Raw genomic sequence first — 72,089 nt, forward strand, 5'->3', positions numbered from 1 at the left:
GGTGACATGTGCAGCTGAAGCAGAAACCTATCTGCTGGGGAGAGGACGAGAAGGTTTCTTTCAGTCTGAGGCCCTGGGACCTGAGCTGTGATGCCAGATGATGCTTTGTAAGGTTATCTTCCATGAAATTCATTCTACAGTCTAGTTTCCACTGACCGCAATGGTAATGCACTTCCTAATTCAAGACATTGGTTTGAAATGTATCATATAAATGGACCATATTCTGGTAGGATAGTGCCTCAGTCTGTGTCGCTGGGCAGCTAGACCTACCCATTTGCTCCAAAACAGCTTGGTGAGGACTGTGTGATTAGGGACACCAGCCCAATGTCAAAAACCTTTAAACAGATGGTGAGATGTAAGGCAAAACCTGTCCTGGTATACACTTGAGAACCCATTAGTGTTCACAATGAGAGCAGGTAACACTGGAGCCACTCATTCAGTGTTGTGGCATCTCCACCCTTGGAGATATTAAAACCTGGATAAGACCCCAGGCAATTATCTAGCTTTGAAGTCAGGCTGCCTTGAGAAGGTTGGGCAATCTGTCCTTCAGTGGCCCTCTCCAGCCTGTTGTTTCTGTGTTGCTGTGATGGATTTCTGAGTATGCAGCATGGTGCCATTATCCACAGTGGATCTTGGAAAAGGGGCTTGGAACTAGATGTTCTTAAGGTCCTTTCCAACCCTAACCATTCTATGATTCTGTGATTCTGTACTCTGAATTACGTATCCATTCACTTTAGTCCTCTACTGGTGCACTGCAACAGTTTCTCTATAGGATAACACCATGACCTTGTGTTCTGAAAGTACTGAGTTGATGTTTTAAAAAACATAGGGAAATATCGTTGAAGTAAATGAATGTTAATGAATGTGGGATTTGGAAAATGCCTGAAGAGTCCTGTAGCTGTAGTGGCTTCCTTTATGTACCCTTGCAGTACACTGTAAGCTGAGTATTTCACATTAAAAAATTGCTACTTGATATGATATGAGCATAGATTTGAATTAGGTGTTAGGCAGAAGTTCTTACCTGTGAGGGTGGTGAGGCTCTGAAGAAAGGTGAGATTCCAAGTCCTCATGATCATGCTTTAATGAGAAGAGGGAGGTGCTTTAATGGTAAGGAAAATATTCATGTAAGCAAAACTAATTGCCACTGCTTAGCTTTAGTGATTACCTCATTTGATATTTGCTCTCAAAAACACACAGAAAACACTTATTCATACAGACAGAAATCTTTGTTATGTATCTAGATTTAAAAGTTGGTCCTTCAGCACCTCAGTAGTTTTGACATCCCTCAGAAAACTGTTTTTATGTTTCATATTTGTATTGCACATTGCTCAGCTTTATAAATACAAAATGCAATGCAACACAGCAAAGCACTGTCATCTAGCTGAATAACTGCAGCTGCACCAGGAGAAAGGACTACCTAATTTAGATGAAAAGCATGTGACAGCTTTTGACAGAGAGGAAGATAAAGACAAGATACTCAATGAGTGGCTGCTCATTGATGTATTAGAGCTACTACAGCATCTGGTTTGAACACTGGGCAAGCTTCTCTTGTAGGAATGGGTAAAGCAGTGTCAGTGGTTTATGTGAACCAGTTCCTACTACAGAAATTCCAGTGAGTAGATGCATACAAAGAAATGGGTAGTGTTGTCTACAGCAGGACTCCCACTCTGCTCTCTACATGGATTGTGACTTTCATCTTGTGTATCTGAGAAAGCTTGGAGCAAAATGTTATGGAAAATACCCTCATATCTTTCAAATACTGAAGTCCAGATGTTCTGCTGGAACTGATCACAGTACCTTGCTCAGAAGGTATCTTAGCTCCTGCCCCTTTCCTTTGATCCAAAGCAGAAGGAGGAATGATTACATGACTGACTGGGATTGAAAATAACTGATGCTCCAAGCACAATTCTCTGTTCCTCTCAAGACACAGGATGAATGCAACTGCAAATAGTAACCATCTGTAGCAGGCTGGGAGAAATTAGAAGGAAATGGAAATTCTTCACCCTTTGGACTTTATTTTAAACTCCAGGACAAAACTGCTGGAGGCATATACTCTAAGAAACCTTTTATAGTGTTGAGTTTTCAACTCCAGCTGCTTCCCAAGACCTCAAATCTGTCCCAGCTGCAAAGCTCATATGACATGGCTGTTAGCTTGATTGGGAGGCAAACCAAGATGACTCCAAGATACATTAATGAAGTAAATGATGATGTTACAGAGGCTAGTTTAACATGTATTGTGAGAAATGGATTCACTCAGAATCTGGAGAGGACTGTGATCTGAAAAGATCTGTACTTCCCTAAAATTGCTACCCCTCAAACCTCAGAATTCATTCTGAACTTTAATCCTATTTGGAACCGTAATACATTTGGAAATAATAAAATCCAGGCACCCTTTACTTTTTATTAGGAAGGGTAAGCATGGAAAGGAGTATCTAGGTCCTTTGTCTGAGGAAAGGAATTTTCCATCCATGTCCTTCAGGCAGTGACGTGGTGACTATTGCCTAGTGTGAACTGGGAAGGGAGTCACATATCATGACCTTCAGGGCAGTCAGTGCCTGGAAGTACTGGCTTTGGCTGGCAGGTTTGCAGTGGTGAGAGGGGATTGGTGGAACTCTTGCACTGTAAATTTGCTTATGGGCAAATAGGACACATCTGTAACTTTCATAGAAAGCCAAGAATGTACTGTTAGTGTAATTGAAACCTTAATGATCCAGTTCAAGATTCATTAGTAGTCTAGATGGAATTGACCTTGATGATTTCTTCTTTTTCATTTGTGGTTTTATATGTTTGCTGTCATGCCTTTATATTTTCCTTCTTTTATTCCTTGCTTGTTTCCTTCCTTTCTTTCATTCCTCCTTCTCTCCTTCCCTCCCTCCCCTGCAGCTTTACATTACATGTGGATTTACTATATGTGATGCCTTTCACATACTTTAAATAGCATTTCTGTGTTCTCTGTTTCCCTTCATCCCAGTTTTGTCCATCTCTAGGTCTGTGTTTCCTTAACTCACCATTGATTTATTTATAGCCTTGGTGGTCTCTTGTACCCCTAATATTTCCATCCCATGTTTATATTCCTGGATCCTATGTCTCCAGTACTCAAGATATCTGCTGTAGTACCAGGCCTGTGTTTCTCTGCATTATATCATTGCCCATTTCACACAGAATTACTGCTTGTTACTGCTGCACTATCAAACTATGGTTATAGCATACAGAGATAACAGAAGTAAAATGGGTTATCCATAGATAACTGCCCATTTAGAGAAATTGCTGCCATGGCTAAACCAAGTAAAACAGAGCTGGGGCAGGTCAGGAGAGACTGCAGCTCTGAGGTCTGCAGCCCCTCTGCAAAGCTTACAGCCTAGTACTAGCACAGCTAACTACCCAAAAACCTGCTCCTCTTCCTGCTGGTGAAGATGACCACCAGTTGGAGGTTGGACTAGATGGTCTCCAGAGATCCCTTCCAACCCTAATGATTCTGTGATTTACACGGGCAAAACTGCCAGTGTATTTTCACAAGTTCCTTTTAAATCAGGTCTAGAAGAGGCTTTCTGTGCGTATGGTGTTTTCATGCACACATTCCCATATTCCTTACCTGCACATTGCATTTGTGCATGTGGTTTAGGGTTGTCAGCACTTGAGCAAGGAGCATCAATCAGTATAGTTTTTCTAACAGGAAACTCCTAACTCCTGAAGATGCCTGACTTGAAATGATCAGAAACATTAGTCAAACCCTGCAACAAAGCCCTGAGATGACAGGCACTGCACAGTGGTGCCTTGCAGCACTATGTGCCACTTTGCAGGTAGGAAAAGAGTCTTGATCAAATGAGTCCTTGCCAGCACTGCCTTTTTAGGATGCAATTCAATCAGAGCTCTGCCACCAGACTGAGTGCTATCACATGCATGTGATAACATATCATCATTAGTGGTCAAAATTGGAACATGCATGGCCCAGAGAGCTCAAGCACATCTTGGCTACTGCCTGTGTATTTGAGCAAGCACTATCCTGTCCTATGCCCAGAGGAGAAGGGACTTCAAGGATGTGGTCAACCAATACTACTTCTGGTGTGAAATGAGACCAAACAGAACCAAAACTGTTTCTTTCGAAATTCAGAGGAAAAAATGGATCAAGAAAAAAAACATCAAAACAATCCTGTTTATTTATTTAGGCATAATCCAACCTAAAGAAGCCCGTAACCCAGTATTGCTTGCTTATAGTCTCTAGGTACGAGATAGTTTATACGAATGAGTAACGTTTCCACGGTGTTATTGCTAGACAGGAGAATCCTTGAACAGATTTCCCTCCTACTCCATTGCTTTCTTGTTTTTCAAGTGGCTTTTGAAGAGATGATGCTCCCCTGTGTTTGTATTTAACTGTCATCACCTGCCCACACAATGGATCTTTTTCATTTAGCAGAGAAAAAGCTCTTTCCCTGAACGGGGTAATTTTTGGATGAAGGTCCTTTTGAATTGCTGCTCCTTGTGGTATCCTCAGCTCTGTACAGCACAGGTGAATGTTTCCAGTTTTCAGCTTTGTCAAGGGAAAGATTGCTACAGACTTCTGCACTAAGCCTTATCTCTTTTGTTACACTCTGTAATTGTGTTTTTCCTTTAGCCTCTTTTCTTTAAGCACTGCTAAGGTATTTTGTCTCCCCAGAGAGAGACAATGCTCTATTAGATAGTGCTTGAAATTAAGAATGCTTTTTAATTAACAATTTCATAACGTACCTCATTTCTAAGTGGAGAGGGAGATCCCACCACTCCATCACTAGCAGACTATTTTTGTCCCCAGCACACGTTCACAGTCTAATAGAGACAAACTCACTCTTTCAGTCAGCCTTGTCAAGCTCACTGTGTGTGTACTGAGCACTTTCTGGACACTGCTGAGTGCAGTGGGCTGGCAGGGAAGAACCAAGGGCTTTGGCAGGGTTCAAGACTGGAGCGTTGTGAGACTCTGCTTGGTCACTGCCTTGGAGGCATGCATGGAGGGAGCCCCTCCTGGATCCCACTGGCTGGGGCTGTGCCTCCCTGACTGGCAATTTCTGTGCCAGATAGGGCCACAAAAACAGATTATGTTTTGTTGAAGGTGGGTTTTAATTTCTTGAAAAGCTGTGAATAGAAACATAGAGCTGGGCTGGGTCAGCCTGGAGAAGAGAAGGCTCCATAAGGGGAGACCTGAGAGCAGCTCCCAGTGCCCAAAGTGTCTACAAGAAACCTGGAGAGGGGCTTTGGACAAGAGCCTGTAGGGACAGGCCAAGGGGAATGGCTTTAACCTGCCAGAACAGGGGAGACTGAGATGAGCTCTTAGGCAGAAGCTCTTCCCTGTGAGTGTGCAGGGTGCCCAGAGAAGCTGTGGCTGCCCCATCCCTGGCAGTGTTCAAGGCCAGGTTGGACACAGGGGCTTGGAGCAAGCTGCTCCAGTGGAAGGTGTCTGTGTGCATGGCAGGGGTTGGAGCTGGATGAGCTTTACGGGCCCTTCCAACCCAAACAAGGCTGGATGCTGTGCATAGCAGAAATTGCTGCAAAACGTTAGCAGGTTCTTAACAACAAAGGCCTAAACAGCTTGATCCTGTTGAAGGAAAAGGGGCTTCACATTAACACTTACAGTCACCTCAGAGCACCATCCTCCCCACACACAAGTGACAAAGAGAAGGTTTGTCCCAAGGGATCTTGCACTACTGGGTTTATCAATCAGAAGATTTCTTTGTACCTAGAGTAACTCCAGAATGACTTCACGTGGAGCAAAATCATGTTTTACTCTGGTTCTTCAAAAGAAAAGAAAATATGAGGGTTTAAACCATGAATACATCTAAAAAACAAAGTATGTCATCTACAATAATGTATTCACAATATTGTCATTCTGATTAATTTCTAAAGTGTTAAGAAATATCTGCATGAGAAAATCTTTGTAGTTTTAACTTCTTTAAAAATAAAATCACCCATTCATGATGTAATAATGAGTAAGCAGTACAAAGTGATCTAATGCCCATTCTTCTGTATCAAACTGGCTTTCATTTTTAATCATAAATGCTGCCAGTCTGAGCTTTTGAATAGTTACAGTTTTCATCAAGCTGACTAGGGGATGTACTCAGCCTTGGGAGAAGGAAAACATATCACTTCTTTGCTCTCTTTTCAAAGGCCAGATCAAGACTTTTGCACCTGTACTAGGAAAGGTGTGAGATCCTCATCACATGAACGCAGCAGCACTTCACCCTGTGTCTTTGGCATCTCAGTTTTGCATCCTTCTGAGGCTATTGACAGCTATTAGGGGGCACTCATTCACTGAAGAAGTTAAGGGGGCTTTTCAACCTCCTTGCCAGACCTCTGACATGCAGGCAAATAAAGAATTCAAACAAGATGGACAGCAGCATTTGATGCAAGAGCTAGAAATGTAATTACGTTGTCAGTACCCTCATTGTGAAATTTCCAAGGCATATGAACCAGCAGTGTAGTTAAACACTGCTATTCAGTTCAGGGTACTGAGAAAGTGGAGCCAGAGTTTACTTGGAAGTTGATCTTCATCATTAAATTGTTATCAGTAACTAGGGTTTAGAACTAAGAGATAGGTATGGCTAACAATATGAAAAAAGCCTTTTATTCTCCTTTTTGGTTCCCTCTCCAGCACTGTATATGAAAAACTACAAACTTTGAAGTCCTGAAGAAGTCCCTGGTGTGTTCAGTTCTTCAGATGAACATTTGTCTTTAGGAAATAGGAACGTGTGCTGTATCATTAGCTACACAAGTAGTAAATTCTTATTACTCTTAAAGATGCATGAGCTCATTCCGTCATCATAACTTCAGGAGATGCCCACAGGTTAGAAATCACCACAGTGGATTTACAGCTATTGCTAACAACACTCACCTGCTAATGACAACACACTAGAGAATATGTGTCCACCAGAATAAATGTACCTGCTCCTGATGTTTGATAGCTGATTTTCTTATCCATAAACCCCCCAGACCATTCCACCCTGGTTTTCTTGTAGACACTTACTGAAAACATTGAGGCAAAAAGGAAGATGTGAAGGAAAGATGTGTTCAAAGTTTAGGTTGACTATTTCTAGCTCTAAGTGTAAACTCTCATGTTAACATTGTTCTTGTTCTAGAAAGGGCAGCTGGTATTTTGATACAGATTTTTCTCTTTGACTTTTAATGTGCTATTAACATCCTGCCAGAGGTGATAGTTCTGCACATCAGGAATATCTACTAATACCTACTGTTTGGCAGACTGGACTAGTCCTTTTGGGAAGTTTCATGTTTTCTAGTTTTACCGTTTTCAGGACCAAATCACAGGAGTGAGCTTGGTGCCTCCTAAGTTGCAGGTAAGTAAGAAACCTTTACCTTACAATTTTTAACCTTTTCGAGTTCTGAACTGCACACAAAGAGTATCTTCATAAAAATCTCCCTTCCAGACCTGCTCCAAACTTTATCTTTAGGTGGCTGCTGCTTCAAAATTGTGTCCTTTTTTTTTCAGTGCCATATTATTTTTAAAGGCTGTGGAGTACTTTGCTTCAGTGTTTTGTGTCCTTTGGAAATTGTCCATCCAGTTATGGCCAGTTGTGGTGATAGAGATACTAGTGTGGAGATGGTAAGAGACAAGTGGAAGCCTGAGACAGTAAAATGACAAATATGTACTATATTAAATTATAACCTTTCTGAGTTGAGCCATTTTCTCCTCATGTAGGCTTTTTGCATTTAAGTCTTATACCTCTCTAGAGGTTCCAAATGGTAGGAAGTATAACTGATGTTTGGAGATATACGATGTGATATCTGCCTTTCTTTGATGCTGTCCTTTCAAGAATTTCTGTATGTATATGTCTTAGCTAATACAAATCTCAAGTCCCATGCTTCACATGGCTTTATGTTAGCCATTTCCTATGGCAGTTTATACCAGCTGAATTGTGTCCCCCACGCATGTTTATTAAAAGCTTGGCCAAGCACCTATTTAAAAAAAGTATTATCATTGTTGTTATTAATATATATTAATAGTAATTATTATTATTAATAGACCAGTATGAATACTACTACTAATAAAAGGATAGCAACAAATCTGGCACTGGCTTTGCTTCTAGATAAAACCCATTTGTAATCTGAATAAATGGTTTCTAACATACTCTTGCTGTTAGGCAGAATTCTGCTCCAAACCCAGATAATCTTGGACTCTAAAAAGGGAATTGATGCCTTTCAACTGTAGAAAAGCCTTTTTTAGCCTGTTAATTTTTATAATTACCACATAATGTTTCTTTGAACATAATCTCTCTTGTGTCTCAAGGCAACTGTGCTTAATGTTCAGCAGCCCAAGTAAATTTAACATGGTAAAATCATGGCCTAATCAGATATACCTGGTGCGTGATGGGTGGGAGAGAGTGTAGGAGTGCTAAAAGCCATAGTAGTGTTTTTAATATGTGTTAATATTTAGTGAGTTTTAGTTGCTTGTTTGATGGGAGAACATCACACTCCTAATTTATTTATCATGGGTTGACAGTTTCTGGTGTGGATTCTTTCTTTGCTTCAGTTTCTCAGCTTCCCCATAAACAAAGCATTAGTCTGTCTTAAAAATGAAGGTATGTTTGGGTGCTACCACACCTCTTCATGATGTAGTTTTCAGAGAAGGAATGGATGGAGTGATTACACCAGTCTTTGGCATTCAGAGAAGTGTTTTAGCTGTTACCTATTCAATAAGACCACTTACAAATCATCTTTGCTGGAGGAGTCTGACATTCTCCAAACACACATGCTACACCTGTATTTCCTTTAGCAGAATGCCTAGAGCAGTTCCTAAAGGAATGTTGTTCTTTTTTCATGTTGTGTGTATAATGATCAGGCTGTAGCATCACTATTAATTGCTGGATTTAGGAGCCAGATATTGGCACCTTTTTAATGAGGTCTGCCAGGCAACATGAGTGGGTAAATAGCTGCTTTTGCAGAGAAAAATAGATGTTCCTTTCAGCACAATCATAGGAAGGAAAAGGGAATTGAGTTGATTTTCCACAGGTGGATGTACTTCAGAGACATCCCCAGAAAGGGCACATTACTCTGAGTGTGAGAGGTGCAGTACTACTGGGTATTTACTACACAGGGTTGGCATAATCCCTATGGATTTTACATTCACTGGGGGAGGGGGCATGAAGTTGATTTCTTTTTGTCTGCAAATTTGGAGGATTGAACCTTCTGGGGAAGGTTCCTATGAAAAACAGAACTGGAGGGGCCCATCCTTAATAGGTGCTGAGCACCTCCCATGCTAAGGACATTCTTTTCCTTCTTGGTTAGAATGCAGCCTTGCAGGAGGTATAGTCAGTGGGCTGATTCCTACCTCTGCTTTCCTCACTGTGTCTGCAGCTGGGGGCACACTGTCCTGGAGGCAAATCTAAAGCAGGAGGTGGTGGTGGGTGGTGGGTTCAAGTGCTGGCCCACACTAAAAGTCTGTTTCATGTGAAGGTTTGTTTTAAGATGAGATTTCTTGAGAAGCCGGTGCATTCCTGGTGCTCAGTAACTGCACTGTCTGATGGGCTGGAAACCATGCCAGCACCTAAGGGTGCAGGCAGACAGGCAGGGGAAGCGTTACCACCCAGGATCTTGTCTGCAGCTGCATGCTGCACAACTGGAACTTTTCAGTCCCTGTTCTTTGCCAGCCCAGCTGCTCGTCTGAGTGCTCCCCCACTGCTTGGGCATCCCCCAGCACATCTCAGGCTGGGAAAGGGTGGCTGCACCCAGTCAGAGGTGGTTGTCTTGGCTGTTAGGAGCAAATCCCTGAATGCCTTAGGGAACTGTAGAAGAGCTGTAGGTGGAGGGATGGGTTCTCATCTGGTTCCCATTAGAGCGCTGGGGTGGTTCTACTGAGTTGCACCAATGTACCAGGGGGATCTTCTGGCACTGAGCCTGCTCTGGGGTCCTGTGGGTTAACACACCTTGTAGAGGCATGTGAGGAATTACTGGAAGCTTTTGAGGAATATCTTCAAGGCCAAGTTGGACAGGGCCTTGAGTAACCTCAAGCTGGGAGGTATCCCTGCCCGTGGCAGGGGGCTGGAACTGGATGAGCTTTAAGGTCCTTTCCAACAAGAACCAGGCTGGGATTCTATGATTAACTTGCAACACGGGCTCATGGAATTTAAAAATGTGACCTTAACCTCTCCTTGCCCAGATGGGCATGTTGCTCTGCTGTGGGTCCACTGGTCTTTGCTATACTTTGGACTTGGATGTGTTATTCACAGCAGCAGCAAGCAGGTAAGTGGAGATTAGTGAATGAACCTTTTGCCCTATCTTGAAAGCTACAGTAATACAAGTGCTGCTCTCAGTTTTGTGTTTGTACAGTGTTCAAGCTAGTGAGATTTTGGCCCAGCCAAGCCGCTCAGGGTTGCTTCAGGAACAGCAATAATGATAAACTGTGTTGAGCAGATACAGACAATTGCCGTGGTGACAAGAATTGCTTTCAAAGTTAAACTGTGTACAACTAATTGAGGTCTAATACAACCACAGAAGCTACAATTTTTCACTTTAAAATTCATGAGGATGGGTGCCAGGGCCCACGAGAGCAGCATCTGCACCAGAAGACCCAAATGAGGTCAGTTTAAATGGTGAACATTGTCCATGAGACCTGAGCTGAAACTGTTCATCTCACTGCACCAGAGAGACAAGCTGGCCCTGGGATGGGCGCTGCAGGCTGCAGGCCATCCAGCTCTCCAGCAGATCTCAGCAGATCTATTTATTAGTGGTTTGAAGGAAAATGAATTTTCCTCCTCTTCCTTCCTGCCCTCACATCAGTCACTAATAAAATGCACATGGCTTGTTTGAAGGCTTAGCCAGTGTTGGCATTTGTACTTACACTGACAAAATGCTGGTCTGTGCAGAGCATTGGAGGAACATTGTTCTGACAGCCCATTGAGTTGTACATTTCCAAACTCCCCTGCTTAATGTACCATGGGCTGCACTCTGCTCCCTCCCTGCGCTGATGCCACAGCCCCCAAGCTGCTCACTGCTGGCAGTGTGCCCAAGGACCCTCCTTGCAGCACCGGTGCACAAGGGGCTCTGCTCATTGCTGGCTCCAGGACCCTCCTCACAGCACCCAGCACACAAGGGGCTCTGCTCATTCTGGCTCTGCTTCAACATGGGAGCTCTGCCTGTGGCAGCACACAGGCTCAGAAAAGTGGCTCTTGCAGAAACCATGCTATCAATCGATGTTAAAAAAGAGGCAAGGATGGGGCAGGGCTCACCAATGTGTACTCCTGATGCAGAAAGGGCTTTTTCAAAGGGATTGCACTTTGACAGCAGTTTGATGGTGCAATTGCATTCCTTGAATTTGCATTTTTATGTTAATGTAAGCTACTCATGAGGCTTTTCCTATAGCTTAATCCTGGAAAATGTTAAATTCAGTGTTTCCTGAAAAGCCAGCAGTAAATAAAACCAGCCACTATCCCTAGTCCTGGTTTTGTAATCCTGGAGAGTTTACCTTTATAACACAAAGAAAACCAAAGCAGAATGTGGAAATACAAACCGAGCATGCCAGAAACCCCTGGGGAAGCCTGTCACTTACAAAAGGAAAGGATGAGCTGAAAACAGATCATTAAATATTGAATGTGAAGTAATGCATAGTATGTAAAGCACTAAGAAAAAATCCTTAGCATATTTGTGGAGCATTTTGTGAACATGAGAAGCTTATAAGAAACACACACAATGTTTCATGCTGACAGTTGAATGATGGAACTGAGTACAATCACCCTGCTCCAACAGCAAAACCCTCATGTCTCCAGACTTGTTTTGTTGCACCGTTTGCTTATAAGCGTGTTTTATTGTTCAGTTGCAGACATTCCAATATATGGCTTTTTTCCCCTCCAAACCCCAACCAGTGGTGCTGTAAAGCAGTGCTCTGGGGGCTTAATCCCTGTTACAGTCACTCTGGCTTTCTTTGCCTTACCTTGAGTAGTCCAAAGAAAGTAAAAAGGAAAAGAAAAAGAAAGGCCAGCATCATAGATTAATACGGATACTGCAGATCTATGATAAACCTCTATTAACGTGTTTGGTAGCTGGGTGAGACCTTCCCCCTTGATTTTCTCATTTTAAAAGGAGTATCTCCCGGTATTGCACTTGCTGCTGGAGATTACCAGTACCTCCCTCACTCGTGTTTGATCAGAGCTGGAGAACTTGAACTGGTTTTTCTAATACATCCTTCTTGAAATGAAAGATCGGACAGGGCTGAATAGAGTTGATTCTATCAGGCAAAGCATGGAGGTGTTCACTGTGGAGTGTTAGAGCCTTCGGGTGGTTCAGGCTGGGGCGGTGTGCAGGGGTATTTCATAGACTCCCAGACTGGTTTGGTTTGGAAGGGACATTAAAGCTCATCCAGTTCCAACCGCTGGCAATGAGCAGGGATGGTCTCAGCCAGACTGGGCTGCTCAGAAGCTGAGGAGTTCATTGCTGCCCTGTTCTGTGTGGGCTGGGCCAACATGGGGCACTGGAAGAAGGAAAAGCTTGTGCATATTGTTGATATGTCTGAATTACTGCAGCCTTTCTTACCTACAGTACCCAGTGTGCAGTGCAGCAGTGACTGCTCAAGCCATACTTCAGGTAGTTATTCTGTAAGTTAATGATGGAAGAAAGAGCTCAAAGTAGAGCAATTCCCCATGAGCATGAGTCCAGCTGTTTCTCTGTGTTGTGAAGTCTCCCAGTGATCCCCCGCAGACCTCACGGTTAAGCTGTACCAGTGGGGATTCAGTAGTGCAAGAATCATAGAATGGTTAGGGTAGGAAAGGACCTCAAGATCATCCAGTTCCAACCCCCCTGCCATGGGCAGGGACACCTCACACTAAACCATGGCACCCAAGTCTTCATCCAACCTGGCCTTGAACACTGCCTGGGATGGAGCACTCACAGCTTTCCTGGGCAACCCATTCCAGTGCCTCAGCACCCTCACAGTAAAGAATTTCTTCCTTATATCCAGCCTAAACCTCTGCTGTTTAAGTTTCAACCCGTTACCCCTTGTCCTATCACTACAGTCCCTAATGAAGAGTCCTTCCCCAGCATCCCTGCAGACCCCCTTCAGATACTGGAAGGCTGCTATGAGGTCTCCATGCAGCCTTCTCTTCTCCAGGCTGAACAGTTTTCCTTCTCTAGCTTGTTCCCAGCTTGGACCTGTTCAGTCACTGGGATCAGCTGCTGGAAGCTCAGTGTCTTCAGGAGCAAGAGGAACAGAAGGAGGGGCTCATTTACCCCAAGCAGTGCCGGAGGGTGGAGGTGGAGTGGGTTTTAACCCAAATCCAAGTCTGATTTTGTAATTTTGAAGCAAATCCTGACAGGATCCCAGCAGGAGCAACCAGGCTGGGAAAGGTCACCCTTACCCCCCCAGCCTGAGCCTGAGTCTGGGGGCAGCTCTGCAGGAAAGGTCATGTGTTGGCAGCTGGTAAAGAGCAGGTTAAAAGCCTCTGAGCTCTGCCACTTCTAAGGCAAAGTGAGCCGCCTCCAGTGCGGGTTGGTGCTTCTCTCCAGTGTCGTGATTAATTGTTCTGGTCACCATTCAGTGAAGGATTTGCAGTGCAGCGCAGTGAACTCAAGTGACCTAGAAATAATTCCCTAACACAACCTGACGCTCTGGCTTGTATTCTCAGAGAGATTTATTGTTTTACTCAGGGAAGATCTTCATCAAACACTCCTCTGTCATTCCAGGGTAGCTGGTTCCCCTCCTGCAGTACCAAATAGCTTTATGTACACAAGGTAATAGTTTCAGCAACTGAGTGTGCTGGGACAGGGATTTTGCTGGTGGAGCTCCAGAGATGCCCAGAGGTGCATCCTGGCAGCAGGAATCTCAGTTGTTTCTCAGGACTGAGCCCTGGGGCAGAGCCATGCCCCACCATGCTGTGGGACCCGCTGGTTCCAAGCCATTGCCTCAACTGGTGTTATTGGTCCTGCCCCAGTGCCAGTGCTGGTGGCTGAGCAGGGGTCACCTACTGGCTCTATTGGTTGTAGTTAACGTTACCTGACTGCGTGTGTGGGGAGAGCAATGTGTACTCACCTGCAGGGAGGGCAGGGCTGTTAAAATGTGTTTGCAGATGGTATTGCCAGGGATGTCTGGGAAACCGTCTAGTAGATGAAAACAAGCCTCCTTCTTATCCTTCTCTTTATGTTAAACTTGTTTAGATGTTCCCAGGATGCTTTAGAATAATGAGCAGAAATTGCACTGACTGAAGGTAATAAGACAGTGATTTGTTCCAGTCATCTTCATTCTCCTCCCATCACTGAGTGTCCAGGTTGGTAAAGTGTAGAAGAGGGTCCAGACAAAAATGCGATGTGTACGTTCTGGCTATTTTTGTACCCACTGTTACTTTAAAGTGTTTATAAACACTTTTCAGCTATTTATATCCCAAGACATGTAAAGCAGCCATTCCAACATGACTGAAGCACCATTGCTGGCAAAACACATCAGGTTTTGCCCTCATGATAATGCCTGAGCCATCCTGTCCTGCTGTTTTAGGCAGCATTGGGCACCTTTAGCACCATCGTGTACTTATGACTCACAAATAATTCACAGGATTACTTCAGCCTTTTTGATACTCAGAAATATTTGCCACTGATTTTAATGTGAGACCATTTGCAAACCTGGGGAAAACAATGATCAGCTCTTCAGCTGCAAGATACTATTAAGGTCCCCTCATCAACTCATGAACTTTAAAATAGGGTATCTTGAATGAGTGCATTGGTAAATTAAGAGTGTGTGTTTGTGTGTGTTTACATGGTTGTGTGCTCACATGTGTGTGTGTGCTCATATGTGTGAGCACATGCTCACAGCTGTGTCTCTTCATGTGCACAGGGGTCAGCTTGAGCTGCTGAATGAATGCCACGTGTTTGCTCAGAACAATATTGCAAAAGCCACCAACGCAGTTCTGTAGCCCTAAAAATCAATTGGATTTCTGTGCTAACCAAGGGGAATAATTGTTCATTACCCAGCACTGTCAGCAGGAAAGAAAGAGTGGCAGAATTATTGGCTGGCCTCAACTTGTAGAGGCAGGGCTGCCAAGTGGCAGTACTCACATCAGCTTCATCAGAAGCCTGAGCTCTGTGGCAGGACTAATGTCATGTCTCACTTTACCCCATATAATTCCCCTTCATGCTCTGACCCTTTTCATTAGTTTAACTTCATAGGAAGAAGAGAGGAACTATGGAAGCTTTAGCCTGGAAAAACATGCAGGAAAAATGGTAATGAGGGTAATGACCACCCTCCTGCCTCAGTCTCATCAGTTTTAGTTAAGCTATTCCTAGGCAGCCTTTAGAATGTAAAGCCTGGTGCCTTCCTTCTCACTCTGATGAGTGAGGGGTGAAACCGGTTAATTCATGGTGGTGTGGCACCCACCCACACTAAGGTAAGAGCAGCAGCTACAGCGGGTTGGCAGCTGCTGCAGCTTGTGCTTAGTTGGAGTTGATCAGTTTGGATTCCTGGGAAATGAGACTTTTGTGGCATTGCTTTCCTCCCCATGGCTGCCTGTGCATGTTCTTTTCTAGGCAGCTACATAGCGGATTTGAGACTCCTCTTTGTTGGGAATCTGGCAGGAAGTGGAAAGGACCAAGACGTGAATGTCCAAATGTTTCAGTGCAACCCATTGCTGCTGTTCCCTGCTGCATTCAATGGCAGGTACCATATGAGGTTGTGGCCAAGGAGGGGTGTTGGCAGGAAGGAGATGCTACTCCATGCTTACTTCCAGCCTGTGGTAAGCATGAGCCCGTCTGCACTGGAATGCGTAGCCATGCCTCTGGGGATGACCCAGCATCCCGGGAACCAGCCAGCAGTGGGAGTCATTCTAATAGTTAATGGTAATGCCTCGGTGGCCTGAGCAGAACAAACCAGAAATAATAACCAGGCTTAAAACAAACAAAAACCCCCAAAAGCAACGCAGTGTTATTTTAGAACAAAAGCACATGTAGCTGAACTAATACTCCTGACGAGCAAGGACGTGGCTTTCTCCCAGGGCATCCTGCAGCCCTGCAGGGAAGAAGTGACCTTCTTTGCATTTTTCTTGTCGAATCGCTGCTGGGATTTCTGCAGCACAGCAAGGGAAAATTCCTCCAGGAGCACACGGAAATATCACAGCACTAACATAATACCCTTCAACAGGGGCCCTTCTCCTCAGCTGAGCTGGACGCCTTGTGCTGCGCTGACTGCCCAGCACCAGCACCCAACTGGGGCTGCCTCGTGCTGCTGCAGCGCTCATGGAACCCCAGCCCGGTTTGGGTTGGAAGGGATCTTAAAGCTCATCCAGTTCCAATTCCTGCCACGGCCAGGGACACCTTCCACTGCAGCAGCTTGCTCCAAGCCCCTGTGTCCAACCTGGCCGTGAACACTGCCAGGGATGGGGCAGCCACAGCTTCTCTGGGCACCCTGTGCCAGCGCCTCAGCACCCTCACAGGGAAGAGCTTCTGCCTAAGAGCTCATTTCAGTCTCCCCTGTTCTGGCAGGTTAAAGCCATTCCCCTTGGCCTGTCTCTACAGGCCCTTGTCAGAAGCCCCTAGGCAAGAGCCCCTCTCCAGGTTTCTTCTTGTCTCCTTTAGGCACTGGGCTCTCTTCCGCTGTCTTCCAGTACAGTGTGAAAGCAGCAGGACATGAATACAAACCACAATGTCCATGAACTAAACATTAAAGGTGGTTTAAATGTTCCTCTGTATTTCAACAGAATCAAAGTTGCTCCTTCCTCCATTTCCAGGACAAACTGGGATCCCTACATGCTGCTGCCCTTCCTCCCCAGCCTGTTGGATAAGCAGCAGCAGGATCTGACCACTCCTGTACATTGGAGTGCTCTGTTCTAAGGTCAGCATTTTGAATTTGAAGTCTATGATTTTAGACTCTTCTATCAGGGGAGTTTTCAATTCTAATCAAGTTCTCTGGATGGCATCAGTTCTTCCCCAGCATGATGTCCTGCTCCAGTTCTGTCGTTAGATAACACAATTCAGAGCACAGGAGCACTCTACTCCTCAGCAGCACTGCACAGCACAGATGTAAGGGTGACTGCTGTGCAACTTGCTCGACCTCTTCTCACGCTGCCATGGCAGCTGATACAGAGAGCAATGACTTTTATAAGCGTATAATCTGTCCGGTTAGTGTCAGGCCTCTGCTTCATGAGTCCACTGGCTTCAGCTCCTCAGTAACAGCTTCAAACCCAGTGGCTTTGGATGCTGCCACACCACAAAGTATCCCCAGAAACCTACCCCAAGAGCATTCCAAATCCAGGTTGTTCCCTAGGCCTGCTCGAGGCCCTGCTCTGCATTTCCCTGCAGGAGTGCTCACACAGCAGGATGCCAGGTAGAGCTGTAACTGCCACCTCTGCAGCTTCTGTGCAAGGAGTGCAAGTACTAACTACAGAAATAGCATGGATTCATACATGCATATGTCTAAATGTATAAATTTATATAAATAGATGTATTTTTATATAAATACATGAAACAGAGAATGCCACACCCTGGTTTTGTCCAATGAAACACTGCAAAATTCAGCATTTAATGTATAATATAACCTTTATTCTTTGTCCTCTAAACTCTTGGAAACTTACATAACAATCGTGCTTTAATTATGACACCGTTTATAGACATTTAAAATGCATCTTAATTTATAAATATTTTACATTTGGTCCATAGAACAGGTTGCAATTTACTAAATAATACTGTACTCTTTTAAACAGGCTCTGTATATATTTTTGAATATGCATATATTACATATATATTTTTATATAGAGATAGATTTGCTTGGTGTTCAGATATTTCCTTATTGCAAAAAGCTTACATGATCATACAATAATCTTTTCTTTCAGGGCAAGTACTACAAAAAAGATACAGCTATTCACAGTTTACACACAGTAGTTCTACAACACTAGTTTGTGCTATATGATACGTTTGTACAGCTTTTTGCTAAAGAGCAGGTCTGTCAAACATCGGTCATAATTGTTTACAATCAAACATTAAATACTGCATTTGTCTTAGAACAACATGGGACTTGGTTACATTAAACAAGAAAGAGGAAGTTGGAGTTTTTATCCTTAGTCTAATGAAAGTCACAATTAGGATGTGTATGGATCATTTGGGATGTTGGTGTGGGATGGACAGGTTTCCTCTAAATCCCAAAGACTTACAGGACTTTTGCATTTCAGCTATAGCTGTTTAGGATGTAGCTTAGGTCTCATTGTATTTTACAGTTGATCTATGTATGAAAGAGTTTAGAATCTAGCAAACATACTCAGAGATTTTATGATATCATTTGAAATACATGTGTATTATATATATATAGTATTTCTACAATGATGTGCTTGACATTCTGAGAATAATACCTTATTGCAAGAATATGGTTGTCACCTTCAGACAAAAACAACGAAAAACCCAACATTCACAGTTAACATGTTTTTCACGTAGTAGTTCTACATAAATTGTGCTATCTAACATTGTACGTTGCACAAAAATCTGCTGAAAAGCATGTTTCATTGCACAGTTCTGTCACAGTCATTTACAATCAAACACCAACTACTGCAGTTTCCAGAATCCGCTGTGTCTGTCATATAGCTGCCAAACGAGAAACACCACATGGGGCTGGCCATGGCATTTAACACACACAGGGATTCACTGGGAGCACCTCTCGGCCCTTCTCCCTGTGTGGCAAATGCCGACCAAGCCCACACTGCAGACTCTTGTAGCATGGAACCAACTTCCCTCACACCTTCATCACCACAAATAATAGGTAAATAAAAATAGAACTGTTTTCAAAGTGCTATCGAGCCATATTTCATAATTTGCTTATTAGAAACTGTTAAAAGTCCTTGAACAGATTTGAAAGACCAGTTGTGGATTGAACCCTACGTTAGAGCTGCAAGGATGAGCTTCACTCTTGAGGCCATTGGTTTGGTTTCTATTTTGGTGGCAATGCTATAATAGTAGAATCGTAACAGCATGATAGAAACTCAAGTACTCTGAGCTCGAGTTGCGAGTACTTGGTATTTCTTTTACTCCTGGGAATCTTTAAGAGCTCTTGGATATTATTTCTTATATTGCTAAAGAAGACATATTTTTGCCTCTAACATCTGCGGCTTGTGTCGCATTGATTCACAAAGACATGCTCTTTTTCATCAGAAACAGTATATGGATTTTAAAAGACATTTATAATCGTATCTGAAAGGTATCCTGAAAGAAGAAGTGCAGGTAGCACTTAGAGCAGTGTTGTGCTGGGCGGCCAAACAGCCACGGGACTCAACTGCACTAGGAAAGTGCATAAAGGAATGTGTATAGAGGAATGTGTCTGCTGTTAACTGAAGGAAGACTCTTCCCCTTCAAATGGCCTCGACTGGAACCAAGTTAAAGGGCAGACTTTCACTGGAAATCACTTGTTTACAAAATACTTCGTTCTTTTGTACAAAACAACTCCAAACTGAATTTTACTCCTGTAAAGTCAGAAATAACAGTCTTGGGATTGAGCGGTAAGAAATAGTGATAAACTACTAAAAATCAGCAGCACAAAACTTCAAATAGTCCTGCTAAAAGGTAGATTAAAAAGGTCTCGGCACATCAATTTACAAATTCCAAGATATGCAACTATTATTGTGAAAGGATAAAAACATTAACAGTCTATGGGTTGCCAGAGAACACAGAACACTCAACGTGTGAGCTCGCGCACTGGTGGATCACGCCCATGGCTATTCCCTTGTGGTGGAGATGACCTTTTGTCTTTTTTTTTCTTGTTTTTTTCTTGTTTTTTTTTTGCCACTAGAGGTAGGTAATTATATTCTCGGACATGAATTTGTGGTCATATTCAACCATATTTTTTTGTTGTTCTGGAGTTGTCTTGGTGCTTCGACAATAGAGAAGTTTAGATGTAGGCTTCTTTGTTTGCAGAGTTGCTCTGCTGGGCCTGGTCTGGCCCGTTTTCAGGGTGAGTGATGTCTTCACTTGGCTGAATCATCACTTGGATGCGCTGAAAGAACAACAAATGTGAGGCAGGCAAAAAACTAAGGGATTTGGGTGGCTGGCTTTTAAAGGCAACCTGAACCACTTCTGCCCAGGAATTAGAACTAATTTCAGGTTTGATATAAAGAAGAAGTTCTTTACTGTGAGGGTGATGAGGCACTGCCCAGAGAAGTGGTAAATACTCAATCCCTGGCAGTGTTCAAGGCCAGGTTGGATGAAGCCTTGGGTGCCATGGTTTAGTGTGTGGTGTCCCTGCCCATGGCAGCAGGGTTAGAACTGGATGATCTTAAGGTCCTTTCCAACCCTAACCAGGCTGGAATTCTGATTCTATGAAAATGAGAAAAACTGTCTCTCTCCCAAGGAACCAAAAAGGCAGTGAGCCGAGTACTAGAACTAGTCTTAGCTATGTTCTGGACATGACAGTGAGTTTGGAGACCACCTGCAAAGCAGTCTATGCCCCCGGCATTCCCAGCTGAGCATGCCTGGGGAACAGAATCAAGGAGAGGCCATGTGGGGCAGAGGAGGGACTGCAGCAAGCCACAGGCACAGCACAGAGGCTGCAGCAGGGACTCAAAGTTGGATTGCAGACATGATGGTGACCAGAGGGAACTAGAGAGTGTTGGCAGCAGGTTCTGGGGGTTACTGCCTCCAAGGATACAAGTGAAGTAGACTTGCAGTTAAGATTGCTTTACTTCTGTCTTTCCTAGTCCTTTTGTGTTCTCCACTCAGGAAGAGCACCTGCCTAGTTTACACTTGTATCTAGAGCCCAGCTTTTATCATTATGTTGTAGGTTCCTTCTATTATCTAATCATAATTTGTCAATGCTTCAAAAACGAGACCTTAACCCACAGCAAGATTGAGATGAGGAATTTTACTGTAGTCTTGCACAACTCTGCCCAAGAAGCAGCTGTATCTTAGGGCAACAATTCTCTGTTTGCATGTAAATGTTTCCATCAAACTAAAGGAAAGCTGCTCAAAGTGCAGGGGCTAAGGGGAAGCAGGCAAAAGAAAAAGACACTGAGTCTTTAGTGATAGGACAAGGGGTAACGGGTTGAAACTTAAACAGCAGAGGTTTAAACTGGATATAAGGAAGAAATTCTTTACTGTTAGGGTGGTGAGGTACTGGAATGGGTTGCCCAGGGAGGTTGTGAATGCTCCATCCCTGGCAGTGTTCAAGGCCAGGTTGGATGAAGCCTTGGGTTATATGGTTTAGTGTGAGGTGTCCCTGCCCTGCAGGAGGGTTGGAACTGGATGACCTTAAGGTCCTTTTCAACCCTAACTATTCTATGAGTCTATGATCTATGAAGAGAAATATTTGGCTCAAGGTCTGAGCATTGCTTGTCAATTCTGCTTAGGATCATCTGTCCCTTTGCAAAGAGGGCTATGTCAGCTGACTTTAGAATGTTCCAGAAACTGCAACAGATTCCTTCTGACAATCTTTGGTTCCCACAGCCACAGAGGACAGGGATGCGCGTTTCAAACCCTTGTGCTGGAAAGGGCCTGGTACACAGAGATTATTGGCTGAGAGGGAAAACTGAGGATGCACCAGCTTAAAGAAAACAAAGTGGTTACTGGGCAGTGTGCGGGCTTTGGGCAGTGTGACCAGCTCACATTGCTTGAGGAGCGTTTCTCCAAGGACTCTAAAACAGATTTAAGCATCTCTTATGTGGGAAGTGTCATCTTCTTTTAACAGATGGAATAAGGAAACTGGGAGAGGCTAAAAGCACAGTGCCATGGGAAGAAGGTCTCTAATGCTCTTCAGAAATAACAGAAGAAATAAAGCTCACAGAAATCCCTCAAATAAAGACTAAAGGGAAGGACAGTCCTAAGACATAAGTCACAAAATATGCTCCTGAGATTTTACATGTACTTCCTCTGAGTTGCAGCAGAAAAAGGCAGGGAGCGTAACCCACAGGTGTAACCTGCAACACACTGCAGGGAGATGCTAAATAGGATCACTGCGAGCAGACTCATGGAAATGTGAGTTAGGTGGGTTTAGTCCAGTTTCCAGCTTGATTCCAGTTCCTTAGAGCATCACCTGCTTTGACACATGACAGCATGGCTTGTGTTAGTAAGGACAAATTTACATACTTGCTAAACTGCGACTTTGGTTTCTGGGTGTAAGCAGCTGGGTTGCAAAGCATCTGGAACTCTCAAAGCCCAGAGATAAGGACAGATGTGTTTAACAACAGATGCTACAGACAATGCCTTGTCTTTGGTCTGTTTGGTCCTTGGTTTTATGTTTTTCAGCTCAATGTAAATTAACTGGACTAAGCAAATGAGGCCACAGGAAACACACAGCAGAAAAGACCTGCCCAGCAGTTTCTGATCAGTGTGCATAGGTCTTACCAGGTGAAATCATGCAGTCAGGAGAAAGAGAGACTTACCTGTTTTAAGGAGCCTTTCAGGGTTAGAAACATGTATGCCATATAGCCTGGGATCAGCACCATGGAAGACAAAGCCATGAACCAGCCAACCCCTTGGCCCCATTTTGGGAAAACGTAACTTCCCATTGTGAGTGGAGTCATTTGGACAGCACTGAAGAGAAAGACTCCCTGCAAAATACAGTGGAAAAGAAGATTTGGATGAGATTTCCAGAGTGTTCTGTTCAAGAGTTTTTCTGGATTGACTTTTTGATCGAGGCAAGGATCCTCTGATCCCTGGTGATGGTCACTGGACACTGGCTTGTAGATGGGGCCTGCAGGTCACTCTTCCAAGTGGAGGTTGCAGAAAATAGGTAAACATCAGTCCTCTGCACTGACCACTTCCCTGCTCAGTTAACCTTGAGTCTGGGAATGTGTACATGGAATGGAACTGTTTGTCTGTTTCCAATAACTTTCCTATTGGAATAATGGTATCAGTACAGCTCTACTGTACTGGCCAGCAGTGCAGTCCTGGAGGCTCTTTCAAACCTGGGTCTGCATTGCCATCTCTAATATCAATATCTAAGAGTGCTTGGCCCAGAGGCTTTGATAATGCTCAGATCCTCTGAACAAACTCATACTGGAAAACAAGGGCAGTCAGAATGGAACCTGCTGTTGGGTGAGTAGTTACAGATTTGTCTGTGTAACAGATCCTAGCCTGTGAAACTCAAAAACCACTCTGAATTGTTCAGCAATGAGGAGACAGTGTCCCAAGAAGTTTCTTAACAGAATTAATCTTCATGTTTTAAGTTAACAACTCTATTTGCACATACATAACCTGCATCTCAGATTATCCAGGTACGCTGGTAGGGGGAATCCACTGGTACTAGCAGAGTCTTCAGATCACCTGCACAAAATCAGAGGGAAGGGGGCTATTGGGAAAGATGGGGTCCCAGGGAATAACACTGCACGCACACCCATGTACACTGCACCACTGAGCAGCACCCGTGGGTTGTGTTTGTGTTGGTTTCACACAGATGACGTGCAAACGTGGTATTTTTAACTCTAAGTTCCCAAGCAAGGCTCCTATCCTGGCCCCTTCCATCAGGGAAACCTGCCAAGCTGAACCAGCAAAAGAGGAAGCTCGTTCTGATCCCAGGTTCAGGCATTGTGCAGAATCCATTCCCATAGAGGAGAATGCAGAGAGGCAGATTTTACTGGCACATCACTACACTGGACAACAAATTCTGCTGAAGACTTTCAAAGACAGAAGAGATGTGGTAAGCTTTTACACACAGTGTTGGTCATCTGCCTACTGTTCTGCCCAGCCATCTTTGATAAAATAAAAAATGATCTAAAATCAACAGAATGCAGGTTTTTGCCTTCCTGAATGCTAATTTTCAGAAACATGAAAGCTGCCTTCACCTGGGTAGAGATGAATCAAGGAGCCCTCTGTATAAACTCATTTCTGTACCTTGCTTCAGTGATTTTTGTTTGCTTTTCTGTGGCTATTACATGGGGCTACCAGAGAAATGTCAGTGAGTAGGAAGCATTGTGTCATGGGCAATAGTGTCTACTTGATTACAGGTTTTCAGTACTGCATTAAAATTATGTGTAGTAAACTGATTATTTCAAAATGTACTGTATGGGCTTAACTGGACAAAGGCTGGAATTGGGAAGAGCCTGTACTGGGGTTTCCAGTGCACAAAATCCTTGCAAGGTTTGCCAGAAAACCCAGTAGCAACGTTGTTTGAGCTGAATCCCATGACAGAAGAACATCAGTGCATAACCCCAGCCTGTTACCACAATAGTGCCTGTGGAGGAATCCAGTTTACAAAGTGTGGGCATTTTTGTACAGATGGAAAATTCAGACTTCAGAGAGATTGCTAAATTTTGTCCAAGAATACAAGAAATGGGCCATGTTTATTTCTTACATTCTTCTATCTCTACTAATCAAACTCTTGACTCGATACCATTTCCAGGGGACTAATACAAGTCTTGCAATTGCACAGGCTTCTCATCTTAGGGCCCAGGTTTCCTTTAGTGACACTGGGTTTTGCCTATTGCCTTCAGTGGAATTGCTCAAATCCTTCAAAGGGGAATGAGGTCAGAGCTAATCTGAACCTGTGGGGATGGAAATGACCACACTGTAGTACTCAGGCGACCTTATTCACATCCTTGAATCATATAATGAAAGTTGTTTCCTTACTGCCACAATGATAGGAGTGAAAAATGACCAACAGAGTTTCCACCAGATGCAGGGTCTGTATCCCACCATCTCTTGGATATTGTCATAAAATCTGTTAACACCTAAAGAGAGAGATAAGAAACAGTAAAGAAACATGTCAGGTAACTGTCAGTTGATGGCTCAGTGGTTTTGAGAGGCACTCTCATACATAATGAGGTGTATTCGGAAGCTCTATACAGACCCCAACATAACTTTTCACCGGTCTGAATGGGAAAGAAAAGTGCAGCTCAAAAGCACTAAGAATCGTTTGCTCTCATTCCAGCACATCGTAATTAGTGACCAGCAAACTTCTTCCCATGAGGAAGTCTGTACATCTGAAGGTCAGATGCAGCAAACACACTTGTTTCTTTTCAACTCTAAGTCTGCTTAGAACAAGAGATTCAGAATGGTATTTTACCAGTTCAATTAAAAATAAAACAAACCCATCCTTGTGTTAAGCAGCTTTCCTCTGTGTGGCTGCACATACACCAGAGCTGTGTATGAAATCGGAGTGGCCCTTCTGCTGCTGCTGTTACCTACCGGCACTTCAGCATCTCCTAAAAATAATGGTTTTATTTTTAGCTTTGATTTCTTCATTATTTAGCTGGTGTATTTTTCCATTCCTATTTGCTGGATTCACATGTGGTATCGCTGAGCTAAAAAATGCTGTTCTAGCCTCTTAAGCAGAAGGACTTCATTTATCTAGCTCTGAGTCAGTTTTGTCGTATAAACTGAAGTGCCTCAGTAATCATAGAGTAGGTCCTTGGATGAGCTAACACAGAACTAAGGTTAAATGCACAAATATTTTTGCAAGAATGTGATACATTATTCATCAATCTTAGCACCCAGAGCTTGCCAGTCCAGACTTCTGGATATTTTAGGGCAATTACAAAGATACAAGGTTCTAGAGTGACTGAGTCATTCCTGGTAGTTGAACTTGACAGAGCTCAAAAGACCCAAGTCACTATGTCAAGAACAGCAGTAGCTAACACCTTGGAATGTCCAGGCTTTCCTAGTAAGTGGGACAGAAAAAAAAGAGAGATGTCACCTATTTAGTATTCCTGAAAAGCTTAGTATCTAATGACTTCTAGGCTTATACATAGGGTGTTTTAAAGAGGCAGAAGGACCTTCCACAAGACAATTTTGAGTGGAATTACATGCATATGAAACAAGGGCACCCTCAGTTCAACCCTCAGCATGGCAACACGCACACAAGAACAAATCAATAGATGAATTATCCTTATGAGGTGCAAAAATTATGGGAAAAAGTAAAAACATCGTTTACCATAGCACCAGGATATCGAGATGCACTCAAAGAATACAAGGAACAGGAGACTCATTCCACTGGCAGAGTAGTAGTCAAAAAGCTTAAACACATAGATTCCACCCTAAAACATAAGAAGGATGTTTTAAAATAAGCAGCAAGAGCTCCAGTTTCAAGACAGATTAAAATGCAAGCTACAAACTACCAGTGGCAAATAGGTTAGGGACATATTAATGTATATGAAGGTGAACATGTTGAAAGCTTGTAACACTTGAGGTCAATACTGACAAACATTAGATTACTGCTAGAATTCAGTTAACTGGTTTAATTTCATTTTACTCATTTTTGTTCAATAATACAATTATTTCTCTCAAAATAGTTTGCAGTCCAGTAGATGGGAAGCAGCAATGGAGAATACCCCTGGCTACCCTTTCTTGGGCTGTAAGGCACGCTGGAGAGATGTGTATTTTCTTGGCACCTGAACCATGAAGCAGGACAAACTGCAAGCATGGACTTCAGGCATTTCACACTTCAAAGTTACTGCCTGAAGACTTTAAATATAGTGTTGATGATTGATAGATCCCTGCCACTTTAACTTTTTACATGATTCCTGGTTGGAGCAGGGGATGGGAGAAAAAAAACATATGCTGTCCGTTGGAGGTAAGATAACTTGTTCTACAGAACATACCTGAGTGATGTTGGACAGCCCTATGAGATAGGAGACAATGCACACAAGAGCAATAAAGATTTCTCTCCGATTCCGCAGTAACTTCGGAAACTCATCCACCAAAGCTGTTATGAATCCTTCCACAGTGCAGAACTGCAAGAAAAGTTACAAATACAATACAGTGCAATGCACTGCAGCAGCAGGATTACATTTAGGGGAGGAGCTTTCATCACTGGCACAAGGCTGCAGCCATTAAATGATAAATGAAAATACACTTCAGTGGGAGCAGTGGTTCTGAATATCTTTGTTTCTGTCTGCAAAGATCTCCAGTTAGATTTCCAGACAGAAAAATACTCCAAATTCCTAACTATGAACTACAGCATGATTTTGATGAACATAAAGTGCTAGTTGTTGTGGTAGAAGACGACAGACCTACAGTTGAAGGTTTGACCCCTAGATCCTTTGCAAACATACTCTTCTCCTTCCTGTGATATACTCACATACATGAAACTAGATGATCTGAAGGTCCTTTACAACCCTAACTATTCCATGATTCTATGATTCTATGAAAGGCAATAGACAGGAACAGAGTAACGAGATTAGTGGGTGAAGCTTGACGACACAAGATTTATTCTCATATGTCATAAATCAGATATTTTTGTATTCCCCAGAGATGATTTTTCTGAGGCTGGGAGCCTCCACACTCAGAGCATGGCCATGTTGCAGGTCTTTTCTGCATGTATATATTTAATATGAATGTTACCATTATGATGGCTGAAATGATGAAAACCAGATGTAGGTAAAGTTTTATTCATTTCCAGCAGTGCAATCAGAACTTAACCAATAGTTACAGCTGCTGTAAATGACAGTGTATGAAATGCTTCACTGACAGACAGAAATGAAGCAAGCATGACAGCCTGGAGATACAGATTCTCTCTAATAATATCAGGCTCCCTTCCTCAGCTGTTAGTTGCCTAGAGACAAGGTCTTTCAAGAATATTTTTGACCCAATTAATTTCACAGTAGTTTCCCCCCAGATCGGGCAATAGGTTTGAATGTCAAGCCCAAAGCCTATGGAAAAACAAAGAAATAGAAAACAAATATTCAGCTCCCTTTCGTGTTGCAGGATGAAATGCCCTCTTGGTCTTTGTGTATTTTGGTTCACAGGCTGAAGTCAGTGTGGATTTATAGAAAATGATGGATTTTCTCTACTGAAAGCTAAGGAATTCCAGCCAGGCCCCTGTTCCTTCCTGTGCTCTGAGGGTTGTGCCAACAACTGTGAGGTGCTGGTTTGATAGCAGCAGCTGTAGATGGTTTGAACACTTCTGCCTGTGATGGGTCATACACAGATCACCAAACACTGCAGCAGCAGAAGGGACTTCCCTGACAGAGCCCTCCAAGGACACTCTGCAAGATAAGACAGAGTGCTTTCCTGGTGTTCACAATACAGATGCTCTCTAGGTTGAAAGTATTACCAATTAATGAAGGTTTTGTTGGACGTAGTCCAGTTGAGTGTGCAAAGTGTTTTTTCTTGGTTTGTGTGATGTTTTTGTTCATTTTGCAATAAGGTTTTTTATATTATTGTATGACTGGATTATTTAATTGTTCCTTTTAATCTAAACAGTGACTCTGAGCAATGACTTATCTGGATTTACAAAACCTCTAGGTTGTGTCCTCTCAGTTGTCAGATACCATCTAGAACTCAGCTAAGGCCTGGACCAAGGAACTCTTGATCCTTACCCCGGGAAGTGATTTCAGAACACACTAAGATGCAGAATGTCCTCAGTAATGAGCCTAATGTCCCCTGAATTTGCTCCTGACGTTCATATGCTTAAAATGAAACATGTGCTGCATCATTTTGCTCCATGTGGTAAGTTCTGAAGTCACTTTTGTGGCATCTAAATCTTGTCAAGCTTATCCCAGCGTCTCCTACACTGAGGACCATTGCAAAGGTATTCTTAATACTGTGACTAAACAGGGAAGAGTTCAAAGAAGAAATTTATTGCACATTTTTATAGGCTTCCAACAGTTCATGAAAGAGCAAAAGTGTCCCAGAATCAGCCTTTCACTATGCCAGGCTCCTGGAACCGCTTAGTCTCTCCTCTCCTTAATACCTCTTATCATTTATGTGATGATTCCTGAAACCATCGTGCACCACTTAGAGCTGGCAGTGCAGAATGCAAAGAGGCACCAACCTTGTACCATGCAGCTGCAGAAAATGTGTCTTTGTTAACTGTTATTACACCAGTTTTACCTGACTGTCAATCCCGAGCATAAGCAACATGGAGAAGAACAGTATTGCCCAGAGAGGAGAAATGGGTAACTGCGTCACTGCTTCTGGATAAGCCAGAAATGCCAGTCCAGGGCCTGGGGGAGAAACAGGAGAGGAGACGTCAGTGTGACTGACCAGCAGTGTGATGATGTGCTCTGTCAATGTTTTGGCATATTTGAATGACTCAGCCATGAATGCATCATTGGATCAAGGATTTCAGCTTCATCAGCGTTCACTGACCAAGAAGTCAGTGCATGCATCTTGCTTTTAAAATGAACCATCCAAAACAAACAAAAAACCCAAACCCACCAACCAAAAGGCTTGATGCAGTTCAGAAACTGCTGCTGAGAGATAACTTTTGCATAGCAAAGGCAGGGAATGTTATCCTGTAGGAATACATCTTCAAGCGCTGATCAGCCTTCTCCCTAAAGCGGTAACTGAGAGCTGTAATCTACAGCTTGGCACCAAGTAGCTCAGAAGAGAAACAAAGATAGCTCAGAAATGGAGAAGACACTACCAGCATTTATAGCACTCCCATTTGCTGTTCCATTAATTACCTTAAAATACACATTTGAATAAACTACCCAGTTGTGACCAGGCAAACCCTGTCATGTGCTGTTGGGGACACAGTGTTGGAAGAATAGAAATCCTTATTGAGAAAGAAGGAGGTGGGTTTGCTGTTATAGCAGAGCTGGAAGCCAGCTGATTTCAGGTTAAGAGGGAAACCTGTAGCAAACTAACTAATCACAGAAGGAAAATCAGCATGTCTCACCGAAGGGGCATCCATTCCTTTCATTAAAGGCAGGTTTGACTGTGAGCATTGGTTGGACATACAGAGCTCTCAGACCACGGAAGGGTTGGCCTTACACACCTCAACTGTCAAAGCAAATGCAATGCAGATTTTGAAGCACTCGCACCTATGATTGGAATGTCTTCCAGTGGCAGTGGTGAGAGCAAAATCAACCTGAGATAAATATGTTCTTGACTCTGTTACACATTCCACCAAAATGCAGCTACAGCTTTTAATAATATTGTTGTCTTACAAAGCTGGGTAAAAGATCACAAAGCAACATCTCATGGTGCAAAAATGAAGCATCAGTTTCTGAGCTTACACAGAGAAATAGAAGCCTTAATGAAAAGGTCAGGTTTCCAAACATTCTTTGCAATTCGTGGCCACAGGAGGTGATGTGCATCTGTTATCTTTGGTATCTTCCAAAGTACTTAGGAGCTTAGTAGAATATAAGAATGTTGTTCTGTTTGCAGGTGTAGTCATTATAGTTCTGTCTGTGTCAGATATCCAAGAGGCTTATTTCACACACCACTGACTTGCCAGAGCAGTTTTTGACAGCAGTGTGTGCCATCCAAATTGTTTCTTCTGCTGTCTTTGTACGTGTCCTTTACTGAAGATTATTTTTAGGTCTCTGATTCTCTCCTTTTCTAACAAAGGAAATACCTCACCAAGGGGATATGTTTGCTGGTATAGTAAGGCATGTTTTGTCCACCAGTGACTTCCAACCAAGCTTTCAGTTATCAGATCCCTCTCTGTGGCCAAAATTGCTAAGTGAGTATCTGGTACACCAGCTGGGTTAGGGCAGCCATCTGCTCTCCTCCTTTAAGCTTTTTCATCTGCAAGAGAGACAAGGAACTGCAAAGAATAGCAGAATTCCTGCACGAACATCTTACTGCCCTGAGCAAAATGACTTTCACAGTAAAAGTCCCCTTAAATCTGGTGATAGCTGTAAGTGTGAGGAGGTGAGAAATGGATCCACCTCCAAGGGCTCAACCGCAAGAAACAGTAAAAGGAATTTAAAACTCCAAATGAATTTGAGAATACAGGCTCCAAAACCCTCCTGACCATCACTCCTCCTTTCAGTTTGCTTTTAAGAATTCCAGTAGTGTGAGGGTCACCCTGATGTTGAGCTGAGTACAGAAGTCACAAACAGTGCTGCCACCTCTTGTGAATGCACGCCTGTAAGTCGCAGTCATTAGTGTTCATTGTGCAGCCCAGCTGAGTTTCTGGCTGAGCACTCTCCACACCAAAGCTTTGAGAGCAGAAGGCAGGCAGGCAGAGCTCTGCTCAGTGTGAAGTGATTCACTGGTGGTGCCTGGAAATGATGCTCTCTCTTCCGCAGTCAGGGTGACTGAAATGACAGGGAGCTGAGGAGTGTTTCGAGGGAGGGATTTTGAACCATTACATGAAGCAGTTGGATACAACAGACAAACCAAAACCAACTGGTGACACCAAACAACTTATAGAAAAATACATTGGATACCTGATGCTGCAACATCTGCAATAGGCCTCTTTGTGACATTAGCCATGAATCCAACAATGGAGAAGATGACAAAGCCAGCAAACATGCTTGTGCATGAGTTTATGCAGCACACTATGATGGAGTCCCTGAAACAAAGGTAAGGTGATTTAAGCAGCAGGTAAAGCAGTGCTACCATTCATCAGTATATGCCTGTGAAAAGATTTCATGCTTTTAGGATTTCTGTTTGGGTTCCATTTCATACTCTCTCCCTTTAGTGTAACCATGGTTATACATCCAATTCCTAGTTAGATGTAACATTTAATATTCAGATCTGAGCCTACACTTTATTTTAATGATACAGGTCACAGAAAGACAGAATCCGGCTGCAGCTGAGACAGGAAGGTGCCATGGTAATAAGTGCAGTCATCTGCTTACCTGTAAACGTTGTTGTGGAAAGGGTTGTAACTTCCAAGGGCAATCAGTGAACCAAGACCCAAACCGTAGGAAAAGAAAATCTGTGTGGCAGCATCCAGCCAAACCTGATTGCAGGAAACAATGGTTATAAAAGTCTGTGTCTGCACCTGAGGAGCAGGTCAGATGTCTGCAAGGGGCACAGGTAGCAGTGAAACTTCTGTAGCCACAGGTGCAATATTTACCTCAGAGTCTGAAAGCTTACTGAAGTTAGGAGTTATGTAGAATAAAATGCCTTCCTTTGCTCCAGGCAGTGTTACACCACGGAAGAACAAGATAAGCAGCATAACATAGGGGTAAGTAGCAGAGAAATATACCACCTGATGGGAAGAAATAAAGACATTGTAAGTGTGGAAGGAAGAATGATCTGTGCTTGTCAACACTTCAGAAAATATTTGCTCCCAAAAAATACCATAGCAGCAACTGAGGCTGACTTCTCAAATGGAAGCATTTCTCAGTGGAAAGGCCTGGTGGGGAAAGGGGAGTGCCTACTGCAGCATTCCCTAACACCATGGTTATAAAGCAGGTGGCTGTTGCCGACTTCCCTGAAGGTGGAACAGAAGAGACAAAGGGATTTTTGTATAAGGGGCTCTTGCTTTTCATGCTTTGTAGACAACAAGGGGAGCTCCCAAAAGCCCATGGTTCATGGCACCAGTACCCTGCCTGTAGAGCAACATCTGTTAATGTATTTCTCCACCTCTCAGACAGCTGCTTTTGTTTTTCACATGCACTCCTCATCTGTGTTATGATAAAGAGCATCCTACTCTCTTCCCTTTTCAAAAGCCCTCTAAAAAAGACATTGCGAGGTCAGACTCCAGTGAAACATGGCTGCAGCTTGTCATTTCCCTGCCATTTTGGGGAGCGGGAAGAGCATGTGCCAACAGCAGATGCTGTTGCCCTTTCATTCCTAGGGACAGATTTGTCAGCAACGTAATTTCCTTTAATTCATTAGTAGAAGCTATTTTGCACTCAGATGCCAGCCAAACTCCAAGAAGCACAGCATGCAAGTACGCCTGTGGCAAGGACCATCTACAGCTCTCAGTCAACATAAGAAAAGGGGGGAAGAGGCTATTATATGGAATACAGCTTCAGCACTTACATATCTGAGTCCAGCAAGAGCTGTGCAGTAAATGCATGCTTCTCACTGAAGCCAAAACACTGCATCCTCACTCTACTGCTATCTAAACTAGCTGGAATATCCATCCCAGGAACAAGGGGACATATGTTCAGGCAATTTTATACCTGGCACAGCCCAGCAGTCTGTAAGTGAGCAAGATCTAAGACTGTGGCCAGACCTAGCTACAGAGGAGCCGCTTTCCAAACCCATGGTGCTGTATCAATTCAAGACACATAGAAATGAAACACTTCAAAGCTGTTCCAGCAAAACTGTCCCAGTGCCTCTTACCTCAAGGATTTTCATGCTATATGAGTAAAATGGGCATTTTTTAATTGAAAGGCATTTACAGTACTTCCTAATCTTACCTTTCCAGTCCAGCCTACCCCCTTCCAGATACAAAAATACACCAGAATCCAGGCAATTGCTAGAGTAATTGCTAGTGGCCATCGGATTTGTCCTGGCTTTTCCAATCCATCCGTCATTTGGTGCATGTTGCGTCTAGAACAAGCCAACAGAATGGTGTATTTGACAACTAATTCAGAAGGTAGTGCACGAACAACAACAAGCTCATCCTCACATGTGTGCAGGAATGATAGAGAGAAAACTGTCAGCTTACTCCCAGAACTCGACCACAGCACTTGTCATATTGGTGGTATTTGCTAAGGTGTAGTTGGAGAAGCAGCGGTCAGTGTTCCAGGGGTTCTCACAGTGTTTCCAAGGAAGAGTCTGTTCAAGAAAGGGAGAGGGAAAAGCCTGAAGAGTCAAACACTTCTTAAGTAAGCATTACCTCGGGTTTCTCTTTCCTAGAAATGAGAGTCGAGTGGAGAACTACCACACTTTGAGGTCTGCAGTGCACTGATCTCCCTGGGGTGCATGTCTGTCACTGAAGTTACTGAACATGGTATCAGCATGTCTGTCACTGAAGTTACTGAACATGGTATCAGCTGGGTGAATCAGATGTGGAAATTTCTCTTTCCCTCTTTAATATATCAGCCCACATGTTTGATACACCTCTGAGCACATGAGAATGCACTGAGTGCATGGCAAGAAACAAGGGCAACAGAAAGGACCTCCTGGAGGTCCTGTTACCTCTTCTTGCACTAGAAGTGATAGATGGTGATAGTTCTTGATCAGAGAGTTCCATTTCCCTGCCAGGCTAGGGGACAATCAGGAAAATGTAAAATTATTTTCTACATGTGTCCATTACAATATCTTTCAGAAGCTCTGAGAAGTAGAACCTGCTTTCACACGATAGCCATTAGAATGAATCTCATTTCGTTTAGATACAACATCGGTATTCTTCTGATGGCTAATCTTGGAAACTCCTCTCACAGAAAATGTTGTATCAGGGTACTGCATGATTTAAATACAAGGATAAGAGGCTTTAAGGGAATCAGAAGTCAATATTCATCTGACATGAGCCAGCACACCCCTGCCAGACTAGGCCTGACCTTTCATATGGATAACAAATCTGATGCTGAACAAAATGAAATGGCCATGTCACTCCCAGGCAGTAATTAATGCAAATCTGGCCAAGAGACAATTCTTTAAAGCCAGGAGCACGCAAGCATGCACAAAACTGGTAGAAAAGACAACAACTGAACAATAACGCATTAATTATTGAGGTTTAAGTAAGAATGCTTCCTCAGATGACCAAACCCCCAAATCAGATGAGTCCAACTCAGCTGATGAATCATCCTTGAAGGGAAAAGAAAAGGCAGCTAAAAATAAGGTTAAAAAAAGGCAAAAATAACACCAATGAATGGAAGTTCTGAGCTAATGAAATTAGCTCTTCCATGTGGCGTTTTTAATAAAGCCCTCCACTATAAACACAGATCACAATGATACTAATTCCTAAAGAGCTGACATTTGTATGGCTGCTATTGAAGACAAAATTAAACCAGTTACGCACTAGAATATCTCTCAGGGAAATGACTGGCCTGTAGCCTCAAAGGCAAAGGGGTACTAGCACCATTGTCAGGGGAGCCAGCACAGGGAGTTGCAGCCTGGCAGGAAAGCAGAGAAGCAAGCAGGCCTGCTTGTCATTACAGGGCAGAAGTGAAACTAAAAGGGAAACTAAAAGAAGGATCTGTGGCTCTGAAGACCAAGATGAGAGAATTCAAATAAATGGGTAAGAAAGAGAAGCCTGTGGCTCCAAAAGAACCATTTATTAATTTTCATCACTGACCTTCTTGGAAAATAATGTTTTTCTCATAGTTTTCTGTTTATTTTAGTAAAAAATGCCTTATCCTACTAATTTCTGTAGGTGTTGTATTAATGTCACACCTTCACAGGGAGACAGACTGACCAGCTATCTATACATGACCTTGCTTTACATTCAACAAGCAATACCAACCCCATCCACCACACACACTTACAGTGGTGAAGGAATTATACAGGTAGTATATGGCCCACGAAATAATCACAATGTAGTAAATATTTAGCCAAAAGGAAAGGACTGCAGCAGCTAGTCCCACACCTGTAAAGAAAACAAAAAGAAACAAGAAAAGGTAACTTTTAGTAATGTCTGTACAAGGCTCAACCGAAAAGCTGCAGTTCAGAAGGACAAATACAGCACATGGGGCAGATACTGTTTACCACATTCTGTAGATGCTAAGTTGAAACTGTGGAAGTAAAAAGTGCCTGTAAAACCTCAGCAGCAGCAGCTGTGACTGCTCACTGTAACACACTGGACACTGAGATTAAATTTATGGATGACTGAACCACCACCCAAGTTAACAACCTTGTTCCCTCAAAGAGCAGTGCCCAGAAACAGGCATTTTCAGCCAGAAACTGGCAAAACAGAATTCTGGCAGATGCAGGCAAATTGAGTGTGTGTGATAAGACCAGTAGCCATTTACTACACTGGTCAAGGGGCTCGATGCTTACTATAATGCTATTATGCCATCTCAGAACATCAGGGCTCCACAGTGAGAATGCCTGGTCTTTTACTCCATGTAAAGACTTCAGGGGGACTTTAAATATTCAGGCTGGTGAGAGTTGCCACACGACACTTTACAGGAGGAAGTGCTCAAAACAATCAGCATAATGCAAAGCAAGGGCTATACTTTGCATTGTGTCACCTGCCAACAACAGTTGGTCGAGCAGTTATCTACAGAAACCCTTTTATCTCTCTGTGTTTTCCCAAATAAATTTTCTAGAACAAAATCCACTCTAAACAGACCTAGCTCACGCTATGCTCACTAATAGTCACATCTGTAACTCAACGTGTAACTTGCTCCTCCACTGGTCCAGGAGTCAGCTCAGGAACTCTTTCATGTCAAAGAATTTGGGCTCAGAGGGTGAAAAGCAGAGTCTGGGAGGTTTGCAAGACTGCGAAGAACCTAGATTAAAACCTTGAAGTTCCAGCAATGAGAGACCTCAAACTAGCTAAAATTCAAAGTATAAAGTCTTAAGCAATTCAGCATGAAATTGCCATCTTTGAAGTGTCTGCCTTTTGAATTTCAATAAAGAATAGGAGATACAAACCTTGGTGACCTCAAACAAAGCCAGTGTTTACCAGGTTGCTGTGAACAGAGTTCTCTACCTGCTCAGACAATGATTACTACATTTAAATGCTACTTTGAACAGTCTCTATATGCTTCTAACAAAAAAATACAGGAATACAAGTTTTTGAAGGTCAAAAATAAGTTTGTTGCATTTCTAACACCTAATTTTTTCTGTTTGTAATGGGGAATGAACCCTAACATGGTTCCAAACTGTCAGTTACACCACAGAAAATTAGGGTTTTCTGTAGAAAATTGTGGTGTAAGTAAAAATACGACAGGCTAAAGTAACATCCTTGCCCTGTCACTTTGTGCAACTTCTGCAACTTGAAAACAAAGGAAAGTTATCCAGGTCTGACTGTACCTTTGAACATGGGAGCAAGCTTCCACACTCCAAGGCCTCCTATGGATGTATACTGACCAAGGGAACACTCCAAAAGAAACAGTGGCACTCCAGCAAAAATTAAAGTAAGGAAATAGGGAATCAGGAATGCACCTAAAGAGAAACAAGAAAAGGTCTGTTCCAGTGAAGAAAAACACAACTGTTTCTACTGTTTCTATCCCTATCATATGTGAAAAGAAACTTTTTCTTTACTCTTAAATGTAATTTTTCAGGAGTTAGTGGAAAGCACATGTACATTTCTGAACCAGTATCCCAAAGGGTGAAAATAAGGAGGAAAATGCATCTCCTACCATGTAAATATTTTCTGTTTAAGTAAGAAGCTAAAATCCCAAAGACTGAATATTTTGTTGCCTTCATCTATCCCAGGAGCATGCAGATAGCATAAAGGCTTTAAGAAGAACTGGCTGCTTTCCAGCTGGAGTTAGCTTTTCATGGTGAGCTCAGAGTCAGTATGACAAACCATATACAATCCTCTCAAGAACTTAATCCAAAAGAGAGGGCTCTGGAGGGTTAGAGGGCAATGTGCTTTAGTTCTGCTTTAATCCTTTATGGTCTTTGAAGGGCACCTGCCAAATAGAATTTAGAGTACATTCTAGAGCAGACCTCAAAGCAGAGCACCACACTCCAAAATGGCTCCAGCCTTCCTGGGCAAGTGTAAAACAAAGAAACCCAACCCAAACCCCACCTATAGAGCTGAAAAGCTATTAAACCCAAGTTCTGTTTTACTGGTAAATCTTATAGTGAACTCTAATACACAAATATACCAGAGGTTGTAAGAACAAAACAGCAAACATACCTCCACCATTCTTGCCACAAAGGTACGGAAACCGCCACACGTTCCCTAAGCCAATGGCATACCCTACACAGGACATAAGAAAGTCAAATTTTCCTTTCCAAGTGTCTCGGTCTGGAAGATCTGTCTTCTTCTTCTGCACTTTTACTACCAAGGTTTTAGGCTTGTCATTGGTGATGGAAGCATCGACTTCGGTGGAGATCTGTCCATCTGCCACTTTGGTCCCATTTGTCGCCATGTCTCTGGGTTTGGCTGGCGAGGCTCTGGCAGCAGCCGGGCGAGAGACTTCGGCCCCAGTCCACGTGGACAGCAGTTTTGCGGCTGGCAGTCACCCCAGTGGGCAGGGACAGCACGGTGCCCTTGAGCCCCACAGTGGTCTGGATGGCTTGAGAGCTAGTCTGCAGTCCTACACCCACTGCTGGCCCCACCTGGAAAACACAAGCCACAGAATTCAGAACCCTTCAGCAGGACTTGAGCCAGCCTAAAGACTGACAGTGACCAGGGACCTCTCTGCTCACAGAGCTCTGCATTGCTGGGGTATCATCAAAGAGCTTGGCTCTGCCTTTTGAATTTTTCTTACTGGTTCCATAGGAAAGCAGAGTAGAACTAACAGAGTTGCCCAAAACAATCTCCAACCCATAGTTATTCACTGTTGCCCAGAGAAGCTGTGGCTGCCCCATCACTGGCAGTGTTCAAGGCCAGGTTGAATGGGGCTTGGAGTAAGCTGCTCTAGTGGAAGGTGTTCCTGCCTGGGGCAGGGGGTTGGAACTGAATGAGCTTCAAGCTCCCTACTAACTCAGACCATTCTGGGAACCTATGTTTTTTTCCCCTACAGATCTAAAATGCAGCTCTCCGTGTAGAGCCCAAATTTTATATATATATATATATATATATATATGTGTGTGTGTGTGTGAGAGAGATAAGTCAGTATGGAGGTTTCTATCTAACAGCCCAGTACAGAGTTTAAATATAACAGCCCAGAACCTGGGCATTGTAACTATTCAATTTAATCATTCTGCATTTAGAAACATAAAAGTGAATTCTCATGATTGTAAAGTTCCTTTATTCACAAGAAGTTGTGGCTATCAAGAAATAGCACTTGCCACCTCTTACAGTGAATTAAAAAAGTTATGGACAGCATGCGTTTATCTAAAACACCTCACTCCAGGTACTTCTAAAGGAATTAATAAAGCAGATCAAGCAACAGAACTTAATCCTGGGTGATAATGGTTATAATTTGCTATTAATATAAGAGAATTGTTTCATTAAGCTTATATTATAACACTGTAAGATGACAGGCTGCAAAATTCCTTCCTCATTTCTGTTTCCTACTGTGGGTTGCATTCTTGCACCTAAAAAACCATCATTGGTACTATATAAGTATTTAAAATCTAAAAAAATGAAGGAAAAATCCAGGAAGCAAATATGCATTATGAAAAATGACCTGGGATAGACCTCATAGCAGCCTTCCAGTATCTGAAGGGGGGCTATAGGGATGCTGGGGATGGACTATTCATTAGGGACTGTAGTGATAGGACAAGGAGTAACGGGTTAAAACTTGAACAGGGGAGGTTTAGGCTGGATATAAGGCAGAAATTCTTTACTGTTAGGGTGGTGAGGTACTGGAATGGGTTGCCCAGGGAGGTTGTGAATGCTCCATCCCTGGCAGTGTTCAAGGCCAGGTTGGATGAAGCCTTGGGTGACATGGTTTAGTGTGAGGTGTCCCTGCTCATGGCAGGGGGGGTGGAACTTGAGGATCTAAAGGTCCTTTCCAACCCTAACTATTCTATGATTCTATATTTCAGCCATCCCTGAAGTGCGCGTGACTCCTGCAAACTCCCACGGCTCTGCTTCAGCTGGAGCCCCACAAGGCACTGGTGTCTACTGCATGTCTCCTGTACGCCCATTCACGATCCATTTATTGTCTAGTTCCTCTTCATAACTCCTTTTACCACAAGCCAATCACCAGAGATTACAACAAATGAAGTGCCTGCCACCTTACAGCAATGGAGCAACGTTAGCCATGAGGTTATGCAAAGGACAATTTTAGTTACAGATTTGTGTAAAGGGACATTTTGATTATTAACCATTCACTTCTAGTTGTAAATGATGTTAAAAGAAACAAAAAGCCCACACCCCAAACCATGTAAAGACTCTGTTATAGACAGTGCTTTTAACTTTTCAGATCACTGCGTGATTAAAATGCTTATTATAAGGCCACATCCAGCAATGAGAAGTTTTCAGTTGGAAGCTGAAGAATCAGCAGTAGGTATGCTGAGGTGAGGAGAGGAACAAGGATCATGCCTGTAACCTTCCTCTCTGTTCCACTTTCAGGACTCAGGGAAACTCCATCTATGTGCTTTCACATGCTCACAAGTCCTTCTGTTACAGGTACCTCCCCTTTTAAAGCTGTGGACTGAGTTTTCCCTATTTCGATGCAAACCTGTCCAATTTTTTTGCCCATAAGCCCCAATTCTGGTGTAATCAGAAGCTGGAGCAGTGCGGGTAATGCATTTCCCTATGTCTGAGGAAGTCACCGTGCTAGCAAAACAGGGCTCCTGTCTGAGGCTGGGTTGAGACCCCGTGGAAACGCTGCCCTCCTATGGATACGTTTGTGAGCGGCTGGTGCAGAGCTCCCAGGGATCGTTAAGAGATGTGCAGCTGGCCAGCACCACCTCCTGATGAAGAGACAGAACTGAAATGGTTCCTTTCGGCCAACACCGGCGGTGTACGGAGAAAATCATCCCTGTTCTAGGACTTTTACAAACAGGTCCTGTGCTAGGTTAGATTGTTGTTGCAGTTTACATTTGGGCTGTGCTTTATCATCAGCAGGAGCTTCCAAGTACTGGAAGAGGCTGTGTTGAGGATGAGTGGAAAAAGAAGCTCAAAACAACATTAAAACCCCTGAAATAAACTAAAACTACATAGAGATGTATATATGCATGTCTATGTCTTGTTTGGGTCATAGTAAAGAATAAACTCATCCTCACTGCTGGCATTTCAAGAGAGGATCTATGCTGAATCTCAGAATGGAACAACCAAGCCAATGGGCACATGGATTCACCACCTCCCATCTCCACACAGGCCCTGGGCATGGAGCCTGCCCTCTTTGTTCCAGCCCTGCAGGCTCAGGGAGCTTCCAGTGAGCAGTAAAGCCTCTGTGGAACAAAGCGGGTCTTTTAGAGCAGTGTAAGAGTCCACAACAAAGACAAACCAGAGGAAGTTGGAAAACCTTCATGAATAAAGCAAAGAACCTGGGATTTTGTGAGTCCTCCTGGGAAAAGGCTCCCAGACCTGTTTAGACACTATTGTAGAGCCAAATGTAAGGCTGATGTTTCACCAGACACCCCAGCAAGTGCACACATGGCTATGTATGGGGGTTGGCAGGCAGTCTGGTGTTTTTAATATTACAAAGACATTGCATACAATCATTCTAACAATCCCATGTGGAATTGTGCTTACCTGTTGTCCAGCACAGTCCATGGCAAACACCCCCCTGCACACACTCTGTTCTGAACAGCCTTGGGCTGTAGCAAGCCCAAAAGCTGGTTTTGAGTGGATGGAGGGGGGGACTGACCTGCTCTACCACGGCTGATGCCATTATTCAATTTGGAGACCATGGTGGAGATTTTACTGGCAGTGATGTCAAAGCATGGATATTTGTGCATACACGGTGATACAGCAAATCAACACTGCAAAAAGAAAACATGCTTTCCTTACATAGGCTTCAAAGTCAGGTTTTTTTCCATACTATGAAAAATTGTTTTCTGCAAGCCTAATTACTACTAATAAAAAATATTACAACAATAAATATAGCCTCTAACCTCATATCCACACCCTTCACACACAATAATACTACGTCTTATGTACAACAGTCTAGAAGCAGTGGTGCTACAGCAGTAACGATACTTGGTAGATGCTCTCTAATCGGATCAGGCAATATCCCGCAGTACTGGGATTTCAATTTAAAATTCCTCTGACATGGAATAGGACAGAAAGACACTTACGTAAGCTCTGTGGATTGGTTTGAGCACAATGAAATACCCATAGTTGCTGTCATCCAGCAGGGCAGGTATGACACTCATTATGCAACGTTATTGCTTTGTGGGAAGAAGATGGAGAGATCTTTTAAACAAGTCAGTCTTTGCTCCCCCAGTTCCCTCATGCCAACACAGAGTGTGCTAGGAAGGGCACAGCAGCTTCCCACCACATTCCTCAGTGCACAATAGAGCTTCCTTGACTTCAGTTACTAGGGTTGCTCAACCAAGAGGAGAAAGCCCTCTAAAACAGGGGTTTGGATACCATCTGGTTGTCCCGCATCACCACCACATTAGAGAAGAATGGCCACAGAGAGCCAAGCACACATAGCAGCCAAGGTAATACGCACAACCAGGGAAACTGGAACAAAGAGAGTGCCACTTCATTAATAAAAGCAGTTTTCTCTCTCCTGGTCTGCATAAAAGTGGATTTGAGGAGTTTAGAATGGGCTGCATAAAATGAAAGTGAACAGCAATATTACTGTCATTTTCACAAGTGCTCTTGCTTGTGGCAGCACACAGCAGGTAAATCTGTCAATGTACTACAGCTTTAGAAACATCTCTGTTCATGATCACCCAAGTAACAGGCAGCAGAAAGAAAAGCAGCAGCTGAAGTCTCCAGCCTGGGGTGCCTGCAGCAGGCTGTGTAAATGAATTTTTAACAGATCTGTATAAGTGACCTGCTGGTATTGAGAAAAACAGAACACTCCCCTTGGTTATGGAATGTGTGGATGCCCAAAACATTTGGATCTGGTTCCCACCTCTGAGAATCCCAGTGGGCTGGGTTCAAAGGCCCCTTTAAGACAGTATCCCACAAAGTTCCCAGCTGTCTGCATGTATGAAACAAGTGCTGGGAACTGCAGAGTTAACACCTGAGAAAACATTGTCTCTTCTGGCTCAGCACTTTTAATCCAGCTGCTCTGACATAAAAGACATCAGAATCTCAAAGATAGATCCCTGGACACATCTTTTCCCAAGTCCTGCTCAAAGGGACCCAACAGGGAAGTCAAGGGTAGACTTGAAGGATGGTTCCATGCTGCAGGAAAAACTGCCAATACCAATATTGGCCAAGCCAATATTTATCAGGGAAAGCAGTTGTTGTGTTTTGGGCAGTAGATGAAGCCCACCTGAATTAATGCTTTACAGGTCAGCAACCCAACAGGGACACACAAACACAGTTGTAATGTACCTTTGCCTTTCTCCACACAGGGCACACTATAAATACGAAGAGCTCAAACCCATGATAGAAGGCACATGCCAAACAGGAGACATCAGACCACCTTGGACATGTTTGCCCCAAAATGTGGCAAATGCTCCATCCCTGGCAGTGTTCAAGGCCAGGTTGGACAGAGCCTTGGGTGACATGGTCTAATGTGAGGTATCTCTGCCCATGTCAGGAGCCTGGAACTGAATGATCTTAAGGTCCTTTCCAAACCAAACTATTACATGATTCTATGATTCTATGTTTTGCCAGTCTAGCAAGAATTACAGCCTGTACCACTGCTCACTTCTTCTGCATGCTCATGTTTATGGTTTATTCATTGCTTTGTTTAGCATATCTGAACAGACATGCCCCATCTCTGCCAATTTCAACACCTGATCATGTTCAAACATCCTCTGTACAGCAGGATGGCAGAATCATGCTCTGTCCAGCAAATATTCCATATTTGAAACACACGCTGCATTGATATGGAGGATACACTCCCACCCAAGTCCAGACCCCTGGTGCAAACTGGTGTCCCAAAGAACAACAAAAAGAGGACAGCAAAGGAGTATCTGGCTCAGTACTTGAGACTGGCAGAGATGAGCTCATGTTCATCTATTGCCAGCTCTTCTGATCTTGGTAACTAACTTCTCCCATTGAGAAGGCATCAAATCACAGAGGAAACTGCATCCTTCCTAGGCTCAGGGGGACATTTTCCTCCTGGCTTGGTCTCCAAACACTCTGAAAGCATTTTTGCCAGGCAGCCGGAGAAACCAAGATGAGTCCTGTACCTCAGGGGCCAGGGCCAAGGTCGTGCTAGAAAATGAGATGAAACAAATCCAATTGCACCTTGGCAGCGGCTGGAGACTCAGTCTACCATAGCAGAGGGCTGATACATGGCTGAACTGTGTGGTGCTACCCAGGAGCTGATTCCTGATGTAATTAATTCTGTTGGGAGGAGAGGAGAAGTGTGCAGGAGGTGAGCCCTGGGCCAAGCGAGTGCGTGTCAGGCAGGAGGGAACTGGTGCATTTTGAGTATCAGCTTTTCCAAGAAAGAAGCCACTGAGCCTCCATTCCTCCAGCCTAAACCCCTCAGCTGTTCCCCATCACACTTATGCTCCAGGCCCTGCACTAACTCCATTGCTCTTTTCTGTCCCTTCTCCAGCACCTCAATGTCTCTTTTGCATTGAGGGGCCCAGAACTGAACACAGGATTCAAGGTGCATCCTCACCAATGCCCAGTGCAGGAGGGCAGTCACTGCCCTGGCCCTGCTGCTATACTGGTGCTGATACAGGCTAGGATGCTGTTGGCCACCCGGGCACACTGGTAGGTTATATTGAGCTGGCTGTTTACCAACACCCCCCAGGTCCCTTTCAGTCCAACAGCTTTCCTTCAGGCTCTAAGACATGACATGAGAACTCATCTGCTTGCTCCGAATTCTAGCTTCCCTAAAGGAGCAGATTCTCTCTCTAGCTGTGCAGTAGAGCCTGCATATGAAGGAAAGAAATAGTTTCCTAAATAATTTTTGCCCTTCCTCTCTGTAAGGTGTTCTGGCTTTTCTACAGCACTCACCTGTCTCTCATGGGATGCAGAAATTGTCACAAGAATCCGAAGCAGTGCTAAGGATGGTGTGTACAACTATGGTCATGTTCAGACCACCACCAATAAAGCAAACCAGCAACTTTTCAATTTTCCAATCGCCACTTGCAAGAATAATTCAGCACTTCAGAAACAAAGATGAAAACCGAAAGCCAAAACCACCACCAGGACTGCTCATGTCTCTGTGGTATACCAAGATCCCTGCTGAAATACGTGCATCATTTTGAGTCCAAATGACAAGTGTTTACTCCCTAAGTTCCAGAAATGAGACTCACATTCATTTTCTGTAGTGCACAGAGCTCTCCTGCTGTGAAATTCACTCTTGATTTAAAAGACACAAAGGTCTAACCTGCAGAAAGAGCTTTTCTCTTAGTGTTACTATCAGGACATGTTATAGCCAGATCCTAAAATAAATATTTAGCACTTAATGCTTCACAAATGTTTCGTGTATCTCTTTAAAGAACTTACTAGCAAAGGTTTTTACTTTGCATTTATAATGCTTTGCAATTATAGGAGATCCTGTAGTTCCTCAGCAAAAATACACCTTACAACATAAAAAAGAGAAACAAACAAGAGACAGGAGAGGCAAAAGCATGGAAGTGCTGGCCATATAGCCTGTAGCAAAGTTACTTTGAAAGGCACTGAATTTTGTTCTCCCTGTTAACATCAGGGTGAAGATACAGGAAAACACATTTGCATCACAAGTGCAAAATTATCCTGACATTTCTGGGAGCCTGCTTAAGCCTCTCTCAAATATTGCAATATTTTCTTATAGGTCTGTAATGATTTCTCCCATCTGGAGCCTGTAGCATTTTGGTTTAAAAGAGACAATTGAGCATGGAGATCAAGGAGAGAGAAGCTTTTTCCACTTATCATGCTATTATATCAAACCTGAATAACTGTCTCTTACAAGACTTTTATAGCGATTAACATTACTTCCTAATCAACCCCTTTAACAAGGGTGTAGGTAGTTATACATTGAGTATGCACTGAGCACAAACTTCCTCTACTACTCTATGTTTACACATCAAGATAAATCTGGACCAAACTTCAAATGGATTTCTAGCAATTTACAACAGAACCAAATAGCTCTTACAGTGTGGGGTACCTGCTTACTTAGATGCTTTGATTATTCCTTACTTACTGAGTGGGGTTTTCTTTGCTGTTTCCATAGTTGTTCTTTGCAATAAGGTCTTTGTCACAGTTTCTGTTACTAGACTAGATTCTACACGGACTATACTACAAGATAACAGTAATTACCAACTACTGCAACCACACAGTTGCTTCTAGCTTCACCACCCTTAGATATTCAGAAAGACTTGCTCCAGAGAAGTCATCTAAACTAAGGACAGCATTCCCATACTTGTTTGGACTCTTGTCTACTGGTTGTATTCCTATCCATCTGGAGTTTTATAGAGCAGGGTAATAATTTGAAAGTTACTGCTGTATAAAATGGGTTTGCCCATTTTTCTTCATATTAGTGGGTATCATTCTTCAACCTGAATTGATATTAATAAGCATCTGATTTGTGCAAACCAAAAGGCCTTCCCTCAGTGCCCACACTGATTTTCAATGTGGAAAATGTGACTGCTAGGGAATATGCAGAGGCTCAAAAAAGGTCAAGACTGCAATCAGCATCCCCTTGCTAACACCCAGGAAACAGCCCAACAGACCAGCTCCCTCCTGGCCTCAGAAACAAGCCAAATACAAGTTTAGTGGAGCATGGATTAACCGCCCTGCTCTGAACTGCAAAAGTCAGTCATGGTTTTGACTTACAGGTACTCCCAAGCACATGATTTGCTTTCCTTACATACCTCTTTCCCCCAGCCATCCCTCTCTCCTTTGCCTGGGAGCAGATGAGCATGGTAAGCAGCCTGATCATCCACTGTTTCCTCACTGGCCCCCATTTTGCTCCCTTATTCAGTCTTTGTGACACAGCTGCCCCAATAGTTTCTGCCTTGGCCAGAGCAGTTCCGCTGAGCTGATGTGGGCAGGAGTTGGGCAGTTCTGACTTCCTGCCCTAGAGGCATTGAGCTTCTGCTGGCTCAGGGAGTTGCACAAAGAGGAGAGCTTGGAGACACACCAATGCAGGAAGCCAGGAGAGAAAAAAAGGGAGCAGCAAGTACAACAGAAAGGCAAAGCAATTTGCCCAAACAGTAGGCTGGCACAGAATTCAGAGCAGAGTTTCTGAGTGCCAGTGCCATCCCCTAACCTTCAACAATAATACTGTTACACTGCTCTAATATTTTTATTTCCAGCATATACAAATTATTAGGTATGAAAGACTGTTTGCCTGGTAAAGGCAAATAAAAGCACATTAAAGCCTCAGCAAAGCCTCTGTGCAAGAAAAATGACAAGAAAATCTCAGTGTAAGTAACTAGAGGTAGTGTTTGCAGTTTAATTTTCAACAACCTGGCAAATTCCATGTCAGTTCTCTTTCCAGAGAAGAGCATACCCTGACATGCTATAGTCACATTTGCTTGCAGGTAGCCTTCTACTAGGGAAAAGAGATGGAGGATGGGGTCCTGCAGTACTGCTGGAAGAGCGTCTCACTGTGAACTGGGCTAGAGCACAGCAGCACCCATCTCAGTGAGACCTGGGGCAGGCATCACATTTGGGGTTACTAATGCTGTGAGGAACCCATGAAAATGGCCACACTGCCTAATTCAGTGTCCCTGAAGAGCTACATAGTTCCTTTGGTGAAAACACGATGTGAAAACATAACAAAATGCTCTGCCTTCCCTCTGTATGGGCTGATGGAGTCTCCTGGGACTTTGTTTGTTTGAGATGCGTAAGCATCTCCCATCTGTCATTGTGTAATTGTATTTATTTTGTTGTGGGTTTAAGTGTTACTGGTTTGGGCAAGAACAGCTAGAACCATGTTGCTCCACATTCCAGAGCACATCAGGAAGACCATCATTCCAGCCTGAAGTTTCCTACAGTTAATGGAAGAACTGACTGTGGATGACTCCTGGTGCACTGCAGCAAAGGAAGTGCTAGGGTGGTGCAAGCTGGATGCCCCAACCAAACTTTCAAAGCCAACATTTACAGAATCCAATCCAAACACCCAGAATGTTACTAACTGAACAGTGTTTCTCAATCTAGTTTCCCAAGTAATTCCCAGTATGCAATCAGGCCAAGTTTAGACCAGATAACCTTCTTAAAATGAATTTTTAATGTGAAAATGCCATTATTAACTCTTGGCAGTGGAAAAGCTGTATCTTCACCAGTCTGGGAGGAGGAAGGTGGAGAAATAAAACTCACACAGTGGTTATGGTTCTATTAGCCTTCAAAATAAAAAAGCTTCAATTTCATGCTTCATTATGAAGCCAAAAGGACTAGAAAAAGAACTATTTCTGTGAAATGATAATGAAGAAAACTTAAAAGACAAAGTTTCAAAAGATGTGGCTTAAAAACATCAACAGTTTGGGCAACAAAAATACAGTATTTTTGTGCTGGGTTTTTCCCTTGGTTTAATGTATTCCTTTTGCCACATCCAGCTTCTAAACTTGGGGATATATGGATTTATCTTAAATCTGAAAACACTGCCTAGAAGTGCCATGGCCAAGACTTTACAGGATGCCACTTCAACATACCTGAGATCAGATTTTCTCTGTTCCTAGGCAAGTCTCTTTGAATGACATCTAGAGTGAGACATTGCCTAAAGCTTAGAGAACCACTCAACAGAGAATATCCACCAAAGTTCCATGCATCAGATTCAGGGCTAGAAACACACATGGACAAATGGAGAGCTGGTGGTCGCAGTTCTTAGAAGCTAGGTATGCAGTCTTCATGCAAGTCAAACTTCTTTCCATTGTATCACTTCATTGCAGCTCATTCCTCACCCCAACTCCCACAAAGTTTCTTAACCAATTTTAGCAGCCATACATAAGACTGGTCTCAACTCTTGCAAGCCCAGCAGAGAGGAGGCAGCTATGGCAGATGCTCTCTTTCCTAGTTTACAAGCCTATTGACTGACAATAGCAGCTCCCAGTACTGCTAATTCAAAATGATCTGATTTGGGTGCTGCCTCTGCATTTTAGGTCATTTAAACAGCCCTATTTTCTGAATAAGAAAAGACTTTACATTTGGGATTCTTACATGCAGTTATCATACGCTGCAAACCAAACAAAACAAGAAAAGACTGCAGGCACATGCACATGTTAATGCAGTTAAGATTCCTGCAGGAGAAACTAGAAGAAACATACTCTTTTGGAAAGGGGTGCAGAAGGGAGAAAGAAAAGCCTGAATCTGAGGTTACCCTTTTCAGATACTGCTCCGGGCTGAAGCCACATTTTCTTTCTGTTCTATTTTCTTTGATCCTCAAACTTCAATCCAAACCTTTAAGTTTAAATGGGATTTAATTTTGAACTAAAAGCTGTTTAAATGGAAACAATTTCCCCCCCGCCAAATCATGATTTTGAAGCTGCAATATTGAGGTGCCAAGCAAATCTGTAAAACTTTCTGGCTTGAAGTGATAAGGACAAATAGTCAGGAAACTCAGTCTGAAGGTAGGAGATAAATGGAACAATTTGCTTTCGTTTCACTTAAAAAGGAAAAGGAGAAAAAAGCTTGTGATAAATTGGAGAATTTTGCAAGTGTACAATACATAAATCCAGTCTTTCTGGGTTTAACTGATGGCTCAACTGCATTACAATATCAATGTGGTGAGGTTTCACTCCTGTCCTAAAGGATTTTAAGCCTCCATTGAAAGCCTGTCTCAAGACAAGCAGTGAGGTCAGATCCTGCTCTAAAACACTGGCATCACTCTGAATGCAACACAAACGCATTTTGTGTATTTTGCAGCTATGGATCTAAGACATAGTTCATCTCACAGCAAGTCCACAGTGCCTGAGACTCAACTTTTTATAACTAAATATCCTTTAGGAGATGCAAACCTTCTCTTATATTCTCCGTACACTCATGGTAGCAAGTCTTCTACATGTGACAATGGGGCTCATATTTGGACATGCCAAGGTACCAAGCTTGAGGTCTGGATGCAGCCCCTACTCACATAGGCCTCTGGAGCATCATGCTGGCACGTCAGGCTGAGAGAACTTGGGATCACTTGCTTGTGTGATCCCTCTGACTAGGGCAGTCCTACCTGTATGGTGGGGTAGTTTATTTATAACACTATTAGTTTTGTTACGTTCTAACTATAGTAATGATCTAAACAGCTTTTAGTATAGGATTGGCAGTCCTGGAGTAAAGGTTGGACTTGATGATCTTAAAGGTCTTTTCCAACTTAATTGATTCTATGATTATTCCAAATACATTGAAATGTAGTACAAAGGTTTCCGGTATGGCAGATGTGCATTGTAAAACAATCACTATTATTATTTTTTTACTTGTCTCTAGCTTTTGAGCTACTAAAAGGCTTCAGAGTTTTGCTGCTTTGATTAAAAAAGACACAAATTGGACAATCTCCTTAGACATCGCCTGCACACCCACTAAAAGCTCTTCTTGCTGTTAAGAATGGGTAGCTTTAAACTGAAAGAGGACAGATTGAGATGAGCTCTTAGGCAGAAGTTCTTCCCTGTGAGGGTGCTGAGGTGCTGGCACAGGGTGCCCAGAGAAGCTGTGGCTGCCCCATCCCTGGCAGTGTTCAAGGCCAGGTTGGACACAGGGGCTTGGAGCAAGCTGCTGCAGTGGAAGGTGTCCCAGCCCATGGCAGGGAGTTGGAACTGGATGAGCTTTAAGGTCCCTTCCAACCCAAACCATTCTACGGTTCTGTGATTTTAAATACAAAACAAAAATATGCTCTTTACTTACTACATTATAAACACAGGGTAGGAGTTTTCTACTCCATGAAGGAATTGATTTGTGGTGTTTGGTTTGAGCTTGCTTTTTTAAATATTATTTTATTTACTGTAAACTTACCAGCAGGTATCTATGTACCAACAACGACATCACTTATCACTGAAAGCCAGCTGATAGGGTCATGAAGCCACATAACACCAAATGTTGGCTTCTGTCATGAACCAGAGCCTACTACTGTTATTAAACAGTAAAATAAGACACTATCTGGTGAACATCAATGCATCATGGAGAACACAAGACAACCAAAGTCTAATGCTGCAACCTGAAAACCACAGTCAGCATCTAGGACAATTTTCCCCACTTCACCTATGCCCCAGAACTAGTGCTTGCCAGTTCCGGAATACCTCTCGGTCAGTGATGCTGATGCCACAGTGGTCCAGTACCAGACTGGGATAATTAAGCTTATCAGGAGTCCAGACAAAGAAGTAGAAAACCGTGCAACCCCCAATAAAATATGCCACACGGGTAAGTAAAGTGCCAGGTTTCATGTTCACAAGGGCCAGGCAAATGGGCTGTTTTGAGAGACAGCTCAAAGGTGCTTGAGAAACCTTGTTAGTAATATGTGAGGCCTTGTCAAAAAGAAAGTGTTATACCTTCACTTTAAACCCACCAACCATTAATGCCTTGAGAGGACGGCTGTTCATTCACAGGCAGCAATTCAATATCAGTCACTACAAAACACATTTTTCCCTGATCTCAAGAACATACTGCTCAGTGTAATGTCCAAGCTTAAGCCTCAGGAGGCAAACACCTTTCTCAAGGAGGCAAAGGAGAGGGTTACCTCCACCCTCCCTCCATTTGTTTGAATAGTAAGCCACCTGAGTAAGGATATTCTATACAGGACATACAATTTTGCTGATTTTTCCCTGGAGAGGATTAGGTTAAGCTTGCTCTTTTCTAAAGATACACAGATCATCAGGAAGAAGTTTAAAAAGGGAAAATGTGTTTCCATATCAGGTAGGAGTGCCCACGTGGCTTGCTTTGCTCTCACAGTGGATGAGCCTGCACCGTTCTGCAAGCTTCATTTTCATCTGCCTGACCTGAACAATAGCACATCAGAAAACAATCCTGCAGATCTACAATCAGGGCTTTGGACATCCGTACTGACACCACTTTAATTCCATTGGACCATCTAGGAAAAAAAAATCAAAAAAATTATATTCATTTACTTAGGTCAGACAAAACCTTGTTTGCTGCAGCAAATAATTTGCAATGGTTTCCCCTTTTTGGAAACTGCTTTTTTCTCCCCATCAGATTTTTACAGCCTTCCAATTGCAAGGTTTGTAGCACTTGCCAAGGGTGAAGGAATTTAATTTGCTAAATCAACCATCATTTGCAAAGTAATGACTGTAAGCATGTCTAAAACCAACATTAAAATATCTGAAACACAAGCTATGTTGATGGATACATTCTCAGGGTAAATAAAAGCACCTTTCAACTGAGGCACTTAAAGCCTGCATATATTTCTTGTTCAAGGATTGAGTCTCTTCCTGGTAAACAGCTCTATTATTAATGAAATTAACAGTAAGAAAAGGACAGCTCAAACCTCCTCCCATCACTGGACTGCTCCAAGATATCCAGCTGGAGTCTAACCTTTGTTTTAAGGCAGCAATCACTCAAGCCCTCCCTTACAACAGGACGAGTAACAGGCCATCTACTTCTTGATCAGTGGAGTCTGCTTCAGATTTACCTAAGAAATCCCAGTTTTCAACACTCTAAATTTACTCAAGCCCCCTGAATTCTACCACAGATAAAAACACACATGTGGATGAGGTGTTTTTGTAATGGCAACAAAGGAAAAAAACCATTGTGACACAACAACAACAGTTCTGCAGTATTCTAGTCTGTATTTTAACATTGCTTTGGGTCAGATCTGTAATTGATATCAACAAGAAGGTGTGATCCTAAAGCACATCTGGAAATCCTACACTTAACCACCTGCAAAACTTGCCTCTCACCAAGCTCTGCTCTGAGCTGGCAGAGGTGACCTTCACTGAAGAAATCCATACATATACACATACGCCACAGAGCACAGTTCTGGCATTCAAGTATTAACAAATGACCCCTATTTTGTCCAAGTGAGATTACTGTGCTAGAACCTCTCAATTGGAGATGTGAGGAGAGTGTCCTCAGGCAATCACAGATGCAAGAATACTCTCAACTTCTTTGTGAAAACAGCTTGAAAATTAGGCCACTTATATTTTCTTGCCAATCAATCTGCTTATGGATAATAGATAAGCAATGTTATTCATCAGCAGGTTTCCAGTCTCCCAATGTTATTGAGGCTGGATGAGCACCAATTCCTCCACTGCTACACCACAGTACATGTTCTGCTTCATGCTTTTCCCTTCAAAGATTTCACTTAATCGTACTGCAGGGGCTCCTCAAGATCAGTGCATTCTACTTCTCTCAAGGATCTTAGTGCTGCCCAGACAGCCCTTCGAAGCAGGAGCAGGCTTCCAAGTAAACACGTGGAGCAGATCTTAGAAAAACATGTATTTTCACACTGGAACAAAGCAGGGACATACTGGTCTTGCATGGTGCCTCTAAGTTCTCCCACCAGCAACAATTCTTTCCTATGAAAATGTTAAATTTATAAACTTTCAAACATTTAAAAAAATAAATATAGCATAATGTGTCTATTTTATAGTAAATTGAGACTCAGCAAGGTGAAGTGGCCACAACCATCTACCAGCAACAGATTAAGCTGCACTGGAACCCAGCCCTCCTCATGAGGGCTGTATCTCACTCTATAGCACAAAAGATTTCACATCATCCAAAACCCAGGTTCTCAGCATCTAGAGGATCAGATAGTTGGGTGGCTGTAAACATTTCAAAGTGCACCTCTTCCCATCCATGGATCAGAATGACAGCCTGTGACAGACAATGTCCAAGTTTTCAAAGGTCACTAATTTTATTGACCATGAGCTTAAAGAGAGCAGCTTACATAATGCTGTCCTTTTCCTTTCTCAAAATCAGAGTGCAATCTGCAGTATCCAAAGTATCCAAAAGATTTGTTTTGCCAATTCCCATATATTTGAATGAGCATTTTAGTAGCAAGCAGGTATCCAGACTCTTGGAGAGCTTTTAGCATCTGCAGTCTGACTGCCTCTGCCATAAATGACTTCCCTCTGCTCCCATGGAGTTCAGTTGCAGGAGGGGTGGGATAAGAGGCAGCCAAGACTCAAACTGGGATGTAGTAAAAGCTTTGCATAGAAGAAAGCTAGAAGAATCCTGAAGGACAAAGTCATAGAATCATAGAATCATAGAATAGTCAGGATTGGAAAGGACCTCAAGATCATCTAGTTCCAACCCCCCTGCCATGGGCAGGGACACCTCACACTAAACCATATCACCCAAGGCTTCATCCAACTTGGTCTTGAACACTGACAGGGATGGAGCATTCACTACCTCCCTGGGCAACCCATTCCAGTACCTCACCACCCTAACAGTAAAGAATTTCTTCCTTATATCCAGCCTAAACCTCTGCTGTTTAAGTTTCAACCCATTACCCCTTGTCCTATCACTACAGTCCCTAATGAATAGTCCCTCACCAGCATCCCTGCAGACCCCCTTCAGATACTGGAAGGCTGCTATGAGGTCTCCACACAGCCTTCTCTTCTCCAGGCTGAACAGCTCCAACTTTCTCAGCCTGTCTTCATATGGGAGGTGCTCCAGTCCCTGATTATCCTCGTGGCCTCCTCTGGACTTGTTCCAACAGTTCCATGTCCTTTCTATGTTGAGGACACCAGAACTGAACACAATACTCCGAGTAAGGTCTCACGAGAGCAGAGTAGAGGGGCAGGATCACCTCCTTCGACCTGCTGGTCACACTCCTCTTGATGCAGCCCAGGATATGGTTGGCTTTCTGGGCTGTGAGTGCACACTGAAGCTGGCTCATGTTCATTTTCTCATTGACTAACACCCTCAAGTCCTTCTCCACAGGACTACCATGAATTTCCTTTTTGCCCAACCTGTAGCTGTGCCTGGGATTGCTCCGACCCAGGTGTAGGACCTTGCACTTGTCATGGTTAAACTTCATAAGGTTGGCATCAGCCCACCTCACAAGTGTGTCAAGGTCCCTCTGAATGGCATTCCTTCCCTACGGCGTTATCAACCAAACCACACAGCTTGGTGTCATTGGCAAACTTGCTGAGGGCACACTCAATTCCATTGTCCATGTCAGCGACAAAAATATTAAACAAGACCGGTCCCAACACCGATCCCTGAGGGACACTACTCGTTACTGGTCTCCAGCCAGACATTGAACCGTTGACCACAACTCTTTGAGTGTGCCCATCCAGCCAGTTCTTTATCCACCGAGTGCTCCACCTATCAAATTGATGTCTCTCCAATTTAGAGACAAGGATGTCATGTGGGACAGTGTTGAACGCTTTGCACAAGTTCACATAGATGACGTCAACTGCTCCACCCCTGTCCATCACTTTTGTAGCCCTGTCATAGAAGGCCACCAAATTGGTCAGGCAGGATTTTCCCCTAGTAAAGCCATGCTGGCTGTCACCAAGCACCTTGTTGTTTTTCATGTGCCCTAGCATGCCTTCCAGGAGAATCTGCTCCCAGATTTTGCCAGGCACAGAAGTCAGCTAATCCCAGCTCCAGATTTCAAATGCAAAGCAGAAAGAGCCTCCATTTCTCAACTGTTACAATCGTAATTCCTGCGTTTCTAAGATTTTTTTATGTAGCTCACTGAAAGTAGTTCAGAGTAAACTGAAGTCAGGATGGTACCACTTTAGACTCCTTCACTGTGGTTAAGCACAGACAAGGAAAAATCAGGGAGCTAGTGATAAAGATTCCATGTGTCACATAAATCAGCACAAGCTACACTAAGCAAAGTAGCCCAGCACCAAACCAGTTAAAACAGTTCTGAAAAAGCTAGCTCAGCTACTGCATGCAGCCCAGTTGAATAAGCTCATCAACTTACCCACTGTAGCATTTCTAGTACCCAAGCTAATGTGCTGAGTTAGGTTTATTTGCTTGACTATGTTGGCACTGGTAATTTCCACACTATTTGCATCACTGCAGTATACAACTTATGTTGCCCTCAGTTAATATTTGTCAGTTTATCACCACAGTGCATATTTTAGTTCAGCATATTTTAGTGACACAATTGAGTGGTGCATAGCTGAAAATTAATACAGAGCACTATAGTAATACACTGAGCCAAAGGAAAAGGAAGCTTCCCAGCCCATGTCTATGGAGTAGGTAAGACCAACTATTTGACTTTCGCACAGTGAGATCTGATATTGTTCCTTAAGACATTGAGCTTATTCACAGATAGCTTATCTCCTCATTTTCCCATTTCCACACTGATCAGCTCCTGCCCTGCCAAGAAGTGACTGTCACAGGAGTGAGGGAGAGATGGGAAAGGAAAACATGACTGATGAAAACAAAGTAAAAACTCCCTCCAGTCGCACAGGCTATGACTGTATACCATGCTTTTTATCTAAAACCTCTAAAGTCTATCTTGTGCTCTTGCCTTTCTCAAGTGTCTCCTTCCCTCAGTCCCCCGAAACTCATCATCTTCAGACTTTATCATGGCAAACAGCTATTATTTAAGACAGAAAGGCTCCTGCCTGATACACTTTGAGCATTCCAAGGCCAAGTTTCCATTTACAAGCTTGATCTGCCAGAGATTACAGACCACATCAGAAACCATGGCAGTTGCCACAACATAAAGCAGTTCAGCGAGAACAGCACAGATACTGAGCATGAAAAGGCTCCCCAGACAGACATGTTTCAACAGCCTGCAGTACTGGGGGAGGGACAGGCAGCAGAAATCCCCCAAACCACCACAACACAAGCACCCAACACAGAATCACAGGATGGTCTGGGACAGAAGGGATTAGCTCATCCAGCTCCACAGGCAGGGACACCTTCCACTGCAGCAGCTTGCTCCAAGCCCCTGTGTCCAAGCTGGCCTTGAACACTGCCAGGGATGGGGCAGCCACAGCTTCTCTGGGCACCCTGTGCCAGCGCCTCAGCACCCTCACAGGGAAGAGCTTCTACCTAAGAGCTCATCTCAGTCTTCCCTGTTCTGGCAGGTTAAAGCCATTCCTTTGTCCTATCAACTACATGCCCTTGTCAGAAGTCCTCCAGATTTCTTGTAGGCCCCCTTCAGATATTGGAAGACTGTTATAAGGTCACCCCTGAGCCTTCTCTTCTTAAAGCTGACCATCACTGAAAAAAGTCTAAGAACAAGCATTTCTAAAAGACAGATCCCATTCTTCCCTTCTTCCAGTTCATACTTTTGAAACACATCACAGTAGGAAATTACCTCCTCCTTGGGACAGCTGGGATTGCAATTCTTCGCTGCCCTTGCTGTTTGGGAATCCTGAAATGATGGGAAAAAGGAAGCAAGAGCAATACAAAGATGCAGAGTATATATATTCATACAGATAGCCTTTCCGTGTTTGGATAGTACAACCATGGCAGCAGCCAGAGATGGCTATTATGCATAGTAATAAGAGCTGGTGTTTATGGTGTAGGAAACGCCTTAGTTTCTGAATTTCCAGTTCCTGCATGTAGTTATTCACCTACTGGTTCTGTTCAGAAGGTGCTAGCTTGTGCCTGGTTCTTGCTGGAAGATCTCCACACAAAGAAGAGCAGCATCTGAGTACACTAGTAGAAAATGCAACAGAAATAACTACTTATCACCAGACAGCTTTCACACTGACTGTGTTCTTCCTAGGATGGAGGGATCATGTCACTCCCCCCCCCCCCCCCGTGAAGCCTGAGAACATGCTCATTTTATGATGCCAAGTAGGGAAAATGTACTAGAAGCAGTGACAGGACAACAACAAAAGGGACAAAAGTAATTGAGGAGTTAATGTGCAGTGATCAAAGAAGAATTATATTTTAACAGGATTAGAGGTATAGAGGTGTCAGAATTAGCAAAGATGGATCATCTACCACAACACAGAAGATAAAAATCAGTTTTCAAATCCTGAAGACTGATGATTTTTGGTTTTTAATGATAAGGCACAGGATCAAGAACAAGGTTTGTACATGAGTTCCTGGGTACCACTCTCACTGCTCCAGGGGAGCACACTGAGATTTTGGAAGCTTATCTCTTAGAGAATTACACTACAGCAATATTCCTTCACTCACCTAAATTAGAAATCTTAGATTAAGCAAAAATAAGTCTTTGAATAGAATAAATACACTCTCATACAAGAAGACTCCAATAAATGAGCTAGATAGACAGCACCATGATAGATGGGATACAAGAGAAGAGCGAGTTACTGCAGGTAGTGTTTGAAATGTCATTCAGATTTTATTCACTGCTAATGTGCCTTCTGGGGTTTGCAAAGTCCTGCTCCATTGGCCTTCAGAAAGCCAGGGGTCAAATTTACATATAAAAATCCAAATATTCATTCAGATTTGATCATTCTTTACCTACTGGTAAAAAGCATTTTATTCTTGACTAAACTTTCTGGAAAAGAACTGCTCTTTACAGCATAGCTTAACAGCTCATCCCTATACACTGCACAGACTCCTGTGCTGCTTCTAGCATTCCTTATTTCTGGCCCTTAGCCCCTTTCACTCTTCACAGAGATCTTGGAGCAGTATACATTCCTGTAGACCTGAAGGAAATAAATTTTTCTATCACAATCTTTTTCAGTGACCAGCTACTAAATACTATATAGTATTTGATACCAACATCCGGAGTATTCCTTGCTTCATGATGCTCGACAGCCTCACAAGTGGAGCTGGCCTTTGTGTATTATTTCTCTAGCTTAGAACCAGTGGCAGTGACTATCTGAGAAAGGGAACAGCCAAGTGTTTTTGGACGAAGGTCTTCACAGTCCCAGAGAACTCCAGGCTATCACTGAACATGCAAAAATAACTCATAGATGAGTCTGAAGCAGTCTCAGTTATCTACAGTGTAATACATGACTGCTCAGTTGAAGAGGGAAGCTTGGAACAACATATGCTACCAATTACTTACATCCTCCAGTAACCAATACTTTTTCTTTTCAGATACAATTTATCTGTATTCTTGGCAGCTCAACTGTCTGCCTCTCTCCTCTCTTGAGGAATACTATCACATGTAGATGCTATTTATATGCTAAGCAAATTATTTCTGCAACCATATTCTTCATGGTAAGCCTATCCTTGTATCCCATCCAAAAGGTAAGTGTCACAATTTGTGACTGTGAAAGATGCCTTGGCACTTTTTGCGAAGTAAATGCAGAGTCTTGGCAAAATTTCACCTTTGGTAATTGCATTCTGACTATCTGTAGTTCTTTCCTAACAAAGAGTTGATGAATTCTAACCCAGATGTGACTGGTAGTGTATTCCAGGTTCCAGAAAGCTATTAAATCAAAGAACAAACTTAACAATGAGCACCCTAATGATAAACCTCATTTTTCATGTTGTCTGCTCTGCAGGTATTTGTATGCTCTCTCAGCTCCCAGAAACCCATCACAACAATAGCTGGACTCAATAGAAAACCCAGGAGTAAATCTCTGCAGACACTCTCTCTTTAAACTGCTGGTCAGAACCCTAGAGAATACCAATGGCACATTAAAGTTCATTTTCTTCAGCCTACAGCAGCACTTGGTAGCATTCAGTTACCTCCCATTGAAAAGTTTCCAATCCTCAACTAAAAAGAAAGTCCCAGAAGCACATGGGTAGTAGTGCCAACTAGCAGCTTCCAACAAACAGATCCAAAGGGGAGCAAAAGTTTGATGTATTTTGGAATAATGATTTAGGCATCATTTCCCTTTGCACTGTTCTTATTGTAATCTTTAAGAGCAAAAGTAAAACAAACATTTTTTACAAAAGCCAATTACAAAACAGCTTCCTCCAGGAAAAAGTAAAAAAGAAAGAAACGAACACACATAGAAACTGTTACAAAAAGCCCCCAGATGACATAAACATCTTCCTATCCTTGAGTTATGTCTCAGGGTCCATTAACTACAACTGGTTTGGAAAGGAGTCAAACCTACTATGAAAAGCACTTCTTTAAAAGCAGAAAAAGAATGACAGCAGGATTATGAGGTACCCTGTTTATCATACGCCAATGGAACATCCTTGCTCAGTTTATCAATTTCCAAACAAGCCCCAGTCAGGGGAATTCTGCAGTGGTGGCTCACACAGGATCTGAAATGGAAGAGGTGTTCAGAATAGCTCATCACTTGTCACCACCCCCCCAGGCTGAACACTTGTCACAATGTCACCTATTGCCACATACTTGGCAATTTATTGCAAGGAGAGTGTTGGATGTTCAATAGCCCTCCTGAAATAATGCTCCTAACTTTTGAAAGCAATTTTCTAGGCTATCTAGCTGGGAATGTCACCTTCCAAATGTGAAGCAAATAGCTTCTGCCTTTTCAAGCTCTAAGAGATACAGCTTTCTATAGTAGAGCATCACTTTTTATTAAATATGTACAGCAGTGATGGCACAGGAAAATACGATATTTTTTCATTACTTCTATCAATATATGACAAGAATTATGTATTTACTGTCTAAATCTAGTTCTGCACATTTTTTTCTGTAACTAAAACCAATAATATTTGGTTTAAACCAGAAAGATCTGAGCACATGTTTCAAATTAGGATAACATCCAAGAAGTTTAACAGAGCTAAAGTCAGGGCATACACAAGGAAAAGCTACTCTGGCTAGGATGCCTGAATGTCAGGAGATGCAGGCTGGAAATTTATCTCCAGTGTGTCTCTTTTAGATGAGGACATTGTGACATCTCTAACCTATGATATATTTTATTCCCTATTTGTTATTAGCTGTCTGACTGTGCTGTGTACTTAGACAAGTATGGGCCAGCACACCTCCCAGAGTTTTTTTCTCTTCAGAGCTATATTATTTATGAGGTATAGCTGAAAATAATGTCAGCTGGGGGCTGTTGTGTATTGTTTCTTTTCTTGGGTGTGCAAATTGGTCGTTCTGTTGTTCATCAGGAAGTCAAATATACCTCTGCTTCTTCTCTCAAGTTTCTATCTAGGCTGTGGTTACAGCAGGAGGAAAGCATTCGTGAGAGCAGAGCCATGGCTCCAGGGAAGACCTGCAAGGGAGGAGATGGTTCCAGCTCAACAACTGGTTCAAGGCTCTGCAAGCAATTAAGTGAGAGAACCCTTCAGTAGGCATGTATTTTTTTCTGGTTTTGGTGACTAGGAAAACTATAGAAATGTTTAAAAGATGAACTTTAATTCATTGTAAAAATGAAATGAAACAAGAGATGATCTTGTATGCCAAGATTTCAGAAAGAAAATGCTGAGCCCAGTACAAGATCTGAGCAGCAGCACCCCGCTCATTGCAGGGTTCCTACATGACAGCTGTAGGCATAGGAAATACAGCAGATAAGTCCCTTCCACTCCCTCCATTGTCCCTGGTACCTGCCTAGTAAGAGAAGGACGGGAAGAAGTAGACAGCAGGCAGAGGATCTCCTTACCTGTCACAGAGAATCCAAAGGCAGCTCTTCGTTTGTAAGAGGAAGTTATGAATCTGAGACTGAAACACCAGTCTACCCCCTCAACAGTGAGCAAGTACAGCTCAGTGTTGATGGCTTTTTAAATTACTTTTCTATTTACCAATGAAAGGACAATTTCCAGCAGGTCCTGTTCTTCCACAGAGACAGAAGCAAAGCTGTCTGCATTTTGCTATAGCAACATTTGGCTTTAGGAAGGGTCCCCTAGCTACCTTGTGTCTAGATTTCAATCTGGGAACACTGTTACAGTCACCTTATTTGTAAAGGAGCTAACACTGTCTCTCAGGTTCATCCATCTATTTGGGAGCCTTTTCCCTTATACCAAGAGCATGACTGAAACTCCAGAAGTTTGGAGGTAAAATACTGTTCCCTTTAGATAGGCCTCAAAAGCCTCAGCTGAAGACAGTATTAGTCCAAAAAATTCTAGCCTCAGAAAGGGGAGGCTGAAGAAATACGAGCACCTTTTGGGAATACAGCATTAATCTTGGAAAGGAGAGCATTCAAAAGACTGAGAACCATCCCAAAACAAATCCTGACCTATATAATAGGTTTTGTTTACTGAGGCATGAGCAGATACTACACCACTGATTTAAGTGAATAGGCTCAGTGCCAAAGCTATCAATGGAAATTTATCTGCTTATGCTGCTGGGAAGTTCTGCTCTTTGCACAGCATCCAGTGAGGTGTAAAATGAGGACTTAATGTTACTTGCTTGGACTCATTTCAAAAGCAATTGCTGCACCTGTTCATACCAACACACACACACAGCAAATGCTTCCATTTTTCACAGGGCCCAGTACAATAAAACCTGGATTGGAATAATAAAGCTACGATTTATATCCCTACCCCTTTCTTTATTCTTTACTAATCACCTCCTTTCTAAAATGCATTCATTTTCCTAAAGAAAAAATAAGATCCTATCTGTTTCTGCCTATTCAGACAATAAGCAATTCCTCACATCTTCTCTCCACAGAATTCTTTCTGTACTGCACAATACTGAACATGAGCAACATACCCTGGCTCCTCTGAAGCCATCTCTTCCAAGTATTAAGAGTCCCCATTTCCTGCTTAAAGAATAATGCACAGAAGTCAACTGTATATCCCTTTGAATGCAATAAAATAACAAGAGGCAAAACAACTCAGATTTCTTCCCAAATAGGAATTCTTATCTGCCCAGCCCAGGCAGAGGGAAGTGTTCTCTTCTGTGATTTAGCTCCAAGCCAATCTAAAGCAGTCAGTGTGGACTGGCTCCAAATGCACTGTCAGAGTAGAGGGACTGTGCGGATGGGGGCCTGGTTCTGTTAAGCAGTGAATATTCTCAGCTTCCACAGGGAGCTCATGCTGCTTTGAAAGGAAAGGGCATTTGGCAAAATCCAGACAATTTTAACAAACAAACAGCTCATGATGCCATGAAGCTATGACAATAAGGAGAAAAATATTCATCTCCCTGTAGCCTATCATAATTTGGTTTTAGTGATCAGCTTCAAAGCAGCAGGGAAAGTGAGCAACTTGAGTGACATGCATAGGATTGCTTCATTCCTTAAACATCTTTCTACAAGCAATTCAAACACAGACAAATAAAACCAGCCCACCCACTGCACATGTGTGGATCTGACAACCTCCAGATGTTCTTTCCAGTCAAGGCCAGGTTGGACAGAACTTGGAACAACCTGGTCTGGTAGAAGGTGTCCCTGCCCATGGCAGGGGGTTGGAACTGGATGAGCTTCCCTTTCAGGCCAAACCAGTCTGGGATTATAATTTTTCTAAGAGTGCATACCATGAGTTTTCATGATGCTCACCACATCTCTATAGGTGGCACACTGCTCAGAGATCCTGGGAGAAGAACAAGATGTTTCAGGCCCAGCAGCTGCTATGGATAAAGCTTTTCATCAAGGAAGGCAGAATAAATTCTCCTGGCTTTTTTTTTTTCCTTTAATAGAGCAAATAAATTCCAAATATTGTTTCCTACTTGTGTAAACATTTACTGAAGTACCTCCAACCAGGAGAGGATGGAGTACATGAAGAAACCACCAGTTTTAGACCATCATTCCTATCTTCAAGCTATACAACCTTTTACACTGCTGCTTCTGAAAAAGAAGACACTAGCTCATGTATCAAACTCTTAATAACCTTATGGGGTAACCACATTCAGGGCAAAGCTGGTACATTCTTTAAGGCAGCAAAATTTTTCCTTGCTTGTCACAGTTAAGAATGGCCAGTGCTACTTTGCATATGCTTATAGCCTGTTTTTTCAGGTTTGGTCAGAAAAAGGCCATCAGCAAGTCATCACTTACCTCAGCAAGAGATGAGGGGAAACTGAGGAAAGCTGGTTTCTCTTTTGCTATGGAAGCACTTCATGCAACTTGGGTGTCAAGCGGTAAAATTAAAAAGAAGAGAGTAAAACTTGTCTATTTCTTGCAACTGATAGGGAAAAAACCCCAAACCTATAGTACACTTATTTTAAACAATATATGATCTTTCCAATTAATTCACAATAATTGCAATGGGAATGTCAAATATTTATGTCAAAGATTTTATATGTCATTAAGAGAGTACTGCTAAAAGATCACCAATGGATTATATTAACTAAGGTGGCTGAATCTTTCCAAAGGAGCCAAAAAGCCATATGTGTACATTTCAGTGGGACTAAGGTGTCTGTCTTAGACTTCTAAGGAAGAGAAAAAAGTACCCTGACTGATAAATGTCTACTTTGGCTCTGAAATACTGCATTTAATTATGTTTTGGTCTAATGGCTGACACAGACTAGGAAAGGAAAGATGTAATCCCCTTCCTGCTCTCATCTACATCTGCCAATCATATCCACAAATAGCACTACTATTTTTAAGATCCATTGGACCAAATCTTGAAGCCTTTTATTAGCAAAGAAATTTCCATTAACAGAGAGTGTTCCACACATGACAGCACTCCATACCTTGCATAATTCAGCTGCTGAATATAAACTACTGTTTCTGACTCTTCCAGTATTCAATTTTTATTATGCATAACATACTCCAATCCATACAACAGCTCTTTTTAGGGCTTATCACTGCAAGATGACAAAGTGTCAGCTTTAAGCCACCCTTGAAGATTCCCCCTCCCTGTAAAGATGCCAATCTGAGATTCCGCAAGCAAAGGCATCTTAGTGTTCTATCACATGTCAGCAGCTATAAACAACAGCCTGGAGGGTGCTTTCCCTCCCTCTCCTGTAAACAAAGGAAGTCTTTATTCCTGTAGTAGTAGATCTTTCAAGAAAGCTGTGAATCCTGACTGCTACATGGCAGAGATAACTCTGGCTCCTGCTAAATAGAGTTCCTTAGAAATAAACCATGATGTTGGAGACATTTATTTGCAAGACAGAAACCCTCAAACAAAATTTGTTCTATAGCATATTATGTGTTTCAGATTCCTCACCACATCCAACCAGTGATGGAATTTCACCTGATTTTAAGGAAGCAGTCATCATTATTCAAATGGAAGAGAGCCTCGTTTTAAATTGAATGAAGATTATTTCTCTTTGCTTTTTTAGAACTGTAAATCTGTGGAAACAGTCAGAGGAGGTGGCTGGGACTGAATTAATCTTACAAAACCAATAAATGGAAGCAGCATTCCTTGGTGATACTCACCCACCATACAGAACAATAGCGGATTCCACTTTCCTGGTGAAAATAAGGATTCTCCCCCACAATACATCACAGCAGTCGTCCTGTCATCCAGTCAGCATTTTAAGCTCCCCACAACCTTGTCTAAACACACAGAAGTACACTGTCCTCTACTGTAAGTGCACCAAGGTCAGTGGAGATAGAGCTTTCTGCAAAGATCCCTAGGTTTTCTTATTTGCACTTCCAAACTCTCTTCCAGCTCCCCAATTTCCACTGCAAGAGCTTCCTGCTGGAACACCAACGCTCATTTCTAGCAGCCATGAACCACCTTTAAGGTAGGAACATCCTGGAGAAAAAACTGCTGTATAACAAACATTCATAGTTAGGACCACAGAATAAATCATGTTACAAACACTGGCAGAAGATAAACAGCTACACAATTACTGCACATACAAACACAGCAAATGCCCTTAAGAAATAGCACACAAAGGAGTGTGATCAGCCCAGCCCAGTAGAAAAGACAAGTGAAGGTAGTGAATCTACAGATAGGCTCACAATGTGTTTCACACAGAAACCATCTTAGCATAATCATTGATCATACAAGTATAGTGGAATGTATAGTACCCATTTAAACCTTTTTACACCAGCCATTCTCTCCTGAAGTGCATGAACACAGTATTGATGAATAAAATACTTTGGAGACACACACATTTTGCTTTCAGTCACAGGATAGGCTGATACACATACCAGACATGAAGTGTAATAATGACCTGTGCTCCTCCACCTAACCCTATGTTAGTTATTAAACAATTCTTAGGGCTTTTTTGTTTGCCCCTCACCCCTTTTTTTTTTTTTTTAAATGGGCACAGCATTCCTCTGTTTTCTGCCTGCTTACACTCCTGATCCAGAAACAAGCAAGAAGTCTAAGGTATTGCAATTTGAGGTTGTTACCTGCTGCTATTCAAAGCTCTTCAGATGCAAGCTCTTCTCTCAGACCTCACATCAAGGGGCCCAGTTCCAAATCCCATTCCTGCTGGGCAAAGCTGATTACTCAGGGCAGACCTGCTTGTTACCATCTAGCTAAAAAGCAACAGACCAAGATGGATAAAATGGTGCAGGAAGGAGAAAAAAACCCAAACCAAAATTAAAAAAAAAAAATGCCCACACTTATGTTCCTTGGCCATTCCTTAATCCTAAAGGGTCCACACAGGAGCAACCACTCTTGCAGCATCAAACAGCACCACTTCTGTCACCATTGCCAAAGTCTCCTAGGTGCAGCCAAGCAGGCAGGAAGCTGCTTTCCAAACAGGACACCCAAAGATAATGCTAAACTCTTTTCACTGTCGCCATTCCTTTGTAGTGTTATTTCCATGTCTTTCTACCCACAAGGGAAGTACAAGTGGTGTATGCACCTTTGTGCAACTACAGCTGTTTTTCCTCTCTCTGTGCTCCAACAACATGAGGGCATTTGCTGCCTGCTTAGCTGTCCTCTGGCTGTACACCTTTGTCATCCTCAGGAAAACAGCCCATAAGTCTGTACACTGCTTTGTTTGCTTTCTGATATGGTTATCAACATTAGCCATCAACAGTGTGATTTTTAGATTGTCTGCATGGAGCATGGAGGCAGCTTATCTTGACTGTAAATATGTGAATGTGATTAATCCCCGCAATATGCTGTGGTGAAAAGCTGCAATAGCTTTTGAGGGAGCCTGAACATTTCAAGACAACATCTATATAACCTTTAAAGGAAGTTATCCCCCTGCCCCTCCATGTCACCTCTAACATCAGCACATCCATAAATGAAAAAAATTCATCTGCAGCCACCACACACATGACTTTTACTTAACAGGTACATGGACACACACACATTCAGCTGCCTTATCTTAGGCACCTCTCAGCGATTCTTTTCTTTGACTCCCTGAAGCAGATCCCAATGTAAGCAGCTCTGTCCTTGCAATGCAGTTCTGTTGCAGTGTCCTACAACTTCAAAATTAGTGGTAAAAAGAAAATATAGTGGAAGAAAATCAAATATCTTACAGGATTCACTCAGAAACACGTGTTCCTCAAATAAAATACCTTTTGTGTTACTCAGAAGACAAGGCAGCAAGTTCTTATATAAAGAAGAAAAGAACAAACTAAACAGGGTTTCCTTTCTTGTACTGTCAGTACTGGCACAGATGTGATCTGCAAATAACAGTGTGTGGGGTTTTAAATAGACTTTAAAAGAATTATCCAGGAAATCTGTGAAGTTTCTCAAAGGTCCAGCTAAGCATTTCCTAAACCATATTTGTCCATTACTAAACTGCTCAGGCTAAGATATACATAATCCTTTAAAGCAAAAAAAAAAAAATCCTTTGTTAAAACCTTCACCCATCCTGAAGATTTTACCTCCATAAACTACTCGTTTATTTTTTTTGCAATCTGCATAAAGACAGAAGTGAAATATAATCCTGAAGCTCAATTTTCAATATAAAGCAGTAAAAAGCTGTAATAAATTCTGCCAGTCACAGTTCAGTTCTCTTTCATAGGAAGCATTACACTAAAACAAATCAAAATGGTCCACAGACTCTCTAAATTGCTTTTGAACATTGTCCTTGAGTACCTCCAATTCTTTATCATTTATATCAAACCTAATTTCCATTGAGACTCCACTAGTAGTATGTTGTAAATCTGTCAAGTCCCTTGGAGACCCTTGGCAACCACTTTTGTAAATCTAGTACCTCCCTGGAAACTCTTGTTGTGAAAAATCAGAATCATCCTTATGCTTGGTGGAAATTGATATACTTGGAGTAGCTGAATCCAAATGTGAGAAAAAAATCTTCCTTGGAGTCCTCCGAGTGTTGCTGTGAAGCAGAACCATCAATCTCCTTTTGCAGCCAGCCACAAAGATGAAATTCTACTATATGTATCTGCACTGCCATAGAGTGCTGCCTCCTCATGAAGGCTAAGAGGCTGCTACAAGCACTTGAAAAGGGAGTTCTGAACCATAAAACATGACAATCTCTATTTGGTTGTGTTCAGAAAAAACAGCAAAACCCTTCCTCTGCTCCTTACAGGACCCAGGGCCTGCTTCACAACTAGCAAAAACTGCTTTTGATCCATTCAAGTCACTGATCTTTCCAAGGTAAGCATTTCGTTGCTTTTCCTGCTGTTTTCTTCAGAAATGTTCATTCTTGCTCTCTTCTCAACTACACATGCTGCTTATTGGAATGTTATTGCAGTCAATGCAGCAACCATCTTACACGCTAGTGTTTTTGTAGGCTTCGGGGTTTTTGGTAGGACAGCGGAGGGTGCAGCAGCTGCATTTTCTATCAGACATGCACTCCAAAAATCTATTCAGCAACAGGGTGTTAATCATTACTTTATAATCACTTGATTCCTACAGCTTTAGTACAGTAAACAAGGTAGCTGTACAGAATATTGTGCACTAGATGCTGCACAAGACCTTGGCAATCAGCAGCAGCTTTCGGATTCAGTAGAGTTCTGCCACGAAAGTTCACCTAAAGAATAAGGGGAAAATCGAAACATTTGGTAACCTGGATGACTCTCCACAGAATGACAGCACCAGCTTCCCTGGCTTTCACCTGTGTCTGTTATCCAGCCCCTCAAATTCTACCTTCTTCAGAAAAAGCCTAAGTTGAAAAGACATCATCCTATAAACTCAGTCCCTACCTTTACTGAATTCAGCACCATTTTGAGGTTGACAACCCCTGAGTGCAATGGAACACACTTACAAACATTAACATCATAACACTACAGAGTCAGCACATTCCTGAGCATTCCTCACAGGCACTTCAAGCCAGGCTGCTGCACTGAGACATTCATATGTGTGCCCATAGTTAAAACCCAACTATTTCTTACCAGATAGCCAAGGACAAACAAGTGACAATCCACAACTGTGCCACCGCTACATGCTCACCGAGAACCAGATGACCACCCTGTGATGGTGACAAGCTATCTCCAGCTGGCTGCACCACATAGGCCAAAACCAAAGTTACAATTGACATTTAGCTCCAGACCATTTACTTTGTCGTAACTGAAGCACTTCCTAACCCAAGCAATCATCTTGAACAGCATCAAAAGACAGCAGGAGCATAACCGACAGTAGGAAAATGTAAGAACTGAAGATTATATACACACACATTATATATACATTTACAAGCACACACAGTGACATGATCTGTGTGTATTTACATGTACACATAGGCAGGCACATGCAAGCCTAACATGAGCCCTGGACACCCAGCAGAAGGTCCCACTGACACAACAGCCATACACGAATGACCACAGGGCACAGGAAGCACTGCTCAAACTGGGTTCAGCGGGAAGGCCTTAGCCAAACTGGTGGAAAACTGACAGCACTGCCATCAGGTTTCACTCAGGTGAGTCTCACTAATATCAAAGGCAAAGCCTAATGCCAAATTTAGTCCATTTACTAAATTCAACATATATTTTGTTTAAAAAAAAAACCTGAGGATTTCCCACAAGAATTATTGCACAATCCCAGAAAATGTTAAAAGGTTACAAAAGAAATGACATACTAATGGCTTTAAGCATATCAGACTGCAGTGCCACTAGTCCCTTATTACATTTAGGTGGCCTAAAACGTAACTGTCTATACATGACAAAGCAGGCATCTTGGTTCTAAACAGGCACCTCAGATGATGTCGCAGTTTGTCTTGGCTGTACAAAAAATACCAAACCCAGAACTCCAGAGAAGCTGATCCTGTTTTTTTGAATTGGCAACAAACCCAGGTACTCAGCTGGGATATGATGGTAGGATCTAAAACCAGAAATAGGAAATAGTAGTCAAGAATAAATGGAATGAATATCTGAGCATCACATTGGAGATAACCCAGACCAATGAACAAAGTCATATAACCCTGCAAATAATGCCCAGAGGGCACAACAGCCTCACATTTCTATGTCCTCTCTGATGCATTTTTGACCAATAATACCTCTCCCTCAAGATAAGTATTTTCTTAGAGCAGACACAGAAAACCTCACTAACAGTTCCTAAAGTTCTGATACTTTTAAGGTAGATTTAGAAAACACCCAGAAATTCGGACAGCATGAGGTAGGTATGAAACAACATGCACAATCTCCAAAAAGCTTGTAAGATCACTAATTCCACATATCTTCTTTAAGCAGGAGTTTTCCAGCCAGAGACCCTCTTGCCTATCAGTGACCGCGATATCCCTTAATTACAATATCTTGCACAGTTATGCCACTGATTAGGTTCATCCTCACCAAGCTGGTACAAAAATGAACTTTTCAGTGGCATACCAGCAACAGCAGTGAAGAGCCATACTGTAGAAATGTGGTACTGTGCAGCCATCCAGGTGACAAGCCACTGTACAAAACATTATAAAGATAAAATTTCTTTTTCCTAAAGCCTTCCTTCTATTGCCACTCTTAACTCAGGGCACTCACCCATAACGCCTCAGTTCCAATACTTCGTTAACTCACATTAACACAACAGTTAGGATACTGGCAGCTCAATAGGAAAGGCTGTGAACCTAACAATACTCCCAAGCAGCTCTGACCCCTTCTTCTCCCCTCCCATGCAAAAGCCTGCTCCTCTCACACTAACAAAATCCCTCTGGATTTAGCCCAGCTGATAAGCTTCTCTCGCTTGTGAAGTGAAACACGCAGCACAACGCACAAAGTTTATGAGGAATTCAAGAACTCTTGCAATCAATATGCAGCACAGATCTCTGCACTACAGCAGTTACATTATCTTGTGTGGCACATGCACTGTTCCCATGGCAACCAGCATCCTTCATCCAACTCCATTATTACGGCTATTTGAGGCTTTCAGAATCTCTGGTGTCCAAGCCACGGCTCAGAGCTACTTTGTGCTAATAAGCCTCAAGAACAAATACAAGAAAAGGAGAAAATACAGCAAACTGGGTTTTGCTCCTCTATAAGCATCATGGAAAGCAAGAGGTGGCATGGGAAATACAATTCAATCAGCTAAGGGGAAGTGACTCTTATATAACTGCCTTCATTAAGGGAGATGAACATAGTGCACATTTAACGCAGCTTTTGCACTCCAGCACAATTAACAGTTACCTCAGCCAGTTTGTTGATGAAGAATGACTTTGTATTAGCTATGAGGAAACAAAAATCTTACTGCACATTTATTGCAGTATTTATTTCTCCATCGCTGATATCAAATATACCTTGATCTCTTAAAAGGACTGAGTTTGTAACTATCTGCAGAACTGTTCAAGAAGATTATTTGATTGTGACCTTTTAATCATGCCCAATACTTAAACTTTAAAGGGTGATTATCAAAACCTATAATCTTCATGGTATAATCTATACCTTGTTTATATAAATTGTCCCCAGATACATTAAGTCAGCTTTTTCTATCAATATCACCACTTTTTTTTCCTAGCATTTAAGCATTTCCACATCAAAGCATTACAGCAACTTCATTATGCTTTGCACGGCTTAATACAAAGTTTCTCTTAGTCACCAACCAGGGAATTTCAGGCAGAAAATAAATAACCTAATTTATTAAAGCGACCCTTGACAAATCATCCCTAAGTCGCTAGCTAGAGGTTTTATCTCTGTGCAGTACACATGGGTCAGTATGAACAGAAACACTTTGAAGTTGGAGGGTTTGAAGGCTCTTAAAAAGAAATGCTAGAATAAAGAAAGAAGGCACTACACTAGAAAATGCCCTTAAGATTGACAGAGGAGACTGACAGGCAGCTGCATCCAACTGATCTTTAGCTACACCTAAGCTTCATTGTGCTCAGCACCTGTTCAGAAAGAGCAGTGATTCTTTAAGTGGCTTGAACACCATCAGGTCACCTCATTCAGCATCAGGTCAGGTGTACCCGTTGCTATTGAAGGAAGGCAAGGTCAAAAGCAAGGTCAGTCTTCAGAATAGATCTGTTGGAGAGATGAGGGAAAGCAGTTGGTGCCATTCTCACAAGCCCCTGTCCATTCACAGAGCAGCCAGGCATCCAGATCAACAAAGCCAGCTTCACAGAGCCCCTCTAAACAGCTGGAACCACAGGGCTCAGGAAGCTCACTGGAAGAAGAGACTTTTCCCCCTTCCATTGCCACCACACTCCAGTTCCAGAGCAAGCACTGCATCCCATACTAGCACCCAGGAGAGCCCCAGCAGGTCCTGTTCTTTCAGGCTGGAGAGCAGTGGTGCAGGAAAGAGTAACCAACATTACACTTGGAGTATGATTTTCAAGCCTAGGTGATACAGATTCAAATATTAGGTTCTACAGAAAAAAAAGATTAAAAAAAACCCACTTTCTACTACTGGCAAATGAATGTGCTACACATTGAGGAAAGGCAAATAGAGCATTACTTGCTCACAGCTCCTGCATCACCAGGGGTCTGTGGTGCTGTTTGCCCCCTGCAAGCCTCCTGACCTGTCCATGTCCTCACTTGCTGCTGCAACCCACTGCTGCATCAGCTCCATGTCTCAGATCAGTCTCCAGGCTGACTGCCTGTCCAAACAGGTCAACTCACTCCAGGACAGAGAATAAAGCATGATTACTATCTGAGAACACAGCTTCTGTAAGATATAAGTGTCTTTACATCTGAGGCTGAAGACATGCTGCTATTCAGCTCTGGGACAGATTTTGAATTCTGCTCATGTTTGACAGCTAGTGAAATCAATAGAATTAAATTCAAGTCATTTTTACTACTTAAGCCCACAAAGAAGCTTAACATACCTAATCATATAGCTTTCTGCTATTAAGTAGCTTGCAAGAGGAAGAGGAATTAAATTTTCCATCTACATCTTCCCTTTGGAACCCACGTAACAAGTTTGCACCTCTAATTTTCATGCTTGTGATACTGAAGAACTGTGGTTTTGTAGAGAAGATACAGAGGGATGATCCAAGAATGCTTAAACTGCTCTCCCCTTTTTTGGTCCTTTGACCCAGGGATAGCTGCTTATGTCCAGTTCAAAGGCAGGTCCTGTAACACCCTCCCCTACGTGACCAGCAAAGGATGCTAAGAGAAGACTGCTAGGTGAAGCAAACCAGTAGATGCAGCTGTGGAAGGTGACATTGTGTTACCCTGAAACCCATCTGCTAAGCTAGAGAGGATTTGTCACACAAAAGCAGCAAGATCCT

General features: G+C 42.8%; 1 protein-coding gene across 1 annotated transcript; it reads right to left on the reverse strand.

The window, feature by feature from the left end:
* Nucleotides 1–17,468: 17,468 nt before the first annotated feature.
* On the reverse strand, nucleotides 17,469–37,607 carry SLC6A1 (solute carrier family 6 member 1). The gene is made up of 14 exons (XM_005149379.4): nucleotides 37,256–37,607; nucleotides 36,421–36,552; nucleotides 34,929–35,029; nucleotides 33,167–33,276; nucleotides 32,916–33,048; nucleotides 31,619–31,753; nucleotides 31,398–31,501; nucleotides 30,984–31,108; nucleotides 28,693–28,805; nucleotides 26,460–26,591; nucleotides 25,793–25,895; nucleotides 24,490–24,590; nucleotides 22,305–22,472; nucleotides 17,469–19,924 (listed from the first exon to the last, which is right to left on the reverse strand). The coding sequence occupies exons 1-14, from the start codon at nucleotides 37,488–37,490 to the stop codon at nucleotides 19,820–19,822; spliced, it is 1,797 nt and encodes a 598-aa protein (XP_005149436.1). The 5' UTR covers nucleotides 37,491–37,607; the 3' UTR covers nucleotides 17,469–19,819.
* Between the last annotated feature and the right edge of the window lie 34,482 nt (nucleotides 37,608–72,089).

Source organism: Melopsittacus undulatus, chromosome 9, assembly GCF_012275295.1.
Source record: "Melopsittacus undulatus isolate bMelUnd1 chromosome 9, bMelUnd1.mat.Z, whole genome shotgun sequence".
NCBI classification, from domain to species: Eukaryota; Metazoa; Chordata; class Aves; order Psittaciformes; family Psittaculidae; genus Melopsittacus; species Melopsittacus undulatus.

Coding starts and splice junctions, on each gene's coding strand:
- SLC6A1 (XM_005149379.4), bottom strand. CDS start 37,490: ATGGCGACAAATGGGACCAAAGTGGCAGATGGACAGATCTCCACCGAA. Junction 36,553..37,255: donor TTGTGGCAAGAATGGTGGAG/GTATGTTTGCTG, acceptor GTTTCTCTTTAG/GTGCATTCCTGATTCCCTAT. Junction 25,896..26,459: donor GGCTGTCCAACATCACTCAG/GTATGTTCTGTA, acceptor CTTATGTTTTAG/GGTGGAATCTATGTGTTTAA.